We start from the raw sequence: 57,016 nt of genomic DNA, 5'->3' as shown, positions 1-57,016 counted from the left end.
CTCTGTGTCTGTGTGTGTGTGTGTGTGTGTGTGTGTGTGTGTGTGTGTGTGTGTGTGTCAACCTATCCTGCCCTTCCAAGCCCTGTCCCATTCTTTTCTGGCACCGCGAAAGGGCATGCTCTGTGTGTGTGTGTGTGTGTGTGTGTGTGTGTGTGTGTGTGTGTGTGTGTGTGTGTGTGTGTGTGTGTGTGTGTGTGTGTGTGTGTGTGTGTGTGTGTGTGTTTTGTACAATTCAGCATGATCCTAATTAGCTCGTTGTGTAGCCTGTGCAGACAGTTATCTCACACCCAAATGGAGCTCTGGGTGGTGTTACCTGAGGTGACAACCCTGTGACATATTAGGTAGGGTTTGATGTTAAAAAGAAGGGTGGAGAAAACCCCTCCTCTATTTTCATCTTTCTTTTTTTTTTTAAAAAAAAAATTTCCCTAAGTGACATGGGGAAATTCTACTACTGTGCTAGGTAGATGCATTGCTCTCATCACTTACTTTAACAACAACAAAAAGAAAGCCACTGCAATCCGTGATTTCTGTGAGAAAAGGCGGGGGGAGGGAGCTATGGGAACTCCAAGGGCTACACCCCACTAAGCAGCACAACCCCTACAGACCATGGCCTGAGGAGAAAGGTGGGGAAAGAGAGAGTTCCCTCCCTTCCGTCTCCCCAACCTTCACCCCAACGTTTTTCCCTTGTTGCCAGGACCACTGCCATGAGCTTGCCCTGCCGTCCTCTGCTGATGCCTCCTTACTCACAAATAAACTGGGTAACGTTACGTGCAAACAAACCAGTGATCCAAAGATTTGGGTGGACCTTCCTTACAGGAGAATAAACATCTCCAGTACTAACAGAAGTATAATCAAGTGAGAGAGAAAATAGATTGCACTAAAGATAAGAACTTTTTAAGTCCAAACCAGAACGCTCCAAAATCCCCTGTCTGGACAGGTCTACCCTACGGTTAGCTAGAAGTATGATTTCTATCACCTTTCCTATCCCAAGTGGCTTCCTCTAATAAAAACAAGCTCTCTTATTCTCATAGAAAGAAATATGGGCAAAGGGGAAAGTGTGTTCCAGTAATCACAAAGGACTTAATCCAGAAGTTAACATTGCTTCTGTAACTCTGCACACTCTCCAACAGCCCTCATTCCAATATCATGTACAGAATGGAAGGGCACAGAAACACAGGATTGAGATGAACTGCCTGGACTAGTGGTTGTTGTGGGTTTTCCAGGCTTTTTGGCCGTGTTCTGAAGGTTGTTCTTCCTAACGTTTCACCAGTCTCTGAGTACAGAGTGCTGTCCTCTGAAGATGCCGGCCAGAGAGACTGGCGAAACGTTAGGAAGAACAACCTTCAGAACATGGCCAAAGAGCCCGAAAAACCCATAACAACCATTAGATCCCGGCTGTGAAAGCCTTCGCGAATATACTGCCTGGACTAGATTTTTTTAGACTGTGACAAATGTAGCGAACAGAATGCTGAAACGGGGAAGCTTCTGTTCTGACCCATCATGGATGTTCTTGTGTTCGTATTAAGATCTCTGTGAATTTAAGCATTAAACGCTATTTTTTTCTGTTTATTTACTCTCCTGGGGCTTTCATGTAGCATTAATATAGGTGTGGCGAGACTTCTCAGGACTGCTCTTTAAACTTATGTAGGGACTTCGAGCCACGGGATCTGCATGAAGGATGGCACTTTCATTTCAAAACGAAAGGAAAATCACACAAAAGCGGCACTCACTCTTTGTTGTTGTTGTCAGGCTCTTTCATTGACCTAAAAAAAGCCTTGTTAAAACCAAATTATTGATTTCAGTACAAAAGGATTACATAAAAAATTCAGGGATTTAGTTTGTTCGTTCTCCACCTTTTTAAACACTGGTGCCCGTCAAATCACCATTTTTCATCAAGCAAAGGCTGCTAATAGTGGCCAGTCACAATGTCCAAACAAGAACAGGAATTTTGAAGCTGTAAAAGGGCCTGGAGGGTTTGGAATCCAGTGTGTTTTCTTTGTTTCACTCTACTCATTTCTGGTGGGTACACAAGCTGCTTCTTGGCAACCTCCATCTTCTGCTGCATTCTTGCCTGATTGAACCCCGGGATACTTTCCTGTGTTCTGTGATTTGGATGAGGGGGGGTGTATTTCTTTGGGAATTATTTTTGCTGCCTGGCTGCAAGTGTGAGAAGATTCCTCTGTTCTGGTTGTTTCAACACAGAGAAGGAGAACTCTGATTTTTTAATTTTATTGTTTGTTTGTTTGCCATTTATTTGATTGTATGTTTTAGTTTGTTAATATTTTGCTATGCTGTTTGTTGGAAGAGTGATTTTCCTGCTTGATTGATATTTTAAAAATGTTGTTTATTTGATAATATACTTTTCATTTTTCTGGTAAACGTTTATATTTTGGTGGGGATATTTTAGGCCTTTTTTATTTGGTGATTATTGTTGTTCAGAGTACTGTGGCCTGATTTTGGAGTAGTTTGATTCTCTGTTGCCTTGCCTCTGCTTTTTGGGGGGTCATTTTTACAGGCTCATGGAGCTTTTTTGGACTACTAGTGCCAGAAAAATAAGTGAGGAGAGACAGAACATAACACACACTCAGGGGAAAATGACTCCTCAAACTAACCAATCACTCTTCTGCATTGCCTTCTCTTCTCCTAATGCCTGGTGGTGAAAAAACTATTGGCCTGAGACACGTGGTCTCCTATGAAATTACACCACATGCAAAGCTAACTTACTAGGAAAAGAAAATATAGAAGCCTTCCTCCACAGCTTCCACACGCAAGGTTTGGCAGGAGGGAGCTTCAAAACGGGCAGTGCACTCCAGCTGCTTCCCCTAAGGGGATTGCTCTAGCCTTCCTGCATACATTTTCATGCAAGAAAATCTTGTACTTACAAAAAGTGAATGAACTAGATTGCAGGATTTTAGCAAAGATGGGTGTATTTTTAAATGGCACTCTTATTTGAAAGAATCCAATATGTCATCTTAAAACCTTTTTTAGAATGGCTTTTTAAATGGGTTTGCTGAGGTGATGCTTATTCTGATACACTGACAGAAACTGAATATATTCGCGAAGGCTTTCACGGCCAGGATCTAATGGTTGTTATGGGTTTTTCGGGCTCTTTGGCCGTGTTCTGAAGGTTGTTCTTCCTAACGTTTCGCCAGTCTCTGTGGCCGGCATCTTCAGAGGACAGCAACCTGTGGAGCACAGGTTGCTGTCCTCTGAAGATGCCGGCACAGAGACTGGTGAAACGTTAGGAAGAACAACCTTCAGAACACGGCCAAAGAGCCCAAAAAACCCAGAACAACCAGAAACTGAATAATTTAGAACTTGTGCAGCCATTTAAATTCCCTACACTGAACACAAGGGGGGAGCAAAGGGTTCAATTTCATATACAGTACAGTATTCTTGTGTTTGCTGTACCATTTAAAAAAAATATTATCTCTGAATTTTCTTTCAAAAAGTTAAGACGTGAAACACAGGGAGTCACTTGCATTAAACTGATTTTTTCCTACTGTTTCTGTTTATTTATTTATTTATTTATTTATTTGATTTTTACCCCGCCCCTCTAGACCATGTCTACTCGGGGCGGCTTACAAAATAAAACAAAACAGTATAAAAATATATAAAATCATAAAGTTACAAATTTCAATTTAAAACAATTAATTGTTTGTCTTACTCATCTTCTTTATTCTCTGACCAGTGAGGACTTTCTCATAGAAGAGGGCTTCTCGGGTGCATCGAGAGTCTTGCACTCACACCTCTGTGACAATTTCACTCAAGTATGTCCGCAGAAATTTTTCAAAGTGCTAGTGGTGGGGGGAAAGCTGCACCACAGTATGTTCACATAATTTGCACATGTAGTATGCACCGCTGCAGCATAGTATGTCTATGTGTTTTTTAAATAAACCCCCCATGAATCATTATTCATCGCTTCATGGGGGCAACTTCATGCTTCATGAGCACGACTCGCCTAAACTGTTTCCTCTCATATTGCTCCCTTTTCCATCTATCCTAGAGTGGAGTTCCCAAGACACTGAAGAGGTGTCTCTCACATCCTTACCAAATATCAATATACAGTATATAAAAGTTAGGTCAGTGTATAAAATATTCTTACTATATTGCTGTCCCAAGCATTTCTTCCTCTGCTTAGGCATCTACATGGACAAAGCAGGAGACAGTGGTGCTCCATCAATAAGAGTATTCCTTACAGTCTTGAATGTCAGGGGGTGACCACACACACATTTAGCCTGCTGTTTGGACCGCTGCAGGGATGGGCTGGTTCACTATTTTTGCCAGCATTTAGATGACATATTTGCTAGAGGAGACCAACCTCCCCGCAAAGTGTTCCTACCTACACCTTTCTGGATCCCTTTCAAGGGCTATTCTTTTTCGGGTGTGGGTAGGATTGCTCAGTTTTGGTTCACTTCCAGTGCATGCAATCATTGGGATTGAACAAAAGCTAGCGTCCTGCTACATTTTTTCAGATGGTTTCAACTTTCCCATATCAGTAGTTTAAGAATCAGCTGAAGAAAACACAAGTCATGGGCCAGGGTGTGGGCTCACCTCCCTCTATTACCATCTCCACACAAGAACTGGAGGTTGTTCATGACTGTGTGTACCTTCGCTCAACAATCTCTGACACTCTCTCCCTAGATGTTGAGCTGGATAAACTCATTGGCAAAGCAGCTACCATGTTCTCTAGACTCACAAAGAGAGTATGGCTTAATAAGAAGCTGATGGCATACACCAAGATCCAGGTCTATAGAGCCTGTGTCCTGAGCACACTCCTGTACTGCAGTGAGTCCTGGACCCTTTGTGCACAGCAGGAGAGGAAGCTGAACATGGTCCATATGCGTTGTCTCTGATGCATTTTTGGTATCACCTGGCAGGACAAAGTTCCAAATAGAGTAGTCCTAGAATGAGCTGGAATTTTAGCATGTACACATTACTGAAACAGTGACATCTACTTTGCCTTGGGCATGTCATGAGAATGGCTGATGGCCAGATTCCAAAAGATCTCCTGTATGGGGAATTAGTGCAGGGAAATCGCCCAAGAGGGAGACCAGAGCTGCGATACAAGGACATCTGCAAGCAGGATCGGAAGGCCTTAGGAATGGACCTCAACAGATGGGAAACCTTGACATCTGAGCGTTCAGCCTGGAGGCAGGTGGTGCATCATGGCCTCTCCCATTTTGAAGCAACACTTGCCCAGCAGGCCAAGGCAAAGAGGCAGTCCCAAAACTAGCAAAATCAGGGAGCTGGACAGGGGATGGATTGGATTTGTCTTCAGTGTGGAAGGAATTGTCACGCTTGAATTGGCCTCCTCAGCCACACTAGACGCTGTTACAAGACCTCTATTAAGAGCATGTTACCATAGTCTCTCGAGACTGAAGGATGCCTACAGTAGTAGTTTAAACAGATAGCTTAATTATATAATGATTTGGGGAAATTAAAAACTTTATTTTTTATCAGCCAAAAAATGGTTTTAAAAAATTAAGCCAGTTAGGGCAGTGCTGATTCCACTGAAAAAGAAGCCTGTGAGAATGAAAAAAAAAATTAAAAATTGAATTCTTCCTCCCGAAAGTGCGAGTAGTCAGGAGGAAGCAGGGAAAGTCATGGTTGGAGGATCCAGGGAGAGGCTGGAGCAGTGTTTGATGAGGGGGGCAGAAAAAGATGAAATCTCTGGCTGCCTGAGGCTCATGGGATCAGAAAGAGGTAGTAGGAGGCTGCAGTGAGGCAAGACTGAGACAGAGATCAGTCATGCTGACCCCTTGTTTTGCAGGATCAGGACCAGAGAGTCTAACAGCTCTAGCATTTCCATGGTATATTTTTCTTTCCTTTGCTTTCTTAAAAGAGGAAGGCCAAATAGGGTCACCTGAGGTGCATAGGCCATGTGAATGCCACAAGAAATACTGGATAATCTACCCAACCTTACATGAGCCTATTTAGTCTGCACAGCCCATTCCAACTAGCCTGTCTAGCCAAGCCCTCAGTTAGATAGCAGTTACTTGTTGGCACAACGCTACCCTTGATGCCCAGTCAAGTTTTAGTTGAGCTTCTTGCCTGCCAAAGCCAGCTTCAGGGTTCATCACACCTTCTGCAAATTGAAAAGGTCAACAGATCTCAGTCTGGGTGCAGATGAGTTTCACAAAGACAAAGCAGCCAGCTTCTTTTGCATACAAACAGCCTTTTCAACACAGCCTTTCTAATGAGGATTGTACAAGTTACTTGAAATAGTTCCAACTTTACTTGGGCGGCTGTCTGTAAAACACCAGTGAAAGTAAGCATTGATTCCTCCCAGGCCTCAGTGGTATGTTCCAACTTTCCCAGCAGACTTATCTTTCATTAGTAGAAGTAACCATGGCTATTCGGCTGCTCTCAGTTGTTCCTTGATAAAAGTTGTATGAAGATTTTGTAGTTCCTAGAGAAAGAAATTTTAAAACCAGCAGTGGGAGAGGAGCACGGCACAAAGGCAAGGCCCATCTTTCGCTTAGTATAGTCAAATATTAAAAGTTCTGACTCTTCTTTAGTAGATCATTACGAACAATAAAAGGTATCAATATGAAAATGCTTTAAAATGTTTTTTTTTTAAGATTAAAAGACCACAAAGGATTGGAAAAGGATTTAAAAAGTTAGAAAGGGAGTGGAGTTTGGCACATACCAACAGAAATGTTAATCAGACTAGATTTGTAATGTTTGAATATTTATCACCCCTCTTGTTAACTCAACCTCTCTTTATTATTTTTTATTTATTTAACATATTTTTAAATCTGCCTTTCTCCTTGTCATTGTCATCTCATTGTCAGCTCATTGTCCTCAGAGAAAAGTTTAAACTCTTTCCCAGTTATTAACTTTATGTAGTTCTGAGCAACCACAAATATGCCAGGTTACAAAAGCTCTTATCATTGACACATTGAATCCTAACATGTTCTGTCAAACCCACATTGCTTCACCTGTCATTACTTCTTTTGATGTTCTAGGCTGCAATTTAAAGTTAAGAAGAGAACAGCCCTTCAGGTGCTTAGTGTGTGTATCTGTGCCACATTGTTCAAGTACCATGTGGCAAAATATTTTTTTTCCTCTTATTTCTTCCTCGGTTGTTCCCTCATTATGGAAATAAGGGAGACAACAGGCAGGTTTATGAGAGCACGGTGGACCCTTTGGTCTCATCTTCACTTCAAAGTAACCACCAGATCCATAATTTCCAGAAACTCCCCAGTCTCCTCTACCTCTGCCTATACTATGTAACTGCTACCTCTCCTGTCTACACAAGTCAGTGCAGGTTAAAGCTTTTAATTGCTAATAGGAAGCACAGGGAAGGAGTGGGCACCACACATTTTTCTTAGACGGTCAGGGCAGTCGAACTCTATCCCCAACACTCAGGTATGGGAACATGGGATTGAAAACCCTCTTCTGTGCACTGAAGAAACAATAAATATGGGGGCAGGGCTGACACCTAGTATGAGCAATTTAAAAACTAAAAATGCAAGAGTAAGAATGAATATCAAACATCACACCTAGTTTGACCCTTCAGGGTAACACACTTAGCAAGACCTTATTGCTTCAAAGTGAAACAAGAGTAATATTTTTGAAAGCTTTTTATTTAAAAACAACAATAACAAAAGCACACCCATCTTCAGGCTCAACCGTCTGTTACTTCCCTGTGTTGCCCTTAGCTACACCTATACATATACTATATGAGTGTTGTTTTGTGCCCTCAAATTGTCTCTGACCTATGGCAAGCCTATGAATGAATTACCGTATTTTTCGCTCCATAAGACGCACCTTTCCATAAGACACACCAAATTTTTTAGGAGAAGAAAGCAGGTAAATATAATCTGTTTTCTTTGCTCCATAAGACGCACAGACTTTCCACCCCCCTGTTTTATGGGGGGAAAGTGTGTCTTATGGTGCGAAAAATACGGTATCTCCAAAACATTCTATCCTTAGCAGCTCTACTCAGCTTTTGCAAATTCAAGGCTGTGACATCCTATTTGGTCTTCCTCTGCCTTCAATTTTTCCTAGCATTTTTGTCTTTTCCAGTTGAGTCTTGTCTTCTCATGATGTGCTCAAAGTATGATAGCATCAGTTTTGTCGTTTCTGCTTCTAGTGAGAGTTCAGTCTTGATACTGATCCACTTGTTTGTTTTTCTACTGACTTTCCAGTAGAAACATTCACAATACTTCTCCACCGCCATATTTCAAATGAATCAATTTTTATTTCTGTTGGCTTTCTTCATTGTCTTGTCTTGTATCAGTACATGATACTCAGGAATACAATAAGGTAGATGATCTTGGCCTTGGTCTCCAATGACATGTCTTTATACATGATGGTCTTTTCTAGTCCCTTCATTGCTGCCTGTCCAAGTCTTCTTCTGATTCCTTGGCTGCGGTCTTCATCTGGATGATGATAGAACCAAGGAACAATTTCTTAACTGTCAACTTTAAAGTTATGTAATTCTTTGGTAGACATGAGTTTCATTTTCTTAATGTTTAACTGCAGTCCTGCTTTTGTACCTTTTTTAAAACCATCAGGCGATATTTCAAGACATTGCTGTTTTCTGCCAGTAATACGGTATTTCTTGTACATCTCAAATTACTGATGTTTCTTCGACCAATTTTTACTCCTTCACAGGAACCTAGCCCAGCTTTCCTATGATAGGTTCTGCATAGATTGAACACACAGAGAAATGAAATACTGTAAACCTTTTCTAAAGCCTTTGCCTATCAGAAACCATTTTGTTTCTCCGTATTCTGTCGGAAGAGTAGCTTCATGTCCAAAATATAGGTTATCCATCTGGACAATCAGGGGCTGAAACACACCCATTTGTTTTAGAACAATCCAGGGCTTCTTATGATCTACACAGTCAAAGATTTTGCTCTAGGCAAGGGAGACAACAGGCAGGTAGACTGATCTTCTAAAATTCTTTGGTAACCAGCATATATTCACAATATGGCATCTAATGCCTCATTCTTTTCAAAATTCGGCTTAAACATCTGGAATTTATTGCTTCATACATGGTAAAAGTCTGTTACAGCACCTCAAATATCACTTTTCTTGAACAGAAAATTAATGCGCTCATTCTTTAATTACTGCATTCTCTGGCATCTCCTTTCTCAAGGATTAGTATGAGTACTGAATGTTTCCAGTCTGTGACCAATTCTCCCCCCCTGCCCCCTATATCTGTGAGCATATTCATATTATGCTTTTGACATTCAATCCTTGTGGCCTGAAATAGTTTTATCAGTATCCCACCTACTTCTGGTGATTTATTTCTCCCAGGTGCTATGAGAGCAGCTTTCATCTAACTTGCTAAAATTGCAGGTCTTCATCACAGAAATCTTCAAAGGAGTCATCTGTCTATATAGTTCTTCAATATATATATTTCTGTCTTAATAACAATAATAACAATCTTAGAACTGCTTTCTAACTGCAATGTGTAGCCTGCATAATTAACTTGTAAACTGGCCAGAGAGTGCTTGAAGCACTATGGGGCAGTATATAAGCAACACACTTTGCTTTTGCTTTGCTTTCTTTATTTTGTTTTGGTCAGACGGAATGTTTCGTGGTTGGTCTTTCACCATTCTAATATAAGCTTAACTTTCCCTTTTGTCTTTCCTCTTTCATTGTCCTCTTCTGTATCTTCACATTGATTCTTGTAATAGTTCTCTTTGCGATTGCTACTGGAAAGTTACCTTTAGCATTCTGATTCTATTCTCGTCACCTTTTACTTTTGCTTCACCCTGTCATTCCCCAGTTTAAGTACTCCTTCAGATGTCCATCTAGGCTTTTCTGTTCACTACAGAAATAGTATTTTGGCATTCTTACCGGAATATAGGCAAAGAGCTATATACATACAGTATATCTACAATTAATTATGTTCCATCAAGCTGTCCCAACATGTGTGATCCTCCCAGGGCTTTCTAGGTATAAAGTGCTCAGAAGCAGTTTCCTCTCCCTTCCTTCCAGTGGCACTCTAAGACCATGCAGCTTGCCCAGGACTACACAGGTGGCAGGGCATGTAAGTCCATCAGCCATTCGTGCTCCAGGTGATCCAAGCTGACCCTTCTCCCAGGAGGCAAAGTGGGGATTTGAACTCTCAGCCCATGGCTTCACAGCCAGGTGTTGCTATCCCTGAACTATACCTGTACTATGGATCCGCAACCTCTCTTACCTATATCTATACCAGCATCCTAGAGGTATATAATAGCACAATACCTATACCTACAACTGCAGTTAGTTCTATGCCATAAAGGGCATCCATGCTTATAGGCATATAGAGGTGGACAAGGCAGGCATATAACAAGCAAAGAATCTGTGGTGCACAGAGACGGTGATACTGCCTAGCAGCTTTCACAGTCTCTGATTCACCAAGGTCAATCAGCAAACAGTTGCAGGAAATCATCTCACACACTCTGATATTTTTTTTTTAATAGCTGAAAATCAGGGAACATGGACGCTTGCAGACTTCAGAGGCGAGTTTTATCTCTGCTCTTCTCTGTATGCAAAACCGCAGAGTTACAACTGCCCTGACATGACATAAATTCTTGTTGTGGTCTGACTCACTGCAAACAGTAATCATCTCATTTATGGCATAATGACTATTTAGTACCAGCCTACAAGGGTTGGATACTAATGGCCCTGTCACCCAGTAACATAATCCTGACAACTTACTTATTTTTGATGGTATCTCTGCTTTACGAGCTATGCTTTCACCTTGAATGGGTGGTGATATGGTACTGCTATTCCAGGCAACTGGTATATCAGGGCTAACACCACTAGCAAAGGCTAGTCATGACCTGTGAGCTCCTATAACTGGTTTTATTGTTATTATGTGCCATCCTCAAAGAGAAGAGTAACGACAGGACCATTGCTTTCATTTCCCATTCAAGCAAAGTGATACTCAAGGTTTTGCAACAAAGGCTTTTATCTTACACGAAGAGAGAAATGCCTGATGGTCAAACTGGGATCTGAAAAGGAAGAGGTACTTGATGTCATATTGCAAAAATCCAATGGCTCCTGGAGCACACCAAAGAATTTCACCAAAGGTCAGTCTGTGCTTCATAGACTACAGCAAAGTCTTTGACTCCATAGAACAGATTGTGAGTAACTATGAGTTGTTCTGAAATAAATTAGTGTGCCTCAGCACTTGACTGTCCTGATGCATAACTTGTATTGTGGACAAGAAGCTACCATTAGGACAAAATATGGAGAGACTGATTGGTTTCCTATAAGCAAAGGTGTCAGATAAGGGTGCATTTTATCCCCTTATCTGTTCAACCTGTATGCAGAACATATACACAAAGCTGAACTAGATTCAGATGAAGGAGGAGTGAACATTGGTGGAAGAAACATAAATAATTCAAGATATGTATATGATACCATCTTACTGGCAGAAAGCAGCAATCACTTGAAACAGCAGCACACTTTGAAATAACTTTTAGTGAAAGTGAAAGAAGGAGGACTGCAGTTGAACATTAAAAAGACTGAAATCATGACTATAGAAGAACTACACAACTTTAGTGTTGACAGTGAAGACACTGATATAGTTAGAGGCTTTTTTTTATACCTTGGTTCAATCAATCCAAAGGGAGACTGTAGCCAAGAAATCAGACAAATACTGAGACTAGGAAGGGCAGCAAGGAAGGAATTAGAAAAAATAATAAAGTCTAAGGTTGTGTCACTGAAGGCCAAGACCAAGATCAGCTACACGTCTGAATTTTGGTCACCATGTATGAGTATGAAAGCTGGACAGTAAGGAAAGCTGCCAGGGGAAAAATTATTCATTTGAAATGTGGTGTTGATGGCAGAAAGTGAGGAGGAATTAAAGAACCTCTTCATGAGGGTGAAAGAGGACAGCGCAAAAAATGACCTGAAGCTCAACATTAAAAAACTAAGATCATGGCCACTGGTCCTATCACCTCCTGGCAAATAGAAGGGGAAGATATGGAGGCACTGACAAATTTTACTTTCTTGGACTCCATGATCACTGCAGATGGTGACAGCAGCCACGAAATTAAAAGATGGCTGCTTCTTGGGAGGAAAGCAATAGCAAACCTAAACAGCATCTTGAAAAGCAGAAACATCACCTTGCTGACAAAGGTCCGCATAGTCAAAGCTATGATTTTTCCTGTAGTGATGTATGGAAGTGAGAGCTGGACCATAAAGAAGGCTGACCGCCGAAGAATTAAAGCTTTTGAATTGTGGTGCTGGAGAAGACTATTGAGAGTCCCCTGGACTTCAAGGAGATCAAACCTATCTGTTTTGAAGGAAATCAACCGTGCGTGCTCACTGGAAGGACAGATCCTGAAGCTGAGGCTCCAATACGTTGGCTATCTCATGAGAAGAGAAGACTCCCTGGAAAAGACCCTGATGTTGGGAAAGTGTGAGGGCAAGAGAAGGGGACGACAGAGGATGAGATGGTTGGACAGTATCATCAAAGCTACCAACATGAATTTGAACCAACTCCAGGAGGCAGTGGAAGACAGGAGGGTCTGACGTGCTCTGGTCCATGGGGGGTCCCGAAGAGTTGGACATGACAAAACGACTAAACAACAACAACAGAACAGCTTTGCCGATACCGTTGACTTCCAAAACAAACAAGTGGGTCCTAGATCAAATCAAGCCTCAACTATCTCTGGAAGCAAAAATGTTGAAGCATAGGCTGTCCTACTTTGGGCACATCATGAGAAAGCAGAATTCTCTAGAAAAGACAAGAATGCTGGGAAAGGTGGAAGGTAGCAGTAAAAGAGGAAGACCAAATATGAGATGGACTGATTCCTCAAAAGAAGCCACAGATTTGATTTTACAAGAACTGAACAGGGCAGTTGCAGACAGGACATTTTGGAGATCACTCCTTCATAAGTTTGCCATAAGTCAGAGGTGACTTAACGTCACATATAAGCAACAACAATGACCTTGATGTTGTGCACCATTTAACTGTGCAGGTACCCTAATTTTCACTAGTGAGATTGTGCAGACATTTTTCAAAGGACATTGGACATATCATGTGTAAGGCATGTGTAACTGATAAAGCCTGGTTAAAAGATAAGCAATCAGACTGGCTGAAGAAAGCTCATGGCTGTTGTGCTAACTGTAATGTTCGCCATTATCACCACCTAGAAATGGGCAGATTCATTCAAGGGACACTTCCAACCCAGGAAGCTGAGGACAACCAATTTCAGATAGGGATAAATTCCAAACCAGAATTAAAATCTACATATGGAAAGATACATTTTAACGCCAAAACAGTTCCAGCTAGTGACTCTCTAGAAATATGAGGATAATGTGGTTGTTTCTCAATGGTTTAAAATGAAGACTTGTGTATGGGAACTGTAATAAATGATGGTGGGCATTGTTTTGCCCTGCTTCTTCAACAGCCAAATGCAAAAGTTCTCTGTACTAGTAGGTCATACTATCTTTCAACTCACGGCAGAAGTTTGGAGGAGAGCTTCCCCACAGCTGGTCTCAGACCATGCCAACCCTGAGTCTATTAAGTTATGTTTTGAGTTAGTACAGTGGTGCCTCACTAGATGATGATAATCCTGAAATCACTGTTTAGCGAAATCATTGTCTAGCGAAAAGCATTTCCCCATTGGAATGCATTGAAACCTGTTTAATGCATTCCAATGGGGAAGAATCATGGTTTGTCTAGCGAAGATGGGCCATAGGAAAGCCGCTTAGTGAACCGCCGACCAGCTGTTTAAATCCCTGTCTTGCGAAGCTTAGATCCCAAAAACACCCGTTTTGTGAGTGCGGAGGGAGCTGTCAAAATCGTTGTCTAGCGAAAATCGGTTTGTGAAGCAGGGACCAAACATTGTCTAGCGAAATTCCCCCATAGGAATCACTGTTTTGCGAATCACTATAGCGCGCTGGCTCCACGGCTTGGAAACGGGGATGAGCACCGCCCCCTAGAGTCGAACACAACTGACTAAAATGTCAAGGGGAACCTTTACCTTACCTATAGCGATCGCAAAAAAATGTCTAGCGAAAAAACTGTCATGTGGGGTAACTGTCTAGCGAGGCGCCACTGTATTTAAGATGCTGCAGTAATTTTCCCTTTTTTCCTTCTCCCCACACTTTTAATTACCAATTATGTAGTTAAAGGAATAGTGCAGAAATGAGTGTTAATGAAGATCTCGCTATAGAAGATCCTCTGTAGTAGTTAAACTGCAGTTTTACAGCCAAAACTCTACACAGGATCCAGGTTCAATTCCAGGAAGCTGGTTTGAGATTAACTCAGCCTTCCATCCTTCTGAGGTCGGTAAATTGAGTACCCAGCTTGTCGGGGGGGGGATGCATAGCCTGCACAATTAAACTGTAAACTGCCCAGAGAGTGTTTTAAGCACTATGAGGCAGTGTATAAGCAGCACACGTTGCTTTCTATATAGCACCATTTCTCAAATTCAAAACATGCATCTTTGCCCCCATGGTCATTGTACAGTATTAGGATATGATTTAAGAAGCACTTCCCAGGGAAAGACAGACACTTTATATTGCTCACAGAACCTGTTATATTCTTGGACCAGCTTCTGCACTTCTATGATGCAAAAGATAAAACCCTGAAAAATGCAGTGTTTACAAGACATATGATATGCCTGAAGCTACCATGGAGTAACACATGCACAACCACACCAATGTTCCGCAAAGCATTCAGAAAGCTATTTATTGCGACACTTCAGCTTACGTAATTTTCCTGGGAAACAAGTGGGAGCGAACAAAGCCCAAGTTAACCGGTTAGGTAATGAGGAGAAGAAATGGAAATATAACAGGAGCAATCCAGAGAACTGCTTTCCCCTGAACTAGAAATAAATAATGACCAGGGAGATTCTGTTTGTGGCTCCCAGATTATTTATTTATTTATTTATTTATTTATTTATTTATTTATTTATTTATTTATTTATTTATTTTATTTTATTTTATTTTATTTTATTTTATTTTTTATTTATTTATACCCCACACACCTAGTCGGTTGAATACTCTGGGCGGCTTCCAACATGTATAATAAAACATTATAAAAATAACGTTATAAACACCAATAATCAGATTATTCAAGATGGACAAATAATAAATAATAAATCAAATAGTAACTGGAGGGAAGTCCTGGCTAAACAGCCAGGTTTTCAATTGGCTTTTTAAAATGTCCAGCGAGGGGGCCACATGGATCTCAGGAGGGAGATTATTCCATATTATGCCTTCTTTATTTGAACTAAACTGAACAATGTTTTTCCTTTTCTGAGAAGACAGGACGTTCTGCTTCCTCTCTGCTATCCATTAATATTTCTCCATCTACTCCATTCAGTAGACCTGTCACCTCCTTGTTCTTTCTCTTGCTCCAAGCACAGTTGCATCCCCTCCTATTCCTTAGATTACTAAGACCTGTGTGGCTACCACAGTTTGGTTGGATAGCTCAACGAGTTAGGCATCAGAATTTAATTCCCCACCATGCCTCCAGGGAGAAAAGCCAGCCTGTGTACCCTTGGGCATGCTGCACAGCCTCAGAGGACCTCCAGAAAAAGGAGATGGTAAGTGGCTTCTGAATACTCTATACCTAGAAAACACTGCAAAGGGTTGCCATAGATCAAAATTGACTTGACCGTAGACATGGGCATGAACCAAAGCATAAACCAGAAAAACTGACGAATTGGGTTGGTTTGTGTCTTGTTACAGTTCAGGGATCCTGTTCTGCTGAAATGAAATGAAGTGCTGACCTTTCTCCCCCCCTCGGTGCTTTGTTTTGTTCAGCAAAAGGGGATGCCCAATTGCCCCCTTCCACTGACCCTTAAAGCCAGGCCCAATGCTTCTGTGCTTCTGTGCTGGAAGGCAGGAGCTGGCAGGTTTTCTCCCGAGATACAAACCAGAAAAATAAACCACAAACCGCCGGGGGCGGCAAGGCAGTCTGTGGTTAACCACAAACCTGCCCGATTCATTGTTAAGCATGTAGCACATGTTAGGGAAAAGGATGAGATGGTGATGAAAACATGGCTAGAAAGGAAGTGTTCTATAGCTGTTCCTAAAGCCTGAGAAATGTACTGTCAGAGCCATTCTAATTAGGGGATTACAGGAGCCATTCTGGTTATAAATAGACATTTCTGGTTACAGCATAACCAGAGATCTATTTCCAAAAAGTAATTTTTCCTAGCTCTGATTCTGTCCTCACAAAGCTGCTTACCAAATCCAAGTAGCTTTAGTTTTTCATATTTTATCTTTGCCAGAGCAACCACAGGAGTTTAATTGTGACAGTATCCTACTACTGTACTGACTTGAGTATAAATCTGAGGGCCTGGGAGGGGCAAATGCATTTGGGACAGAGATGCCCTTCATTTTTCTCCCATATAGAACATTTCATTTTTTCCCCCAGCGAATACATTAGAAAATTTGAGCAGACCAGAAAAACATGAATGAAACATTTTCTCTTTTGGAATGAGGAAAATGACTAAGACCAGTTTTTACTCACTCAAAATGCTAGGAACTGTGCGAAGACCTAGGCGTATGATTGTCTATAGAATTTGTGAACAATCATTCCTGTGCTTACCGTACCTACAGGACATACAACTTTCAAGCCCCAGATGTATTTCTACAACTACTGTGTGTTATCATCAGTTTGAGAGGAGGACAGGGCTTCATTTTGGACTGCAGGGCTGCAGAGGGCGGCTGTTTGCAGTACTCTCTTTAAAGTTCAACCACACACTTTGCTTCTATAGAATTAAGACTTTTTCAGTTCTATAGATACGCCAAACAGCACAACTGCTGAGGTTGGTAGCTACTGTCTTAAGATAGGGTGGGAGAGAAACTGCACAAGTGTCCCCTCCCTGATCCAGCAGGTTCCTTGTCACACGTCCATTCTTGCACTGATTGTGCGAGTGGTCACGCAGCTGGTCACATACTGGACAGCCTACCAGAGAAAGGGTGATGTGCATGCTGTTTGCCCTCTGCTACACATTTAAGGCCTAAGTTATAAATTATATTTTATTTTGCATAAAGAAAGTTCAGGTTTGATGAGAAATATAAACATTCATATATTTCATTCCCCCCGCCTAAAATTCTGCTTATCCTCTAAAAATGGTTTGCTTTAGAAAAAAACAGTTTCGAGATTTTTTGAACTCACATCTTTCCTCTGGTATATTTACATGGGTATGTGGGTGTATGACACACACACACACAAATGTATAAAACTACCTAAGATCTCTGGAATGTTGCCAGGCAAAGGGGGAACACGGGACCTTCTGCTTGCAACTCCCATCACCACTTATTATTGGTGGGGGCTGATGGGAGTGGTAGTCCAACGACATCCGGAGTGCCCCACATCCCCAGCATGCACTACATCACTGAGTTCTGTCCCTTTTCAATACTCTTGTGACTGAAGGGCCATGTATAACTGACAAAATCTGGAAATAACCTGTGAATCAGCTGGAGTGGAAACTAGAAAGCTTGCTTCTGTGTTTTCTGTATCCATCCAAGTACTTTTCTTCTCTCACACAGTTACTGTATGTCTTTAATTATTTTACCAGCTAATTTTTAAAGCCAGTTTCAGATGAGAGTATTGAACAGTTACTATTTTGGGCTATAACACTCAGAACCCATTGTTGGGCTCAAAAACTATTCCCAGACCAACAGATTCTCAGAGCTGGGATTCTGAAAAAAACAACTTTTTGTTTGAGATGCCTGAGCAATGAATATACCCATGACTGCTGACCACTAGCTTCTGGTTTCTGTGTTCTGAGCTCAGTGGCAATTCAGAGTGGTTGGAGGATGGATTTTCCTAGCAACAATGTACTGCCAGCTCTCCCCGTTGCAATGCAAACAATTTGTGGGATGGCTTTGTTGAGGCAGTTAAGTCCAGTTCGTGGTGGAGAGGAAAGCATTTAAAAATTGTTTGCTGCCTCACAATGAATTGTTTCTCCTGATGCTTGGCAAAGAAACAAAAGGGCACTCTTGAGATGGTGCCCTTGTAGTGTTACAGTACACACTGTGTCCATTCTTCTCATTCAGTCTCAGGTCTCTCCGGCTAAAATCCAATGTGCAAGGGCAGCTCACCTGAGGGCCCCATTTGTGCCTTATAGTGGGGGGAAACCCTTTTTCTTCCCAATGGTGTGGAGGCACTCTCAGCAGCCCATGAATTTTTGTGCAAGTTCCTGTGACTTCTCTCTTGGTGTTCAATCAGATGAAGGTTTTGCAAGGCTGTTAAGTGGAAACTTCTTCCATGAACTAGAGAAAGTGAGACTTTCGGTCTTTTCTGTCCAGAGAGATATAAGCACTCCCTTGAAGATGACGAGCTTGGGGGGGGGGGAATCTGAGACACTGAGACAAAAATTAAGTAATAATCTTTATCTAATTTTCTTAGGAAAAGGTAAACAGGACATCCTAAGAAAACAATAAAACTACTAAAGCTACATAACAAAACATACCAAAACAGTAAAGGCAAGTAAGGCAACACCTACAAACTTAGGCAAGCACACGAGGTGCCTCTGCCTCACTCAGTCAATCAGCACCAGTGAAGTGTGGGTTTTTGTTTGAGAGACAAAAACAATTAATCTCTTTTAAAGAGAGGGTTTTGCAAAGAGCAGGCAAGGCTTTAAGCACATTAACCAAAAAACGGGTAGAATGTTGGATCTTGCCATATCCCAACACAGCTGTCAATTTTCACTGAAGATCCTCACTCCTGCTCAAAAACTAAGGTTTTTAAAATTGCATTGAAAAATCAATGTATATTTTAAGAGGAGTTTTTAAGATTACTCTTTACTATTCTTGTGATATAAATACATATACTCATCCACCTCATTTCACATTACTGATAGAACGTGGATGCAGACTTAATGGATGTCTGTATGTATGGCACAAATATCATAGATGAAGAATACATATGTCTATGAGGCTGTCATGAATTTCTGGTTTATTTGAAAAAACTGGCAATCATTGTAGTATATTTAACATGTTGTCCAGAATCTCCAAATCCACATTTGTATCAAATACCTCGGGGAAGCCTGAAGCATTCATACTGTCCTCACAGCCAAGTCACATTCCAAAAAATGAAAAAAATCTGCAAAACTCCAGTGTGGACCAACTTCTTTCTTCCAAGATGGCTCTCAGTTTATAGTATTTTTTTTTACTCTTCAGTCAGGTGTGCATGTACAGATGGTAATATAAAAAGAAGATATGAGAGGAAACAAATGTTACTCAACTACTACAGTATGTGCCTTTGTATGTTTCTTACGCATCATATTTCAAAATGCACATTGAGATTATGAATTCAGACATTGCAACACATAATGATAGAGCATGACAGAATATTTTTGTGGCACAAAATTATTTGAATACCATATATCAGTTGAAACCTGAGTAGATGATAATATCTAAAGCTTAATACTAATTATTTACTGCTTATATATAGTGAGTAACTGTAGAAACCTTACTTAATGGTGTTGGGCTGGGCAATCTCATTTGTTACCTGATGTGCTCTTCAGATATGTATCGAGACTTACATCCTTTTTTGGCAGACTGTTCCTAATAAACTGAATTCATACCAAGCTGTATCTCGGGGGATTTGTACTCAACACAGAAGAATAAAAATCTGCACAAACATTGCTCTAGGAAATAGCTAATATCACAGTAAAGTTTTAAATAGAGTATTAGTTAAATCTTTCAGTGTATGAAATGCACAATGAAATGATGTTCAAAGACTGGCAATGGGGGTAATTTCTCAAATAGAGCCAACACAATTAAAAAGTGAGGGCTGGGAATCCTTGACGCACAAGTCATCCACTCAAGTTTCTGCTGTACAGCATGTGCTGGACTCCACTTTGAGATCACAGATTGGAGAAGGCCTGAGGTTCAACTCAAGAGAAGAATGGTTGTTGTGGGTTTTTCCGGCTCTTTGGCCGTGTTCTGAAGGTTGTTCTTCCTAATGTTTAGCCAGTCTCTGTGACTGGCATCTTCAGAGGACAGGAGTCAGAACTCTGTGCTCTGGTGCAGTTTGTTTGGGAGTTGAGTATTTATAGCTGTGGGATCAAGAGAAGAAGACAGAGAGGCAAAGAGCATGTTCAGAGAGCAGGAGGAAAGGGAAAAAAACCCAAGGGGTGTGTTGCCAAAGGAGAAAAGCATACAGATTAGTTCTCTGGCAGGATCATGGTAGCAAAAGCATGATTGAAAAGAGTATCTAAGCACATTGTCTTTCACACATGGCTAAGAGTGTGGTGTGTCTTTTTGCCTGGCTTCTTTTTGCCTTGTGTTCATGCAGGCATTTGGCAGGGATGGGGATTCAAATCATGGGACTGTCAAGTTAGACTTAAGTCGCATCAGTGACATTGCCTTGGGTTTGTTCCCCTCACCCCAGATGATTTGGACTGGACTCACAACTCAGAATTCACCCACTGCTTCCCCTTTTTTTCTGGGCAAAATAAGCTTATTTTTAATAGGCTCAGACTTGGGACTTTGTACCAAAGACTCAGATTTGGATTTGGGAATCAAACCCAAAAACTTGCCAACATCTCTGGCATTTGGTGACTGCCTTTAAAGTTAAATGAACAAATAAAGAAAACCATGCAGAAGGTGGTGGTGAGGAGGTCTTCTGCTAACGAGCAATATATTTTTAAAAATAAACAAAAGTTACAGAGATGACCTTCCTGAAGACAATCTAGGGACCACTGAAATTCTAGTTACTGCAAAGAAGAAATATAGAAAGAAATGTGCAGAAATCTCAGGGCAGGAAAGTCTTGCAACCTCCCCAGAGCTGGAACCAAGATGCAGAACAGAGAACAGGGCATGTGGGCGAAGTTCTGTGCTCAAATTCCTGGGTCCTTCAGCCCTGACCTGCTAGGTAGGTCTGTGATGTAGGTATCTCTGGCTGTGGAGCCAGAGGCTGGGAGTTCAATTCCCCATTGTGCCTTCTTGACAGGGGACTGGACTCAATGATCCATAGGATCCCTTCCAGCTCTGCAGTTCTAAAATGATGATAAGCTAGTGGCTTCTACTTAAAAATCAGACTAAGGGAGACTTTTTTTTTTGTGATGTTGGCAAGAATCATTGTCCTCCTGCTTGCAATAAGGAGATGAGAATATGATAGGGCAAACTGGAGCCACAAGTCTATTAAATATTTAAACAGATACTAGATGAGGATTCTGCAGTGGGTCCTTATCTAGTATCAAAACTATGGCACAGTAAAGTTCCCTACACTGCCTTGCTGTATTCCCTAGCCTGATACCTCATCTGGTTTGCTCCTGCCTTCTGTAAACCAAGCAACAAGTAACCAATGGACTTGTAGCCCAAACCCCTAATGAGCCAAAAAGCAAATAAAAGTTTTGTAACCGTAAGATTACCACTGCCCCAACAGCTGAATAGCCTGTTGTCCCATTCCATGGTTGTCTTCAACACAGCCCTGGTGTGAAAATAGTATGTCTCAAAAGCTTGACTCTTCTGCTCCAGCTGGCTCAACGCTTTGCAAGTCATCACCGAAAACTGGTACTTTGTTAGGGCAGACCCGTCTAAGTGACAGAAAAGGGGGCTTGTTGAAGAAAATCCTCTCAGGTTCAAACAGGGTCCATCCATCTCTCCAAGAACTCAGCTCTACTACTGATCTCTTCCAGCCCACTTCAAGGATAGACAGGTCCCAAAATGGGCAAATCTTTGAGTAGTAATGTTTGTTCTGACTTGTTCCCTTTTGAGGAAACTACCAAGTCCCAAAGAATGTGGGAAAGCACTGTGAAACAAATGTGCCTCTTACTGATTGCCAAAATGCACCCTCCAACAAGCCTGCCATGAAGGAAGAAGAAAGGGAGACCCTCCCATCCCCTGTGAAGCTGTCCTTGTGTGTACTTCCCACATTCCACATAACCAATAAGCCCCTAAATTGTCAGCAGATCTTCACATCTTTGCTTGAAAAGCCAACCCAGTCACCTTACTTCTTATGGAAAAAGAAAGAACTCCTTTTGCTCTAACACACACAGAGAATTGCATGAAATGGTCTACCAAGACTGATCACTCTTCCTGCAGCCTTTCCCCTTTCAGAATCATACAAGCTCATTTCTAGCCCTGGCATAACTCCTTGGGGTGCTTGCTATGTGGTGGTTCTGTTCTGTTTTGTGACCACCAGCCAGCAAATTGAGGCAAGCTTTCCCTGTCATCAATTGTACATACTTACAGGTCTGTCAACCTCACCTATCTAAGCTTACAAAGCAGGCTTCATTTTGAGCTCCTTTTGGTTTGTGAAGCCAAATACTTGAATCACATCATCTATTCTCCAGACATTATGCCATTCTTCAGTCCCAGCATTCGGTAAGCATAAAACAATGATAAACTACACGTTTGATTGTGAATTCCTAAACAAGAGATATAACCTCAGGTGGCAAAAATGTTGCTTATTAGTCACACACATCACTGCCAGATAATTGCATCAGAATTTTACAGCTGCATTGGAAAAGTCGGCCGAAACAGGTCACCAGAATATGGAAAAACTCAAGGAACATAGGATCTCTAACAAGTCTGGCTTTGATAAATTGGCCACTCCTCAATCCACCAACTTCTGTTGAAATAAAGGTTCAAACCCAGAGAAGTAGCTGAATTTGAATGAACCTGCAATTGTGTCCCCCATCTTGGCCAAATTTCATCTCGCCACACTGAAGCAGAATTGAACCTACAGAAGAAATGCTGCAAAACATTCAGACCCTCCGCTGATGAACAGGCTGCTTGAGTTCAATGACAGGGGCATTGGTGAACATAAACAATATGCTGTAAAAAAGTCCCAGCTCAGCACCAGCAACTTACAGGCAAATTTGAAGTAAGGGAATGCCCAACTCAGATACCATGCTTCCAAAATTGTCAAAGGGGGCCCTCACTCCACAGCCGTGGCAAAAAAAAAGTAAGCATGATAGCAAACTGTCCTCATGAATCTGGTCGTGATTCAGGGTGCCCACTCAAAAAAAGCATTAAACCATTCAAATGTGGCACAAGAGACAGAACATCCCATGGGGACACCTTATCTATGAAGAACTGTCTCTCAAATGAAAAGCCCAGGACCTTAAAAGCCCTGATGGACTAGCAATAGATGAAACACAGATTTTATGCAACAGCATTCGTCCAATTCCATGCCAGGGCTTACAGCCTCTCACCGTGCTTGGGAATTACTCTGAGGACCAAATCCATAGACTAGACACCGATGGGATCAGGAAGTTGCCCAGAATGTTGCCTTCAACTAGCTCCTTATTAATCTTAGCTCCCATGATTTCCTCCATTCCTTTGTTTACATGGAAGGAGTGGTGAGGACCTACAAAAAGACTCCAAACCCCAACATAAAGCTCATCAATAGATAATCACTGTCTATCTTTGTAGATAAACCCTTTACAAAACAGAGTAATGCTGAAATTATTCAGTTAACCAGTCTAATTTAATTGTGCTGGGTTCCTTCTGAAGGTGAAGGACCCTTCCTTGCCTTGATCTTTGGGCTGCTGGCCCTGAGGATATCATGTGAAGAAATGTTGTCCATCACACAAATACTCACGATTCTACTGGCAGGTGCAGCTGTTTCAAAATGCTCATGATCCCAGCTTCCAGTGCAATAGGCAGTGTGGCAGCATCTGACCTGTTGCCTGTGGAGAGTGGAAGCAGGACCACCCTGATGCACCAAGTGCCACCTTTCTGACCAGTTATCCTGTGTGAGTCATGTGTGTATCATAATTTGGAGGCTGGTTCTTCTTCTGTACCAAGGCAGGTAGATTACCACGCTCATTATATGGAAGCCCTGCTGGGAAAACAAAGTCTACATATTTTATTTTATTTTATTTATACCCCGCCTATCTGCTCAGAACAAGCACATAAGCCTTATACAGCTGTCATGACAGCATGTTTCTTTGTGTCATTGGATAGCAGCACATATAAAAAATCCTAATGGTTATTTTACAGGCTTACAACATGCATACAGTATCTGGAAAGGTTGGGAAAGATCTGCACCCAAAGAAAGGTAGTTTGTGATGTCAGCGGTGAGGCTCCTGGAGACTCAGAGATATTAGCTGATATTGTGTATCTGTATGCACCAACTTTATGAGCGTAGGTGGCTCAACAGATTTCTATTCCTACATCTTCCTACTACATGCTTTCTTGGCTACTTGCTCAAGCAGGCCTTTCACAAGATGACTTCAAGACTCCTACTTACTATATTGTTTTCCTTTTGTCAGTGGTTCCAGCCAGTTCTCCTTTGAAAGGGATGTGCCAAATCTAATTAGAATTTATATTTGTAAGAGCACACACAGTGACAAATTTGGGGAAGGAATGTTATGCAGACCTGAATCGGCAACTGGCATCTGCCTGCCAACAAATTCTAGATCAGACATTTTAGTCCCACAGAATCACATTTTGTTGCAGAACCATGAACTTGAGTACCATGACCTTATTTTTTAACATTTTTTACCATGTTCATTATTTATATTACTGATTTTATTGGTTTTATTCTTTGCATATCATCTAAATTATTGGCTGTATCATTTATATATTGAATACTGTTGATAACCACTCCATTACAAATGACCCTTCAAGACATCAAGAGAGGTGTGGGTCACTCCCTTTTTAGAGACTCCTGGTATACTGTATTTTTTTTTAAAAAATGCCCAAACACGGTTACCATTTCAAATAAGATCGACTGTTGTGGTTGTTGTAGGTTTTTCAGGCTGTTTGGCCCTGTTCTGGAGGTTTTTCTTCCTAACGTTTCACCAGTCTCTGTGGGTAGCATCTTCAGAGGACAGGAGTTAGACCTCTGTTCTGGTGTAGTGTGTGGGACGAGTATTTGTAGCTGTGGGATCGGCTTTTTGTCCTTTTCAGGAGATTGGGTGATTATGGTGATCAGAATGCTTTTTGTTATGGGTGTATTGTTGTGAGCACGGCCAAACAGCCTGAAAAACCTACAACAACCATTGGATCCCAGCTGTGAAAGCCTTCGAGAATACAATTAACTGTTTTGTAAGATCCACTGAGAGATTTATGTATGCAAGTTATCTTCAGTGCAGTATGAATGCTAACACATGTCAGGAAGCACAAACTCTATCATCAGTAATTCATCAAAACCAAACTACATTGTGTAGATGATCTTTTTGGTCTGCATGAAAATGTGCACCTGGGGCCAGTAGGATTTATGTCTATATATCAGTTGGCTTAGGTATTTGTCTGTCATTTAGAAAACTATTACAAGTTATCTACTAAATAAGTACCCCATTCCTATACATATTTAAACTACTGAGTTTAACAAGCCTTACTAAGGGAACAAGCCTTGCTAAGGGAAAATCAGCATGGGTTCTGTAAGGGTAAGTCTTGCATCACAAACCTTTTAGAATTCTTTGAAAAGGTCAACAGGTATGTGGACGTGGGCAAACCAGTGGATATTGTCTATCTGGATTTTCAGAACTTTTCCAGGTGGTGAAGACCAGAAGGAATCTCTACAAACTGGCAGAATGGGCAGCAAAATGGCAAATGTGTTTCAGTATAAGAAAATATAAAGTAATGCACATTGGGGCAAAAATAAAAACTTTATCAGCTGATGGATTCTGAGCTGTCTGTGACAGATCAGGAAAGAGATCTTGGTGTTCTGGTGGACAGCTCAATGAAAGTGTCAACTTAGTGTGCGATGGGAGTGAAAAAGGCCAATGCCATGCTAGATATCATTAAAAATGGGATTGATCATAAAACAGCCAACATTATAATGCCATTGTACAAAACACTGGTAAGGCTGCACCTGGAGTATTGCGTACAGTTCAGGCTGCCGCACCTCAAAGAAGACATAGTGGAACTGGAAAAGGTGCAGAAGAGAACCCCTAAAATGATGACTGGGCTGGGGAACCTTCCTTAAGTGGAAAGGCTACAGTGTTTGGGGCTCTTTAGAGAAAAGGTACCTGAGGGGGGACATGACTGAGATGTATAAAATTATGCATGGGATGGATAAAGTGGATAGAGGGAAGCTCTTTTCACTCTCAGGCAATACCATAACCAGGGGACGTCCACTCAAATTGAGTGTCAGAAGAGTGAGAATAGACAAAAGAAAATATTTCTTTACCCAGCATGTTGTTAGTCTGTGGAACCCCTTGCCACAGGATGTGGTGATGTCATCTGGTCTAGATGCCTTGTAAAGGGGATTGGACAGATTCCTGGAGGAAAAGTCCATTGGAGATTACAAGCCATGATGAGTACGTACAATCTCCAGGCTTAAAATGAAAGTACTTCAAAATGCCAGATGCAGGGGACGGATATCAGGAGACAGGCATCTAGTTGTCTTGTGTGCTCCCAGAGGCATGTAGAGAGGCCACTGTGAGATACAGGAAGTTGGATTAGATGGGCCCTTGGCCTGATCTAGCAGGGCTCTTCTTATGGGATATTCGTATTCGTATCCCTGGGGATATGAATACCAACACAACAGCTGCCTGGGAAGTCCAGTCCCTCTCTCCTGAACTGGCAGGTCCAATTAGTGGTCTCTGCATGGTGAGGGTGACCAGAGACATTCCTGTTAGCCAATCATGGAAGTTATCCAGCAGGCACTTCTCCACCTCCCCACACAGCCAACTGCTCAACAGCTGAGTAGTGAAACTCATCATCCTGCTTCCTTGCTGGGGTGGTTGGCTGTGAAGGGAGGCGGGGGTAGCACTGGTCAGGCTACTCCGTGATTGGCATGACAGGAAAAATGCCAGTCGTGTGTGCCGCATGGCAACGAGTAACTGGACTGCCAGTTCGGAGGGGAGGGACTGGACTTTTCAGGTACCTGTGCTGATATTCATATCCCAGGGATACAAATACGAATATCCCATGTCTAATCCAGGTATGTCTTCATAGGCTTTTCAGCCTAGGAGAAACAGACAAAGCTATTATACCTGAGCTCATTTTAAATACAGACTTATCATCCCTTTTCTTCTGTATGGGTTTCATCCAGCTGTGCCTATCTGATAGCAGAAAGAAGTCTGTTGGCAAAACCAACTTGCCTTTCCTTGCAGCATCCTAATCTGCTCCAGAGGATTAAAAGACCTAGGACACAGGGGAATGCAAGGGGAAGAAGGGGGAGTCCCATTGCCTGAGCATTCTACTCAAGGAACTATACAGGTCACCTTGAACCAATGTATTTAAACGGTGTCCATTACGTCACACTTCCATTTGCATGAGTGTCATATCATAATGTAGATAATTCAAAGAGTTCCAAGAAAGAGCAACACGTGTACTCTCATTATATTAGGAAACTACACAGATTCAGCTGCAAAACTTTATTCTTTATGACCAGAATGCCAATACATATATTTAAATATTGGTTGTTTGCTTTACTGTACAAGCATGGAGATAATGAACCAAGAGTTGTACAGTACTAATTACAGCCTTGAAACAAGTCTGTGATTTACTTGCCTCAAATGTGATCCAAGCAAGCAATTCTCTCACCTTGTTGAAATGCAAAAGATTTGGGTGCTCTGTTTTGCTTTATTCAGGACATGTGTGATATGGAAGAGTCTGCATGGCTCAAAAACAGGTGGAGAAAGAATAATATCACATAAGGAACATGGAAACTGAGATGCTTCACATGATGGTGTCCCAAAGAAGAGGACTCAGTCCACTAACCACCATACCTACACACAAGTCAGGAGAAGAAACACACATTCGCATTAAATAAAAACCATTTCAAACAAAGCCATGTAAAAACAACCAATGGGAATGCAATCTTCTTGGCAACAACAGGCCACAGTGAATGAGAAGTCTATGTCGAACAAAGATATAAGAAGCTATTGCAGGAACCAATAAGAGATATGCCCTCATCTCATCTTGTGTCCACTGCTTTTTAATGAGCAGCATCTTTTGAGACAGAAAGATCAATGTACAGTACTGTACTGTGATAATTTAGGCAGGCTTTACTCTTCTGGGAATTATTTTTATCTTTTCAATTTTTAGAGCTACCATTATGGTTTTTGATGAATTTGTGGGTATGGATTTCTATTTTTATTAGTGAGTGCTTACCATACAGTATTTCATTATTGTGGCATACTGCCATGGGATTTCTTTAAAAACTGAAGGCAGAACTTGAAAAAGGAGTATTTCTAAACTGTGGCTAAAAGCATAGGAGTGGGATATATGTGCATATACATGCGATTGTGCATGAGTTAAATTAAATAAGATTTTTTTTAAAATTAGCAAGCATGTCTCCACCCAACACAATCCACACCTGTCTCTTCAAATTGCAGCAACATCAGCAATAAAAATATGATGCAAAATCAGGAAGTCTACTGTATGTGTAAAGCCTTTCACATAGCTAAAGGAGCAGCAGCACTGAACTCACTCTGGCATCTGATGGCTCCTTAAATGTGTATATTTGAAAGGTGGGCACTTAATTTGCATAGAGGTTTCACTTTCTTTTTAATGCAAAAAAGGAAGCAGAGAGATTTATCTCTAGACCATGCTTTTGTGTTTACAATGGGACATCTACATACTTGATTGACACTAAGAGAGTAATACAGTACTGGGTATTAGGTTGTATAATACTACTCATCCGAAAAGGAGACATTCACCTGTGCTGCCTTTAAATTAATATTCTTTCCCTAGAAGCAATGAAGTAGCTGTAGATTTAAATTCCGCTGTGATCAATAGCAGAGCTAAATGAATGGTCAAGTTGTTGTGTAACCCTTTAAGAGTTTTAGAGAATGCAGCATTAGTGCCTCTAATTTCACTTTTTTGTACACTGGTAACCCTCAAAATATGAGTCTAGACTAGACAGTCTTGATTGCAGAACATGGAAAATGAAAGTAACAATTAACTGTTCAGAATGTTGCTTACTCTGCTCCAACTTTATTCCTCGAAAAATCTTTAAAAGTTATGGACAACAAACACATAGACAAAAGTATAGATAAGCTCTTCATGCACTGATATTATCTGCTGCACGAAGGCCTGGCCCTGTGATATCAGAAAGGCCTGCATGTTGGTCTCAAGTTTCTGTCCTGAAATTTCAGGGACAGCGAGGGGCTGAACTAGCAACTCTAATTTAAACATATGATTTTAATACAGAAACACAAACCTCTAAAGTGTATATACAAGATGAAATGGCAGAATAAATAGAATGGCATAGAAGGTTGCTCCTACCACAAGGTTGCTTCTCCAAGCCATAAAAGCTTACTTTTCCCCCTTTCTTTGCCTTTTTTCCTACATGTTTAATTCAGAATGGATTCATGATACAGTATTTGGATGAATATGAGGTTAGGTGTGTTTGAAATAAAAGCAAAACAACAGCAGAACATTCCGACGTTATGGTCATAAACATGTTTTGTCATTTCCTGAACATTTAAAGGTTGTTAGAAAATAGTGAGAGTCATTCTTCATGATAATAACATTCATAGCCTAGGGCAGAAACCTAATTCAAGGAAGATTTATGCAAAATTTTGGAAACAGCAGATCAATAGCAGGGGATATAGAAATGCAGGATTTGGAAAAATGCTAATAAGTAAATGGACTTGGTATAAACTTCTGTTAAAGAGGGAGAATCTGACTGATTGAAAAATCTGTTCAAAATAGGAGTTCCTCCCAGCCTCCCCACCCCACATTAGAAATGAACTATAATTAGCAAAAATAATAATTTTGCCATTGATTTAAATTATGTTAGTACATGGCACGTTAGTACTCTTTGCACTACGTTTATGGGCTTCAGTGGGGGTCTTGATACCTCTGCATAATATGAAGGGTTTAAAAACAGGCAGTGAGTTCACTGGGAATGTAACGTGAAGCCTCTCAGAAAATGGCTGCCCTGAGAGACTGGCTATGTACAAAATGGCTGCCACAGCATGGTCATTCATAAAGATATTAGATTCCCACAAGATTAAAAAACCATGGGTTTGAAAGAAAAGTAACCTGACAAATACATTGAAAACAAAGGTGAATTGCAAGGCATAAAACCTGTCTTGGACCCACAATATTCTGCTCCAATACCTGTGTATTTCCTTGAAAAGAAGTGGATAAGGTTCAGATGTATGTAACTTAGCCAAGAAATTTTAAAAGGCAAAGGCGAATCCAGAGCTCCAAATGTCAAATCAGATATTTTATTTCATAAGGCACAACAAAATGTTCATTTTTATAGAAGACAAACTGGTAATGTTCAGCAGTGCACACACATAGGCAAAACATTCACACTTCAAGCACTTCATATAGCTCACATGCATGGCATCAAGCAAAATGCATGTTCGATCACCCCCTTCCCAGCTTCAACAGAAAACATATCAGGCCAAACACACCATGACAAAAAAAAATTCCCCAATCAAAGACCACATTAAACAACAAGACAAAGCTACGTATTAGGCAACATTCAAAACATTGCTCCAGTCAACTCCCAAGATGCTCTCTGGCCCCCAGTCAGGATTCTCCAAGCCACAAAAGCTTACTTTCCCCCCTTTCTTTGCCTTTTTTCCTACATGTTTGAGTGTTCTTCAAAAGCTGCTCAACTGTAGTCATCGGGCATTTTTATATCCAAAGAATGCCTCTAGAAACATAACTGAAAATAAAGATGGCATTGGGTGCTGGCACTTCATTTTGTAGCATGCCAGCCTTACTCCACTTTGGAAAAACAACAACCAACAAAATGAATCTTTTTAAATCTCGAAGGACTTTGGGAGGGCAAGAACCCTGCTAGAAGCTTGCGAGAGTGATGTCTCTAGGCGAGGTAGTCCAATGGGGGAGATAAAAAGATCCATGAATTCATGCAAAAAAATTGGTGTACCTTTACATGGTGGGATAAAAGGAATGTTACCTGGTTGTCAAGAGAAATCCTGTTAAATGTATGCACTTGATGAGGAACTTAAAGGAATATAAATCTGCTGTATACAAGAGTCCTTAGTTTCTTGTAGCAATCTCATCAAAGAGCTGTGTTGCCTTAAAAAGAAATGAAATTATTGGCCCAAACCCTGTTGAGCAGGTTCCATCTAGGCAATGGGAATTGTGTCATTGTCAGTGGCAAACTGCTGCTAACTAAAACTCTGCATACCTAAAAATTGAAAAAGGAAGTCTTCAATCAGCAGCAATATGTCCCTGCCACTGCCATTACTCCTACTACACAGTTGGAGCCGTGCAATCGGATTTTGGCCATAATGACATGCCCATTCATGGATTACAGTTTCTTACATCAGCTAGATAAAGTGCTGTCCATAATTTTAGGTGTGTATAGTACATATGGATGACTGGATAGCTCAGTAGTTTAAGTAGCTGGCTGCAGAACTAGAGGTTGGGAGTTCAATTCCCCATTGTGCCTCCAGGAAGAAGAGCCAGCCTGTGTAGTCATGGGCAAGCTGCACAGTCCCAGGACATTCCCAGAAAAAAGGAATGGTAAACCACTTCTGAGTACTTCCTACCTAGAAAACCCTGGAAAGAGTCACCATGATAACTGCTCCAATGGCTGAATTCTCCAATTCAAGAAAAAACTGGACAGCCATCTGTCAGATCTACTGTGATTTGGATTCCTTCACTGAGTGGAGGGTTGGACTTGATGGCCTTATAGGTCTCTTCCAACTCAATGATTCTGTGATTCTTTAAGTCAAAATTGACTTGACAGCACATTATTATTATTAAACTATATATGGTTGAGAAGTCTTGGTGGGGCTATGTGAATGTTAAGTGTGAAATTGTACATGCTCAGTGTCATTCATCAAAGAAGAAAATGAGATAGCAAACAGTTGCTCTGAAGCCACCATAAGAGTATTTCATCCAGGATCTACATGCATATGAGAGAGAGAGAGAGAGAGAGAGAGAGAGAGAGAGAGAGAGAATGCATGTGCAAACATGTGTAAAGGTAGATATGGAATCTCTTTGTTTTGGCATTTTTTCAGAGATGTTTCTACAACATTCTAAACAATCTGTGTTAAGGAGAAAAAAACTTTTTTGAACAGTGTGTACCAAGTTATACTGGTGACTTCCCAGATGTGAGCCAAGAAAACCTTGTATGTTTTGTTGGAAGCTCATTGGCCGCTCCTAATGAAATAAGTAGATACTCAGTGTGGTGTAATGGACAGAGGGATGGACTAAGACTCAGGACCAGAGGCCTGGGTTTGAATCTCCACATACCCATGGAAGCTCTGCTTAAAATCACAGCTTAAATATATCACTTTGCAAGGCCTATTAGAGTTGCTAAAAGTTGGTAAGTAGTGCCAGATAAGCTTTCTTCAAAGAACTTTGCTGTGTACCAGAATTAATCTCCTCCTAAAATGTGTGGGTTCAGGAAAAAAAATCTCTAAATTGTAATATTGGTTTAAATAACACCTACCAAGCATAGGCAGTGTTGTGTATGAACTGTGAACCTCACAACATTTTCCAGAATCCTATATAACACTAAGGGTTTCCAAGGCAGACCTGCAAGGTTTCCAAGCTGACAATTTATGTGGAAATGTGTTTCAGAAGCTTAACCACCTAAAACATTTGCATCCTTACATTATACCTCTTTTATTCCATGAAGAAATTTCCTCTTTTTTGTAGGTTTGAAAAGATGCAGGATTCTACATGTCACCATCTTCTTTGTGGCACCAAGCATCACTTCTTTCCTGCATGTAGCCTGCATTGCTGAAGTACAGCCTCTAATGATGCAGTCCCTCAGGGACCACTGCAAGCAATTGCTAACTTCTTATATGGACTCCAGACGTTTTGCATTACATTCGAAATACCTATCAGAAAAAGCTTTAATAGATATGATCTTATTCCCCATATCAAAATAATGAGCTAGGAAAAATCCTTAATTTACAAGTAGCCGGAAAAAAAACAAGAACACAAACTTTTGAGCACAACAGTGGAATTATAAAACAGACAATCCTAATTTGATTCTTTTATACAAACTATATTTATGTACAGTATATATAATATTCCATTATTTGGTCCGTCTGTGGTTTGCATACTCATCCCACCAGTGCACATCCACAGACTTACTGGTAGGGCTTTTTAAACCCGAAAAACCTATTTGATTTGGAGCCACAGCAGAAACTTTAAGCCAGCCGCAGAGCCCTGTCACTGGACCACCAGATATCGATCCCGTGTTTATTTCCTGCATTAACAGCTAGGAGCCGGGGCCATTGGTGTCTGCGGCAGGCCGGCCAATGAGCCGACCCGAACCCCAGTTCTTGTTATTCTTTAAATGTGTGCAGTCATATGCGATGTCTTGCAAACGATGCTATCATGCCCCTACGCATTTTCCCCCGCCCTCGCCGCTGAATTCCCGCAGACCTACGTGGGCTGGGCTAGATGATCTTTAGCGTTCGGGTCCAACTCTGCTTGAAACAGCTGGAAGCAACTCCAGTTCTTCCACATTCAGTGGCCGAAAAGGGTGAGGAGGGAGAGGAAAAACCCAAGGCAGCGCTCGTGAGACGCAACGCCCTCGGAAGGGCGAGTCCCCTGAACACAAACCCAAGGAACCCCCTTGGGGGGGAAGCTTCCCTTGGGAACCGGAGCTCGCGCTAATTAAAGAAGAGAGCAACTCGTAGCCAATGGCCGTTCCCCGAAAGCGCGAAGAGCCAATCAGGTCCCGAAGCGCTCTTGTCTCTTTAGGGGGAATCTCCCGGCTTAAAAAAAAAAATCATCAGCCCTTCCAAACTTGATTTAGAAGGCAGTCGGTGGAGGTTGGTGCTCCCTCAAGGAGGCCGTTCGTTCTGTGGTGGCGGCGGCGATTCCTGACTGACTGAAACGGGGGATGGCTCCTCCGCTGCAGGATACCGGAGTGGGAGTCGGGGAGAAAACAATAAATGGGAGCCAGATCTGTTCCCGCCGTTTTTTCACCTGGGAAGAGATCGCCCTGCGGACCGGCCGGATGAATACTTACCTTCAGGAGCGGTGGCTGGTGATCGACCGGAAGGTCTACGACATCAGCCAGTTCCACAGGAGGCACCCGGGGGGATCCCGCCTGATCAGCCACTATGCCGGGCAGGACGCCACGGTGAGAGCCGGGCAGGGCGGCGGGGTGGCGTCGGCGTCCTGCGGGTGGTGGTGGCGGCCCAGGAGGGGAGAGCCACCGTGGTCCTGGATCACCAGAAGCCTCGCCGCCGCCCCTTCCTTCCTTCCTTCTAGGCAGGGCGATCTGGATGGAGGACAGGCAGCTTCCTTCAGCAGAGGAGGAGCAGCCCCGTTGGTTCTGAGGGGGAAGGATCCAGCGAACCGGGATCCCACACCGATGTTTTCCCTGCTCAAACCGTTCTGCTTTTTGGTTGTTGCCCAGACGGTTTTTGGGCGACATCCAAAGGATTCATCACGGTCTGGGGAATGGTGGTTTTTCTCAGCCCACTTTGCCAGACCTGGGCCGCGAACGACTTCGCAACATCCTTTTGTTTTTGTTTTTTTCTCTTTTTAAAATGCTATTATTAGTTGTGAACAACGCATTCTATAGGATCTCTCAGAGAACTTAAATCCATAAAGTGTCAGAAGTCTGTCATTAAGGTCTTCATGTTATATATTTGAATACTATGGCCTAGACAGAATTATAATTGTAAAAGAACATATTCCACATTTTTTTCAATTTCTCTGAAAAAAAAACCAAAACAAAAACGACTCTAAAAAATTGGAAAAAACCCTCCCCCACCCAATTTTTCCATTTTTTTCAAGACCTTCCCATCTGTAACTGTTAATACCTGAGTCAAGCAGGCAGAATTATTAGAATCCGTCTGTTTAAGCTCAAATTTCATTTTGCCCTACTGGTGTTTTTTCTCTTTTGAGAATACTTAATTTTTTAACCAACATTTTATTTGGTTGATGTAAGTTTTTTGGGCTGTTTGGGTGTGTTTCCAAGGTTTTTCTTACTAACGTTTCACCATTCTCTGTGGCCATCATCTTAGAAGACAGGAGCTAGATGCCGGCCACAGAGACTGGCGAAACGTTAGGAAGAAAAACCTTCAGAACACGGCCAAACAGCCTGAAAAACCTACAACAACCATCGTATCCCTGCCATGAAAGCCTTCAAGAACATTTATTTATTTATTTATTTATTTATTTATTTATTTATTTATTTATTTATTTATTTATTTACCACCTTTTTCGCCACAGGGGACCCATGGTAGCTTACAACAATTTAAACTAAAGAATGTTCACAATTTTTTAAATACTATTAAAACCATATTAAAAACAGTTAAACAATTGTCACTATGAAGATTTAAAACTTTTTAAAACCTGTAAGTTTAATAAATATAGCATTCCTGAGAATTCCACTTACTGCATAAAGCATCCCAAAGCTAGGAAACTGCCATTGAGAAAAGTCTCAGATAAGTCATTGATACCATAGATAGAAAGTGGGTCTTATGCACAAAGCACTTTCTGTGCAAATAACATTGATTCTGATCTTAAAGCCCTTAAAGCTAAAGAGGTAGTAGATCCAAAGTTGCCATGATTTTTGCAAGGGCGGCATTTGGAAAGGGAATGGATTGAGTCAGCAGAGAAGGAGAACTACATCTTGCTTCTTGTGGAAATAATTGATTTCATTTCTTTTTCAACAGGGTATTCCCTTGACATCCAGGAACTAAAGCTTCCTATTTTGCAATTCAAGTTCCTGTAGAGAAATATAACTATCTTTGTGTCTCTGCGAATGTTGTAAAGCCTCTTGGTTATTTGTTCTCTATGAATGCAGAATGAGGCTAAAGAGTAGAGATTTGTGGTGGAGAGAGTATGTGCCTACATGTAGTGTTCATTGCAGATGCTATGTGCAGAAAGTGTTCATCATGCTTAAGGCAAGAAAGATGTGCATGAGGAGGAATGGGGTGTGAATGCATGATCACACATGTCTAGAAGATGGGGTATGACTGAGTCAGTTAATACATCCATGAAATAGTACGGTGGGTGGGTAGAGTAGAACGGAGAGAGAAAGATGGGACATGAAAAAACTAGAAAAACTGGAAAGATCTTGTCTAGTATAGACATCTAATGCTTAAGGAGATACATGGAATCTTATTGACAGGATGGGGAAGGGAGTGTGTTTCATAGTACAACATTTCCAGTTAGAACTACTGTATATAGAAAACAATGCAAATGCCACATATAGAGGATCTTTGCAGCATGGGCCAGTGCTGAAAAATCAAATTGCAGCTGGTCTTAGCTTCTCAGTACACATTTACGGGATTAATGCAAATCAATAGAGAAACAATAGGTATTGGAATGAAAGTAACCTAGGTCTTAGACTATTACATATTGCTACTCAACTATTGGAAATAAATGAAGATCAGACTGCATCAGTATTTACTCAGCCTGTAATGGAAATAGGCATATGTGGCTTGTGAGGTACATGGGGCCCTCATCCCCCACAAAAATGGGGGTTACATCATCTTGTGGAACCAGAACCTTAAAGTCATTTTTAATCCTTCACCATCAAGGCTTTTAAAAAAGTTTTTCATTCATTTCATTTTGTGATTTCTTTTCTGTCCCAGGATGCATTCACAGCTTTCCATCTTCATAAAGATCAAGTGAGCAAGTACTTGAATTCGCTTCTGATAGGGGAACTAGCACCAGATCAGCCTAGTTCTGAGCCTGGCAAAAATGTGAGTGTTGATAAAATGTTAGAAATAGGAAACAATATACACTTTATAGCTTTTGCTTTTGTGTAGTGGAAAACAAGAGAGAAATCAGATTTCCTTTCTATATTAATAACATTCTGACAACATTGTATGTTCATAACTGTTGTCCTGAACAAAGATGTACATCCTATTGTCAGGCATGGGTTGTAAATTACTCATTTGTCTACATTGCTTGTCATCTGTAATCTGCTATATAGAAACTTAGATTCTGAGACCTTAATAGCCTAAAATATAGAATCTTTCCATAATTTACTATAGGTTGACCACAATTTCCAGAATCCTTCAAACACCATGTTTACCTTCTGTGATTATGACTTTGTACATCATTTCATTTTCATTGAATGATTCTGGGTAGCTCTGACATTTTTAAAAAGGTCTTTCACTACCTGAATAGTCAAGCTCACTTTAGGTGTAGTGTCACGGATTCAGAAATCGAGGTATTTCAAATTAACTTGACAGAACTGTGTGATTGGTTTAATCTTGCAAAAAATAGACATTTGACTGCAAAAGTTTTTTGTAGCCCATTTGACTACTTGGTTTACTTTGTCACTTGGGTGCTAAAAGGAAAGAAGAAGAAAATGTCTCCATAATTTTCAAGTCTGGTTCCTTAGAAGCAATTCTAGGTAATGAGGAGACTGACTACTTACAGGCCAGAATGCTGTAGTGGACAGAGCATCCAGCTAGGACTTGTGTGAACCAGACTCAGACCTTTGCAAGGTCATTGAAATTCACTGTGTCTTGTCTTTTAGATTGTAGTTGGACATAAAATGTACAGTTGGAAAACGCTTTTTGTACAGCTGGAAACCGATAAACCCTGGTGCCTCATTATTAGAGCCAGCCTGTTTCTTCCAAGTTAATCACTATCAGTTTCCAACTGCACAGTTTTGTTTTCCAACTCCACATTTCATGTCCAACTGCACACTGAAAATAAAACAGCTTAGAGGGCAGCAATGGTAAATCATTCCTTGAACATCTTGCATGCCTTAGAAATCCTATTAGAGTTACCATGCCTTGGAAGCAAGTTGACGGCACATAAGAACAACAGTTCAAACCTGGAGAGACTTTCTAGCATTTAAGCCTTTCAAAGTTGGGTTGCTACCATTGCAGTTTTAAAAAATGAAAACTCTGGTTTGAGAGTGATAGGGCTAATGATATGTCATAAAAATGTGAAGAGTTCACTTCAGGAAACACTGCAGGTCTTATTATCCATATGTTTTGCCAAAATTTTGTAAGTATGCATACAGAGTAATTAAATGTAACATTAGCTCATGGGCAGCCTAGGGCAGGGAGTACAGATCATTCTGAAACTCTTGAGTTAAGGCATCTCCACTGCTCTGGCCACAAATCAGCCTTACATAAGCCATGTAAGCTGAGGCATAAAATGTAGTCCTGTGAATGTGGTTTTTCTTTACTGACACAACTCATTGCAGATGTGAGGATAATGAGTTCTAGAAGCTTCTTATGTAAGGAGGATCTCGATAGAAGTTGCTTTTTCATAGCAGGATTTGTGGCTTAGTACTTTACAGCTATATCATGTATTCTGCATTTTAAAAATGAGAAAAACAACTGAAGAACAAAAGTAGAGACATGTTTGATCACACAGTCTTCCATCTTTGGTGAGGGACTAAAACTGTACTTTCTTTCTCTTAGTTCTTTTCAGCATTTTGCATATTTTATACGTAAGATTCCTAAAGTTTTGTATGTGTGTTTTTGTTTTGAAAAAAAAAATCCACAAATTTAATGACCAAAACTCTTGTTCTGTAAATTACGCTTAAATAAGAGTGCTTTCCACCAATTAAAGAGTTTCTGCCTCAATCCCAAATTGCCTGCGATCTTGTGCTCAGGTCAAGTGAGCCTCAGGATCAAAGCAACTCTTTGATTACAGGCAATCTCCTTCTGCCGGTGATAGCATGGCCCTTAAGAAGGTGTAACTTACAGAACAAGATTTTGACCAGTAAATAATAAAAACAGCACTTACATTACATGTCTTTGCACATATATATACATATGCAGTGGTGCCTTGCTGGACGATTACCCACTTGACGACGAATCCACTTAACATTGAAGTTTTTGCAATCGCAAAACATTTAGATGGGGGAATTTTGCTTAACGTTGATCGGTTCCCTGCTTTGGGAACTGATTTTTCGCTTTAAGACAATCAGCAAACAGTTGATCGTCGGGTTTCAAAATGTCCGCTGGCTGTAGAAAATGGGTTCCCGCTGTGTTAGGGACAGATTCCTCACATTACAGGCACCAGAAAATGGCCGCCTAAAGGAGGATCTTTGCTGGACGAGCAGGTATTTCGCCCATTGGAACACATTGAACAGTTTTCAGTGCGTTTCAGTGGGGTTTTTTATTTTGCTTGACGACGATTTCGCTCTACAGCGATTTCGTTGGAACGAATTAATGTCGTCAAGCGAGGCACCACTGTATACTTAACAGATTGTACTATTTTTCACCAGGATCAAAAGAGGCTTTTCTTCTGATTCCTCCACAGCAATTGCTCATTAATGACTTCCGGGAGCTGCGATCCACTGTTGAGAAAATGGGACTTCTGAAGCCAAATAGCCTTTTCTTCTTCCTCATGTTTCTTCACATCGTAGTGTTGGATGTTGCTGCCTGGTTGACTATCTGGTACTTTGGGTCATCCTTGTTGCCCTTTCTCGTAGGTGTTGCCCTGTTTACTGTCGCTCAGGTAGAGTGTCGAAGTCATCATCTCATCTTTGAAATTAAGGTCTCCCCCCACACACACACATTACCAAGGATTTTAAGAATTCCACAAGTCTGTCACTTGTGTTTTTGTTTTGTTTTGTTTTTGTTTGTTTTTGGTTTTTTGTTTTGTTTTGTTTTGCTTGTGCAGTATCTGGAGAATGAAAGAGTTGTGGCTGGTTTTAAGACTAATTGCTACGTGCCTGTTACTCGCTGTTTGGATTTGAATGTGGTTTCATGCTGTATAAGTTGTTGGAAGTAACTGGGAGAAACTCAACTTACACTGGAGAAGATGCATATCTTTGCATGGAGAAGAAGGGAGGGAGGGAGGGAGGGAGAAGAACCTCAGGTTTGCTAGCATGTCCTTTACCTGCTTTGACCTACACTGATCTTCTTTCAACCTAAACAGATATTCTTAAGGCTGCTTCTTTCTTTCCCACATTTCTCTCTTGAACCTCTGTGGGAAAGGACAGAGGAGGTATCTTGCTTTTGTTCTTAAGAGGTGAGGGGGCAACCATAGATTTCTGCATCTCCACCTTGGTCAGCTACAGTTATGATTCCTATCATCTTATCTCCATGTATGTCTGTGATGATGCTAGCATTCTTTGGAAGAAAGGGAGTGTGTTCTGCTAACCATTCCAGTTTTCAGGGCCTGTGTCTGTGCCTTGATTCAGCTGCTGCTTGATGCTGCTTGCTATGCCAGCAGCTTAGGGACCCTGAACCCACAAAATAACAGATTATTGAGCAAGCAGAGGTTGAGAGGTGTGGTTTTTGAGGAGCCCCAAATAGCTGAAACCAGACTAAAATTTAGAGCTGTTCCCAAAACAAAAAAAGAGAAAGATTGCAGGGCAGATAGAAAAAGAAGACATTAGACGTTATGATGGAGCAAGGAAAACTCCATGTCTGACAGACAGCCTTTATACCCAGTGAGGTTTTTGTATGCAACTGCACCTCAACATTCCTTGATGTCATAACAAGGGACACCCCCTCTAAAGGAAACTACACCTGAACGAAGAGCTGAATTGGCGGGGAAAGACCAAGTGGTCAAAGGCATTATAATGTCTCTGATTAGTGATAACCAGCTTGTGTCTATTCAGATGTGTGGTATTTGAAGAGAAGTGTTGGCAGCACATACAAGACAAGGATGGGGCCATATCCTGTCACTGCACAAACGTTTCTTTAACATAAAAATGGCAGTGGAAGAAAGCTGTACTTAAATACTGTTACAAGGCTAGTTGTGGAGGGAGAAGTGGAATACTTATATAGGAAGATCAGTTCACTGACCAAGAAAAACTGAGGAGCAGTCAAAAGAGCAACGAGATAATCTGAAGAATACCACACACCGGAAATTAAGGCAACCAAAGATCTCAAACTTGTAGAATATATGGATGTTGACACCACTGATCACAACTCAATGAGTGGAAACCTGTTTTGCTATGGAGGAGTAGCTGCTATACAATCTGAAAGCAAGAGATTTAGACTTCGGTCCAACTGAAGAGATGACAACTGATGACTGACCAATAGGGATGTGACATCTGTTCATTTTTTACTCCAGTCTCATAATTCTCTAGGGAGAATTTTGGGAGTTCAGCTCACAGACCCACACCTACCAGCCTTGCCTCCTCTGATACAGTACAAAAAAGGAAGCTGCTGCAGTGTTTCTGGGGAGTGGTATTCCTGTCTTTAGGCCAGTGGTTCCCAGTCTGAGAATTTTAATCCAAGAGCCTTCACCACTACGAGCTGTGCTGGCCAGGATTTCTGAAAGTTGTAGTCTAAGAACATCTGGAAAGCAAGGTTTGGAAGCACTGCTTTAGGCTCTATAGAGGGTGCTTCTTGGAGAACTACCACTCCCAGGAAGCACTGAGGCAGCTTTCTCTTTTGCAGAACAGGAAGCAAGCAAGGCTATGAAGCTTTGGAGTTAGGCCCTAATCCAGGTGAGTAAACTGTAGGTGTCTGTAGGTATACGTAGCTCTGTCAACTGGAAGTCCTAGAATTTTGCCTGTGGGATTCTTGGAGAATTCTGGGATTTGGAGTCCAAGACAGCCACATGGCACATCCCTATTGACAAAAGCAATTCAGCAAGATCCAACATCTAAAGTTTTGAGGCAAGATGAAACTCACAGGCTACATGCAAGCTTCACTGAGAAGAGATGTTGGAGGTGATTGGATGCAATTCACCTTTCACTAAAGAAGAGTCATGTCTTTGCATGGGGACCTTTATCAGCTATGCCTTGTGTTGACCTTCGTTCAACCTACATTGATATTCTTAGGGCTGTTCAAGTCCCTTACTTCTCACATTTCCTTATTTATCCTCTCGGGAAGACAGAGGAGATGCCATGCCATCGTTCTTGAGAAAGTTACAATTCCCTGCATTTCCATCTTTTTTAACCACAGTTAGGATTTGTATTACCTTTCCTAACTCAATACGTTTCTTTAATAAGTAAGAGCTTTCTTTTTGTCCTAGAATATGGAATATTCTATATTTCTTTTGGGTGGAGATGGCTTTGCTGGCCACTCTACTTTTCAGGACTGATTTTACAAGTTAACTTAGCTGCTGCTTTGTGCTACTTGCCCTTCTAATACGAGTGAGCTTCAGGCTTGTTAGCTGTCCCCTTGCCATCTCTTCTTCTGGCCAGCCTGGAAGAGGAGGTGTGAAGTTTTTACACCTATTTTTAACTAAAGCCAGTTTAATATTGTGTTCAAACCTGGACAAACTATTGCTAATTTTAAGTATGTTTTATTGAAACAATACAGTTCCTTCACTCTTATTTTATAATATTTCATTTGGCTAGGCGCTAAGAATCTTTGACTAATTGGAATGTCTTTTTATTATGTTTTGCATCCTGTGTTACTTGGGCAGCAGTGAACCAGAGCCATGTTTTTGAAATGATTTTTTTCTTTCTTACAGACACAAATGTCCTGGTTCCAGCATGACTTGGGGCACCTTTCAGTCCTTAGGACATCCAAATGGAATCGAGTGGTTCATAAGCTCCTAATGAGCCTAGTGAAAGTAAGTACATATCTTTTCCTTCACGTTGCTATTGTTATGTGCTGTCAAGTCACATCTGACTTCCAGCAATCCTAATAGTGTTTTCCAAGTATCTGAGATATTTGAGAAATTGTACCTGTGCTACACTCTTGAGTTTCCATGCCCATGCTAGGATTCAAACCCTGGGGTCCTGAGTCTTAGTCTGTCACTCTACCCACTACACCACATGAGCTCTCTTTCCTTCTCGACAAGTCGTGCAGCTCCCTCCAAGGCCATTTTGCCTGCTCCCTGTGTCTTCCTGGTGACAAAATTTGTTTTCCTGTCTCTCCAATTTGATTGCCATATTTTAGGAGGAGGCTCAGCATCACTGAGTCTCCCCCACCCCACAAATTAAAAATCTTAAAAAATGAGCCCCTAGCGAGCATAAAGGGGTTATTCAGTAAAGTAAGTCTTTTAAAAAGAAGAATATTTTTAAGGTAGGCAGGTATGATCCTCTAGGGCCAGGGGTTGGGTTTGGGTATTCCTCAGACCTTTAAAGTTTACCCATTCCTGCTTCAGGAGGTACTAATCTCTAAAACAAAGCAGTTCCCCCCCCCACATGTTACTCAGTTTTTAAAAAATTAAAAACACAGAATTTTCTCTGTTTCCTTCTCTGAATGTGACCATCTTGTCACTTCCAGTTTCCTTGTGAAAAGCTGGTACGCCCTCAGACCAGGGGGTTCTGAGAACTGGAACAAAGGCCCAAACTCCTAGAGCCTGCCAGCTAAAAAGGAAGAGCTTATTGCTTCTGAGCAGGTGGGCTCAAATTCTATTCTGTTTTTAAGACCACATGTTCTCCTTTCTTCTAGGGAATGCCAGCCCAGTGGTGGAATTATCTGCATTTCCAGCACCATGCCAAACCTAACTGCTTTCGTAAAGACCCGGATCTCAATATGCATCCCATTGTGTTTGCTTTGGGGAAAAAACTGGCAGCAGAGGTATTTATGCAGAGTACAATTATTAATGCGAGTTTGGGAAGAATAGCCAGAAGGAATACAAAACTGTGAATAAGCTATTTATTACATTAGGCAGCTGCTGGTGTGTGTGTGTGCATATGTGTGCGAAATTCACCAAAAATGCTGCATAGTGAGCAGAAAAAATAGGTTACAAATGTAGTAAACAAAATAACTTTCTGATGATAGATTATTTTAATTGGTCACCTCCCTGACAAAGTGAAAAACATTGAGGTGTGTGTTTTTGTAAGGTAATGATATATAATAATCTAATCTAATCTTAGAACTGCAGAGCTGGAAGGGATCCTATGGATCATTGAGTCCGGCCTCTATCAAGGAGGCACAGTGGGGAATCAAACTCCCAACCTCTGGCTCCACAGCCAGACACCTAACCCACTGAGCTACCTGTACATTTAGTTTTAATTTCCATGCATCCATTATGAGATCAAACCTGGCAAAACCCAGAGTAAAACTGGTCAGTACATACAGGGTGCAGCCAAACACACCCTCCTGGATTTTGTTTAGCTATTTGTCCGGTGCTTGTGAAGTGGGGTGGGTTGTACTGGGGTCTTTCGGTAGCATATGCCTTACTATTTCCAGTTGCCACCGTGGCTCTCACATGGAACCTGTAGCCCTGAAATTTTCAGTCCATAGCAATATGGTTTTTTCAGTCTGGAACAGGAACATTTTGACTGAGCACGAAGAGAATACGAAAAGCTCTCTGTGTTGTGATCACAGATTAGTTGTTTTTGATAAACACTTCAGTGATAAAAACATGGTGCATACCCGTCCAAGCCATGGTGGTGACTGAAAACAGTAAGGCATATGCTATCGAAAGATCCCACTAGGGCCTGCCGCACTTCACTGGCACTGGAACGATAGCAGAGTAAAATCCAGGAGAGGTGAGTTTTTTTGTTTTGTTTTGTTTTTTCCTGCTCCTTTTTCTTATTAGAGTACTTGTTCCAGGGTAACAGGTGCCACTCCGTAGATGGATGTGGAATGTCTTTAAAGGTCTGCAGTAACCTGACTGTTCAGCCAATGGTTTGGAGCCTAATGAAATCATGGCTTGGTTTTCCATCTGTAATACTGTGGGGTTTTTTTTTAAGTTGGATTGCTTTTCATTGTTTGAACTGTTTGTATGGCTTAAGTGGCCATTAAAGTTACTTGCCCTAAAATCTGCTGATGTAGGGCTGGTTATAAATAAATAAATGATTCAAAAACAGGTGATGGAGCTGTCTTTATTGTGTATGAGTTGCTGAATAAATATTTCTTTGCAGCTCGGGATGCGGAAGAAGAAGTTCATGCCTTACAACTACCAACATAAGTACTTCTTCAGTAAGTATTTTTGTCATTAAGAAATGCTGCAAAGTTTCCACTCATTAAGTGCCTCTTATTCAGGAGGCGTAAGAAAGGAACCAACCACAACATCCTAGTAAGTGGAGTCGGAAAATCAAAGGATGCAAAGTAACTGCCCGTTGTGGGTTGTGTCCTTCTGCCAGCTTAACACACATCACTGCTGGATCAATTTCCCTTCCTCCTCCTATGTGCACTTCAAATCTGCCCTGAGAAAATGGGAGACTCTCTAACATAGATTTGGGGATACACAGGAAGCTGCAGGGAGGAGGAGGAGAAAGGAAATTCCTTTTCCGAGAGCAAAGGTCTGTTTTCTTAACAATGGCTGTAACCCAGTTCTTGAGATGTAGGTTTAATTAAAATTGTAATGATACAAGCATCTGAGAGTAAGAAAGTGTGGCATGAGAAAAGACATTTGGAAGTACAAGAAGGATACGGTCGGTATTTTATGTTGCTGTATGTCATTCTGTCCACTTGACTCAGATAAGAAGTTCTTAGATTTGGAGAGAACTGTAAACTGCATGGAAGAAAGACAGGGAATTTATTATCGAATACATCAAGGGAGCCAAAGGCAGTTCACAGAAGGAAGACAATAGCTGTATTTTTCCCCCAAAAGTTTTGTTTTAAACCATGTACTCTTCTTTTTATTTTCAATAGTCATGGCCCCAACTTTGCTAGTTCCCTTCTTCCAGTTGTCCATATTCTATTCTTCAATCAAGCGAAAAGAATGGCTAGTAAGTATGCTTCCCCTTATCCAAAAGCACATGCCTAGAGTGAGTTGATTTGTACACAGGCTCACGCCATGGGTCTGTTTTGGTAAAGATCACCCTTTCTTCCTCTCTCCTTTGGCAGGACCTAGCCTTGATTGTGTCCTACAACATCAGAGTCTGTTTTATCTACGTTCCCCTAATGGGATTTAAATGTTTTATGGCTTACTACTGGCTCTCCAGGTAATAAACTGTGCCTCCTTCTTACTCTTACGATTCTCTCATTTCTCTTACTTGTGACACTGGATCTCACATAACCTGAGAATTAAATATGACACTGGAGTTGGAAATGTCTATCACATGTAGAAAAGCTTTGTCGTAGAAACGTATACAGAAGACTTTGGCTGGGCCGTAGCAGGATAGTGATCTAGTTCAATTTCCTGCTGAATATAGGATGTGCAAGGCAGGATGCAGCCATGGAGTATTCCTGCCAGATGGCAGTCCAGCCACCGTATCGGTACCTTCAACTAAGGCTAGCTTATCCTCTTCAGAGAGGCTGTTTGTTCCATTATTGAATAGTTATATGACGTTCCTTCAGTTCTTTGCCAGAATCTGTAGTTTTGCATTTGTTTGTTCTTGTTTGTTCTCTAGAGCAGAGGTCCCCAACCTCCAGTCCACAGCCGAGTGCCGGTCCGTGGCCTGACCTGGACTGGGCTGCCGAGACAGACCTCCCGCCCCATCCCCTGCATGTACTCACCCCCACACAGCCTGTTTGTGCCTGCACATGCTCCAGCACGCCCAAGCGAGTGCCGTGCCACCGTTTGTGCATGAGTGTGCGAGAGTGTGCGCTTGTTTGCACATGAGCGGGGGGGTGCCCCATCTTCCCCAGCTGGTCCGCAAACTGAAAAAGGTTGGGGAACGCTGCTGTAGAGCAATAGGAAACATAGCAGCCCTTCAAGAACTGGAGCCAGTTTTCTGCCATACATTACACACTGAAAGAACTTGGCTGCTTCTTTGCTAAGTGGCTCAGTTCTAGAGTCTTCAGGACTCATATAAATGGTGCTGCCAAAGTGACAGCAGGGTGGCTGGCTACCATGTTTAATGCTGTATTGTGGGTCCTGGTTTGGCCAGAAATGTTTTGGCCTGTAATGTACAGCTGGAGGAAAAGATCCAGGAAAGATGTTGCAAGAATCTTGGTTTGTCACTAGGCACTGACCTCTGGTGGTTTTTGGCTTCCCACAACTGTAATTTGAATTGTGCAAGAAAGAAGACAATAGGAACCAACATTTCCTCATGTGTAGCTTTCATAACATTTCATTGGGTTAATCATTGCTTAATTGTAAACCTTTTTTTAACTGGAATTGAATATTTGCTGTTACCTTTAGCCAGGTTCCGTGGCAAAGGTGAACATGAGCCTCCTTTGCTAACTTTCACCTTAAAAGTGAGATGCTGAATCTGTTTCCTCAGAAATAAGTGCCATTCACTGCAGTGGGACATAACTCATAGGAAATAAGTTAAATGGAAGTCTGAAGAAAGTTTTCAGGATGTGGGGATTAATAAACAAGATGCTCATCATTGAAGGAATTGTTATTTTTGTCCCCCAGTAGTTCTTGTGAATGTCAAAAGCTATTGCTTTTTAAAATGTGAGGAGTGGGAAGCTAAGCACATGCTATTCCCATTGGAAAATGTGCATTTGATTACTTCAGTTCTTAAAAACTTGTAGTTTTCTCAAAGCAACTTATATGTATAGCATAAAAGATTTAAAATAAATTTTAAAAACAGTTAATTAAAAGCAGCAATGTGAAACAGTTTCCATCAGACCAATAAAACTTTGGACTAATAATTTGGATCTTCCTGTGGGGTGTTTTAATGAAATCTTTCCAGATCCTTCCCTGGTTCCTCAGCCTCTCTCCTTGCCTGGCCCAACTGCTTGCTCTCCTTTCTCCGCCAGCTAGCCCTGCTTTACCCCTCACATGTGTTTGCTTGCTGACAGAGCCTCAAAGAGGTGCTTTTCCAAACTGCAGCTGCCAGAATCTCCCAGTCTGTATTGTCCCCTGTAATCTAGATTTGTATTTATAACTTTTTTAAGTTATACCTTCTTCTGATAAACATTCAGACCTGTGAAACTCAATAAACTTGTTGGAAATGTGAGATTTTGTGACTGAAAACAAATCAAAACATTTATAAATTTAGAGAGGGAAAACATTTATTTAAAATGCTGTTCAACACGTGAAGCATGGGTAAGGTACAAACAGCAATCTCTCTGCACTTCAAGGCTGCTGATAAGAATCTGAGAAGCCAGCAGGGCCTGGGGTAGCTCTGCTTTTGGAGAACTCCCAATACAGAGCATAGGATTGCTGTTTGAGTGGATAAATGTTGTCATTTATGAAATGACATCTATGGAAGGACCTAGAAAGATTTCATGTATGTGAAAGCATTAGGTCCCTAGAGGACTCTGTTTCTTCCTTCATTCCATTTTGAGCACTGCTCATTCCTAAACTCTACTTCCCATTTTCGGAGCTACTACCAGTCCACAAAAGAACTCTTCCTCTGCATCCTATGACTGCCAAGGATATTCAGCTTTTCTAAGAGTCACATGTCTGTTGGACCTCCCTGGTCTGGATGTTTGTTATTCTCAAGAGTACTGTATTCTTAAGGGCTTGGCAGCTCCTACTTCTGCAGGAGCTAGGCTGAGTTTCCTTCAGCGAACCTCTCTGCTTCTAGCATTAGTAGAAACACATGTAGCTTGTCCTATATGGTATGCAGGGAGCACAAATGCCTTTGCTTCTGCTGTTTTCCTGCGTTCCATTGCTTTTTGGTTCATAATTCATCTCAAATTATGATGAAATGCATGTTCCTTCCAACTATAATGTGTGCTTGTCTTCATGGCAATGTTTCTACTACTGTCATGTAGCCGCCCAGAGTGGTCAAATATACCAGATGGGCGGGATAGAAATCGAACAAACAAACAAATAAATGTGTGAAATGCTCCTTAACAAACATGTAATCGGAATATGATTATCTTGGATTTTGCTAAATAGATTGCAGGTCAACACACCCACTGCTACATTATGTTCAGTGGGTTTTGTGACATTTGTCTGTATGCATTTCTCTCTACAGGCTTTTAGAATCATGCTGGTTTACCTGGGTTTCACAAATGAACCACATCCCTATGAATATTGATTATGATAAAAACATGGATTGGGTCTCTATGCAGGTAAGCTGTTTCTTACTGCTCATAGCATAGGCTTCTGAACTCTCTCACAGACACTTTCTGGAACATGTCAGTGCAACATTTGAAAATTGCAAGGGAACTTGGGATAAAAACTTCATCCACTTTGGCGCTCCTTGGGCTATCAAGCCTGACACAAACATGCAAGTATATACACAAAAACACACCCCACAGGGTGTTCATAAGGGCCCAGGACCGTGTCCAGATGCCTTCACTACAGGCAGACCCATGGAAATGCTGGATATGCCCTTGTAGTTACATATAGTAAACATTTATATGCTACTACTGCAGTACTACTACTAGTGGGGACGTGGTGGCGCTGCGGGCTAAACCGCAGAAGCCTGTGCTGCAGGGTCAGAAGACCAAGCAGTCGTAAGATCGAATCCACGCGACAGAGTGAGCGCCCGTCGCTTGTCCCAGCTCCCGCCAACCTAGCGGTTCGAAAGCATGTAAATGCGAGTAGATAAATAGGGACCACCTTGGTGGGAAGGTAACAGCGTTCCGTGTCTAAGTCGCACTGGCCATGTGACCACAGAAGATTGTCTTCGGACAAACGCTGGCTCTATGGCTTGGAAATGGGGATGAGCACCGCCCCCTAGAGTCGGACACGACTGGACAAAAATTGTCAAGGGGAACCTTTACCTTTACCTTTTACTGCAGTACAGTGGCAGCACCCATGGTGGCTTATGTAGAGTTCTAATAGCAGCTACTTAAGAATGAACATAAAAGCAGAAGACAGCAGTAGATTTTTAAAAGTACATAGGGAATTCAGGGAGAACAAATCAGGCTTACTTAGAGCCTACTGAAATAGAAAGGTCTTAAAGGAATTGTGAAACATAATTAGTATCTCACTGGATTCTTTGAATGTCCCTTTTCTCCAGTGTCACAATGTAGTATACAATATACAGTGGACCCTTGACTTACAGACGGCTTGACTTACAGACTTTTTGAGTTACAGACTTCTCTGGCCGCAAAATTTAGGTTTGACTTGCAGACTGAGATTTGACTTACAGACCAAAAAAAAACCCAAAATGGAACAAAAATGGCCTGTTACAGGATTAATCGGTTTTCAATGCACTGTAGGTCAATGGAGACTTGACTTACAGACTTTTTGACTTGAGAACCGCCTTCCAATACAGATTAAGTTCTCAAGTCAAGACCCCACTGTATAAGAAAGCTGGGAGAGGGAGAAGGAAACTGGAAGCTTGGAGTTGGTGTTGATGGAGGAGTCCACCATGCTGGACTTCTCTGACATGAAGAAGACTCAAGACTCTTATAAATTAAAGCCCAAGTTTTCTTGGAGAGATCTTCAGAAAAGCTTGGAGGAAGACTGGCTAAATTGGGATGGGGAAGTTTCACCCACTGAAAGACAGGAAGACTAAGAAAGCAGAGATGGCCACAGTTTATTAGCAGAGCATGTGGCCTGTTAGCAGGAGGCCTCAGATTGAGTTCCTGATGTCTTGAGGCTAGGAAATCCTCCCATCTAAAACTCTGAAGAACCATCCCAGTGTAGACTTTTTTTTTAAAAAAGTGAATATCTGATTTTTCCAAAATATGCAAGATATAACATGGCTTCCGTAAGATCCAGATGATGGCTAGCAAGGTAACATGGTATAGCTCCTCAGGCTGAGAGTGTCAAAAACCACTTTGCTTAAAACCAGCATGCCTCCTAAAAACCAAACTGGAAAAAAATCAGGAGGAATCGATGCCTGTTGATGTCTCATGTAGGTGTAGTCTCCTTTGGAGTGCAAAAAATAAGGACATCCTCACCATCCTTTCTTGTTTTCCGACAGCTCCAGGCAACCTGCAACGTGGAACAGTCCCCCTTCAATGACTGGTTCACTGGCCACCTGAATTTCCAGATTGAGCATCAGTAAGCAAGACAGTCAGGACAACAGACACCTTTGGATTATTCCCAATGTGTGGTTTCATGGGGCTGATGAGATCAGCCTAAGTGGTCTGGGGGTTTAAAGGAAGGGGACCAGTACTTACGATTTAACTGAACCACCTCATGCCTTTTTGTCTCCCTCCAGCCTTTTCCCCACCATGCCTCGCCACAACTACTGGAAGGTGGCTCCCCTGGTACAATCGCTGTGTGCCAAGTATGGCATTGCATATCAAAGCAAGCCCCTGCTCACGGCCTTTGCCGACATTTTGCAGTAAGTACAGCTTACTGTGAACATTGTGAACTGTCATTTGGCAAAATGCAATAAATAAGTATGGAGAAAAGGGGCTAGAAATACGACAGCATTAATAAACAGTTAATGGTGAATTACGTTGATGCCTCACTTGACCAGTGCCAATGGGGTGACAACGTGTATTCCGCTCAGTGATGTCCTCCTGTTCCTTCCCTGTTACAGGCAAAGGTATCTTTACCTTCTGTCACACACCCTTAGAAATTAAGCAGGAAAAGAACCTTTTACTCGTCTCAGCCAGGGGCTTCTGTGTTGTTCATGCCCCAGAATGAACCCTGCCTTTCATATCCACTGACTGTATTCCTAATGAGAGCTGAGAGATGGCACTGTTTTTTGGAAGTGCTAGGGCAACTGGCTGACTAGAGGGGGAAAAAAGAGTGAGGAATCTGAGAGAGAGGAGGGTTTTAAGGTAACTATGCTCTGGCCATTCAGATTGGCAGAATGCATGATTAGAGCCCAGCTGTCTTAAAACTTCCTCCTCTATCTCCAATTCTTTTTTTACTTTTGATCAGCCAGCTGTGCTAGTACTGGGACAGCAAGCCTTTAAAACAGTGGTACAGTGGACCCTCGACTTACAGATGGCTTGACTTTCAGACTTTTCGAGTTACAGACAGGTTCGACTTGCAGCCAGAGAATCGACCTACAGACCAGAAAAAAGCCAAAATGGAACAAAAACGTCCGGTTACAGGATTAATCTGTTTTCAATGCATTGTAGGTCAATGGAGACTCGACCTACAGACTTTTCGACCTGCAGCCACCATTCCAGTACGGATTAATTCCGTAAGTAGAGGGTCCACTGTATCCCAACCTTGGGCCCCCAGATGTTCTTGGACTGAAACTCCCAGAAGGCTTTCTTCACCACTTTGCTGTGCTGGCCAGGATTTCTGGGAGTAGCAGTCCAAGAACATCTGGGGACCCAAGGTTGGGAATCATTGCTTTAAAAGAAAAGAAAGCTGGAGGCAGGGAAAAGATAACAAGAAAGGAAGATGAAAGTGGACCCAGGCACCAAGTGCGGGGAGGAGAGAATTCAAATGGCAGCCAGTTTCCCGGCTGCCCTGCGGCTGTAGTTGGCAGGAATGACTATAACTGCAACAGCTGTGAACCCCTCTGTATGCTCATACCACCTGAACTGATACAAATGCATGTAATTTCAAAAATGTAGAAGCCCAAGTGGTGGAGGAAATAAAAAACACTCCAGGCTGATTCATAGTGACTTTTACATCATCGCATCAATGGAAACTACTGCGAATCAGACTGTCCCAGTCCTGGAGCATTTCCCTTGTTACTTGCCAATGTCGTTGCACCCTTATAAGCTTGCTTTATTTATCGCTCCCGCATCAATTTTTTTCAGTTCAGGTGCTTTTGGCTGCCATGGTTGAACTCTCTAGACATTTCTACAACATGTAAAATGAACTTGATGTAATTTTCAACATCGTTTTACAATATGTCAGTTCCTCTCCCCTGCGCCCTCAAAATAGGCTAAATGCTATCTCCGTCGATTTAGTTGAAGATTTTCTAGGCAGCCCATGTGACTGGGTATGGAATATTTCTTTGTACTTTGATCCAAGAAGGATAAAATAGCAAGACCTTATTACATAGGGGGAGGCAGAAGAAGAAATTAACCTTTTTGAAACTTTATCTATAGATGCAACAAATACAGTGTCCTTTCTCCACATGTAATCAAAGGTCTGCTCTGTCTCACAGCTCTCTGAAGGATTCAGGAGAGATCTGGCTGGATGCATATCTGCACAAATAAGAAGTTACAGGCCTCCAGAACAAATCCCAGCATCAGCTACGAAGATGTTTCGCAGACTAGAGAACGGTTAATGTACTAAGGAAGAGTTTGGGATCTAGCGGGTGAGCCGGATAAATGTTGGTGGTTTTGGGATGTGATGTTTCTGAACCTATTTCCCACATCTTGTGCACGTGTTTTGATTCTTACACTGTGTTTATAGGATGAGGTGGCTGTTAAGAAATGAAAGGTTTGTTTCATGTATGAGTACATTTTGGTTTTTGCACATATGAGGTTGAAACCTGACCATTCTCTTCCCTCATGGCAGTCAGGCAGAGGAGCTTTCAGGAGAAGAACTTAACGCAGGAGGACAGTGAGGAGTGACTGAAAACATAGTAACATCTGTGGAAGCTCCACAGTTGAATGGAAATTTTAAATCCTAAGTTAAGCTGCAAGGTCAGGTATGCTGTTTTGGCTTTCTGTAGGGGAACAGTTAATAGCTGAGTTTAAAGCCCACTCTGGGGTGTATTTGGGTTGAAATTTCAAAATGTCTTATGATAAGAGCATTGGTTGTGGTTGGTTAAGGTTTTAATAATTCTCATTGTAGCCAGATGATTAATATTCTCCTGGTGAATGATGTTGTGTGGTTTGAACCGTGAGGTGGGCCGAACTGTCCCATCTCCATCTGCAGATGGCAGCATTGTGTAAGGCACTATTCTGTATTAAATTGAGAAAGAGGATCAAAGTAGAACTGTAGCAGATGCCTCATGGTTCATGGCTTAACAGAAGAGAGAGCCCCTGCCTGAGAGAGGAACAAGCTAGTATCCTGCTTGTCTAGCGTGTACTTCAAGGAATATATGAGCCCAGGTCTGTGTGCCAGTGTCCATTCCCACTGTATCCCTTCCTCTTTTGAGGTAAATTGCCCACTTGAAGTCTGTGTGTGATCAGGTGCCTGTTCACACAGGCTTTGAAGTGCACATTGAAAAGGGGAGAGTTGTCATTCCTCCACCATGCAAGGGCTTCTGCCACTGGGGAGCTATGAATTTGAGCAGTGACTCTCTGGCAGCATGACTTGAGAAAGTGAGCTAAATTCATATTTGCTGTCACAACTCAGGATTGAAAGAACTGCTGTTGTGTTTGTCCTTTAGCTCAGTCCTCTTAAGATGTACTTCATGTTTAAATATTTGTATTTATTTGTATCTTTTAATATATTTCATAAATTACCTTGACTCAATATGTGTGGTGGTGTTTTTGTTGTGAGAGATTTTACAGGATATTGGTGTGTCTTTCAAGTGTAGTATAAGAAGCTGAGAAGTTTTGGGGGTGCCATGTTCTTTTTCTCCTTAGTTACAGGGTTTAAAAACCAAGTACAAAAAAAATTAACATGCAAACCCTTGAAATGCTGCCTTTTGTAGAAACTTGGGCTGGGGAACCTGTGGTCTTCTAGATATTACTAGACTTACAACCCTCATCAACCTTAGCCTGCATAACCTGCAGTCTGCAACTTCCCATTACCTGATAGAAATTAACTCATTGTACTGTTGAGGTAAGTTTGTCCATGCACAGAATGTGCTCTTGGATAGGAACAACAAGATCAGTGCAAGATTCTCCACCTTAGAGAATTGTTGTGGCAAATCAAACTGACACAATGCAACTACCTGTATGAGAAGGTGTAGATCTCTGAACTATTGTGTAAAATGCTTTTTTAAAGGCAAGATTTGGCAAGCAGTTTCACCTTCTCTTTCCTTTAGCAAACAATATGATAAATGCAGCAGTAGACATTAATGTTTCCTTAAGCTTCCATATTCAGTTGCTAGCATCTCCAGATAAAAAGATATCAGCTGCCAAGGCTGTGAATGACATCCTTAATGTTTGGACAGCTTCTTGCACTCCCTGTATTCCAGAACATATTTAATTAAATGGACACATCAGTATGTGTGCAGCTCCTATAAAGCAGCTTCATACGTTCCTATTTAGGGCACAAGACTAGCTGGACTGAAACAACCTGCCTAGTTACATTTCTGGCACAGTGCTTTAGAAAGTTTCTTTTTGAACAACAGATCCTGGGATCCTCCAGCCAGAACGGCAGAGGTTGTGGTCCAGGTAATGCATGAAGACAATGTGCCTTCCTTCTCTGTATGCTGCTAGCCAGAAAGAGATACTACACTCGATCATGGCCATAAAGCCGAAAAGCTTCTCAGCCTTATTTATTTATTTATTAGATTTTTACCCCGCCCCTTTAGACAATGTCTGTACTGCTGTTCAACATTATCTTATGGAATTGCGTGCCACCAGATGGCAGGGTGTTCGTAGTGTAGCTCAGACATAGAGGCACAGTAACTAAAAGCTTGTGAGCTGGAATACAGCAGAAAGACAGGTCCTTTTAAAAGCAGTACATACATAAAAGACTATTTCACTCAGACTTAAACATGCCAGCCAAACAGCCAAAAGGGGAGTCAGGAGGCACTAGGTTTACCTCAGGAAGTGAAGGGAAATGGATAATGCCTCAGAAAGACAAATTGTTCTAACCTCCCAAGATTTTGAAAAATGGAAGTTGGAACAAGAATACAAACAGGGAATTAGAAATTAAAGCTAGGACTGAAGAGAAAGCTCAGGAACTACAGCTCAGGGAATCAGAGATTAAGGAGAGAGAGAAGGCTCAGGCCAGACAAATGGAATTTCAAATACAGATGAAAAAATTAGAATTAGCTGCTCGAAATAATAATAACAAAAACTCTTGTGAGGGAAATCTCTCAAAAATCAACCTAAAGAAATTTCCACAATACAGTATAGGAAAGGAGATGCCCCTGAATCTTTCCTGATTTCATTTGAGAGAACATGCTGGGACTTTAAGATTAAGGATGATGAAAGGATGATAGTGTTGAGATTACAAATAAGTGGAGATTTAGCTGAGCTTTATTCTCAGATGCTTCTGGAACAAGCTAGAGATGTTGAGGCATATAGAAAAATAGTATGTTCTAGATCTGGCATAAATACAGAACACCTTAGAAGAAAATTTCGTTCACTTACCAAAACGTTTGAAGAATCTTATACCCAAGTCGGGGCTGAATTGATTCAATGTTTGGACAAATGGATGGAATGTGAAAATGTCACTTCTCTAGACCAAGTGAAAAATGTGGTTGGTTTAGAACAACTTTATTCCATTTTGCCTGGGGAATTGCATTATTTGGTCAAGGACAAAAATCCTAAAAATGTATTGCAGGCATCTGAATATGCTGATTCCATCAGTGAGATTAGATATGGTCATTTTTCTGAGGTAAAATTGGTAGAAAAGTGGGTACCTTTTAGTCAGAGATCTGTGGTAAAGAAGTGGGTGACCTGCTAGAGCTTTTATGAAAAAGCTTAGTGGTGGGGTTTCTGAACCCGGGTCTGGGGAACTGAAGACAGCGAACAACTCCTGTGGGACAACAGGAGGAGAGAGCCCCCACCTGGTAGAGATTACCTCAGAAGTATCCAAGCTACTGGAAGCCATTTTAGAGACAAGCCGTCATCTCCAGAGCACAGTCATCTGAAACCTAATACTCCTGAGGGAAGAGTTAATAAGGCCCTTTGTTTTGAACACAAGGCTGGTAAACAGTTTTATATGTGTGGGGGAAAACGTCACTTTTGGGCTCAGTGTAAGACTCAAAAGACTAGGGATTTTCACCAGCATGAAGGTGGAAATTCAGTCTGCCTAAGAAGCTATTTTGTGTGCAGCATAATAAGGCACAACAATCAGCAGTTGAAGTTGAGGCTTCTTCCCGCCACAACACTGTTGCTAAGAAAACGGACTTGGCAGAGAGCCCAGGCCTTCCTGTAGCAAGAGTTGTACAACGTTTCCTAGTCTAGTACAATCCTATTTTATTGGAAAACTCAGCCGAGAAGATTTGTATCAATGACGTAAAGTTTCTTAGCCTTAAAGATTCATGCTCTCAGATATGGTGGTGCCTTGACTTACGCACTTAATCTGTTCCAGAAGATGGTTGTAACTCAAAATGGTCGTAAGTCGAAGCACCATTTTCCATATATATTCCCGTATTAATTAAGATAGAAGAGGTTAAAGTAAAATATTGAAGTTTTGTGTAACTTTAAGAATGTGCTTAAGAACTATTCCTAAAACCACGTGTAATCAATAAAACTGTTTCTGTTTAAAAGTTCAGTACTGAGTGGACCTCGGTCTTTCATAGGAAATATAGGCTGATGAAGGGATCAACTGGTGGCAACGTGTTAAAGGGCGTGTTGGGATACCTTTGTGAGGTCTGTGTTTGGTGAAACAAACGGGCCACTGGGTAAATGTCACAGCCGTCTCCCATTCAGCTTCAGTCTCTTCATGGTAATAGGGCTTGTTTGCCATATCCCACTACAGTGGGGTCTCGACTTAAGAACTTAATCCGTATTGGAAGGTGGTTCTCAAGTCGAAAAGTTCTTAAGTCGAATCTGCATTTCCCATAGGAATGCATTGAAAACCATTTAATCCGTATCTGCTCTTTTCTGTCCATAGAAACTAATGGGAAGCTGCTATTCTGCCTTGTGCCACTAGAGGGGGATATTTTCTTTCTTTTTTCCCCTTAGGTTCAGGGAAGGCAGGGAACACTAAAGGCACCACTTTA

At 41.5% G+C, this 57,016-nt stretch overlaps 1 protein-coding gene across 1 annotated transcript; it reads left to right on the top strand.

Moving 5' to 3' along the window:
- The first annotated feature begins 33,511 nt into the window (after positions 1–33,511).
- On the top strand, positions 33,512–53,640 carry LOC110086197 (acyl-CoA (8-3)-desaturase). Its single transcript, XM_020806991.3, has 12 exons — positions 33,512–33,880; positions 36,351–36,461; positions 38,995–39,192; positions 42,115–42,216; positions 43,044–43,172; positions 44,465–44,522; positions 45,198–45,274; positions 45,393–45,490; positions 48,368–48,464; positions 50,273–50,352; positions 50,513–50,638; positions 52,379–53,640. Exons 1-12 carry the CDS (start codon positions 33,638–33,640, stop codon positions 52,428–52,430), a joined length of 1,371 nt encoding a protein of 456 aa, XP_020662650.3. The 5' UTR covers positions 33,512–33,637; the 3' UTR covers positions 52,431–53,640.
- Positions 53,641–57,016: the final 3,376 nt, after the last annotated feature.

The sequence above is a fragment of the Pogona vitticeps genome, chromosome 1, assembly GCF_051106095.1.
Source record: "Pogona vitticeps strain Pit_001003342236 chromosome 1, PviZW2.1, whole genome shotgun sequence".
In the NCBI taxonomy this organism is placed as follows: domain Eukaryota; kingdom Metazoa; phylum Chordata; class Lepidosauria; order Squamata; family Agamidae; genus Pogona; species Pogona vitticeps.
Note: the sequence above shows the minus strand (reverse complement) of the source record. Positions and strands in the feature narration are given on the sequence as shown.

Excerpts from the sequence above, each read along its gene's own strand:
- LOC110086197 (XM_020806991.3), top strand. The coding sequence starts at position 33,638 with ATGGCTCCTCCGCTGCAGGATACCGGAGTGGGAGTCGGGGAGAAAACA. Across the intron at positions 33,881-36,350 it reads ATGCCGGGCAGGACGCCACG|GATGCATTCACAGCTTTCCA; the intron begins GTGAGAGCCGGG and ends TTTCTGTCCCAG. Across the intron at positions 45,275-45,392 it reads TCAAGCGAAAAGAATGGCTA|GACCTAGCCTTGATTGTGTC; the intron begins GTAAGTATGCTT and ends CTCCTTTGGCAG.